The sequence below is a fragment of the Cryptomeria japonica genome, chromosome 10, assembly GCF_030272615.1.
Source record: "Cryptomeria japonica chromosome 10, Sugi_1.0, whole genome shotgun sequence".
In the NCBI taxonomy this organism is placed as follows: Eukaryota; Viridiplantae; Streptophyta; class Pinopsida; order Cupressales; family Cupressaceae; genus Cryptomeria; species Cryptomeria japonica.
In genome coordinates, this window is record NC_081414.1 from 391136519 (window position 1) to 391208607 (window position 72089).

The 72089-nt window shown below is 37.5% G+C and overlaps 1 protein-coding gene across 1 annotated transcript; it reads right to left on the bottom strand.

Moving 5' to 3' along the window:
• Positions 1 to 19700: 19700 nt before the first annotated feature.
• LOC131038500 (ras-related protein RABE1d) lies at positions 19701 to 39979 on the bottom strand. Its single transcript, XM_057970947.2, has 8 exons — positions 39665 to 39979; positions 21516 to 21588; positions 21329 to 21429; positions 21060 to 21125; positions 20819 to 20916; positions 20578 to 20640; positions 20323 to 20415; positions 19701 to 20205 (listed from the first exon to the last, which is right to left on the bottom strand). The coding sequence occupies exons 1-8, from the start codon at positions 39735 to 39737 to the stop codon at positions 20122 to 20124; spliced, it is 651 nt and encodes a 216-aa protein (XP_057826930.1). The 5' UTR covers positions 39738 to 39979; the 3' UTR covers positions 19701 to 20121.
• Between the last annotated feature and the right edge of the window lie 32110 nt (positions 39980 to 72089).

Consider the following 72089-nt stretch of genomic DNA (forward strand, 5'->3'; position numbering starts at 1 on the left):
CCTATTAATATCAGGTCCTAATCGATGTAACTTGTGATATTGGTCTGAACCTATAATGGTGAATGTATCTTGTGGTTATAAATGGGGTTGGCCCTATAATGTAACTTATGAATTTTTAATTTGGTGTCAAAGCCAACCTAGGCATAGGGGTTAAGGGCATGTATATAAAGGAAGTGACTTGACATCACAAGGGATATAACTTAAGAGAATATCATCTGGATTAATGTGATTTGTTCTACTCCAAAGATCAACGAACTATATTATGAAGTCAGCAAACTCAGTCACAAAGCCAATGATTTGATCATAGGTACCAATGAATCCCATCTAGAGATCACATTCATTGAGTTATCTCCCTAGCTGCAATCAATGAGTTTGTTTTGCACATTATCAGTGATCTAGGACAACAAATTAACTTGGATAATTATCCAAGTATAGTGAATTTTTGTTGAGAAGTGGAGGACATTATATCAGGTTGACGAATCATCTTCAAGGGCTAGCGAACCCTTGCTAAGACAATGAATTGATAAAACCTTCAGTATATTGTGGCATCTACAACAAGATAAGTTGTTCTTGTTGTCCAAGTTGTATATCTGTCATTGATATTGGTTCAATATAATCTAATATATTAGTTGTTGGGTTTTTCACCTCCAAGAGGGAGGTTTTCCCAGGGTATCATCATGTTATGTGTTTACTTTACTGTGCATTCTTATTTTCTGTTAATTACTGCTAATCTAATCACTAAAAAACTAACAAGAACATTTCCCTTCTCTGAGTTCCTCATTGACCAAGGATCCTATGGCCCCATTGGTTTAAATTCTACATGGTTTCATTTCTAACCTCTGAAATTCTCTGTATAATCTTGTCTAAGACCAATTCTTGGGAATTTTTCTTGTGCTCAAGATTGGAATTACACATAAATAATAGATTTTTAGATCCATTCACACTCTTTGGACTATCAGTGGCATAATCACTAATAGGGAGAGCATTATTTCCTTCAGTATTGTGGACTTTGTACTATCTCTCATATTGATTTCAACTACAAGATTTACGCTAGGGTTTTCATTAATCAATTCTTCACCCTCAAGTTGTTTAGGGTCAAAATCAAAAGCTTTCACATGAAATTTAGGATTACTCAACTTTTTTATTTTTAAAATTAGGAGAATTTTTTATTTTATGACCTTTGTAGCACAATAAATAGGCATTCAAACCCCCAAAAATCTCAACGTTGCAAGTTAACAAAATTTTCACCCAACTCCACCCCTATTTCATCTTGGATTTCTATCCCATGGTGCAAAGAAACCAACAATCTAGCATCCATATGATGAAGAGCTTCTTTCATCTCTTCTACGTTGAGAACTCTACCTCATAAAAATAGTAGTTGTGGTAGAAAAGACACCAATTGAGGTGGGATTTATTTGGGTAACCCACCTAGGAATTGAAAAAGCCAAGACTTCTTTGTTTAACACATCCGGGACCAAGAAAGAGCTCTAAAATCTGAATTTCCTATATTCCAAAATTGCTTCGAAATATCCCTATCTTGCATGGCATGGTTTTTAAAAAACAAAAGAAATAACCCTCTATGTACCATTCTACAAAAGGTCACATGTAATCCTAATTTTTTGCCCCATATGTTAAACATCCATTCATCCAAAAACGTCTTCATATGGAGTTTATCATAGTCAAGAGCCACAAATAATATGTCACATTCATCATTCTACCTTCTTCTCTATCTAAAGAAATGATTATATCACAATTTGGAACAACCACAATAGTCCTTAGGCTAGATGAGCAGGGCTTACCTTCTCCCCTAATATGTCAACTTCCATAGGGCCTTCCATCTTTCACTTTGAACCTCATCGAATTTGAAATTTTATTTATCTTTTTACCTGTCAAAATGTTTTTGTATGACTTCCCTTTACCACTATTGTCATCTAATGCATAATTATCCATTGGGCCCTCAAGAGACTCATTAAGGCCCCTCCACCACCAAACATTAAATGTTAGGTACGACTAAGCATTAAGAGGGCATAACCAATTCAAAAAGGGGATGATCCAAAAATTTAAAATTAAGCAGGAAATGAGGAAATAAAACCAACATAACAATGTTGGCAACACCAAAGAAGGAAAACTAAGAGGGGGGTGAATCAGTTTTCACTGGATTAAACAAATTAAGCACAATCTAAGATCTAATCAACTTCAGCAAAAAGAAAGATGACAACAATGATATCAACACACATAACACCAATATTTTTTACATGGAAATCTCGATTAATGGAAAACCCATGGTGGGAACCTACTAACAATGAGATGATACTTTGCAGTAGTATGTGTAAATATTACAATGGGGAATGCACATGCATTCAGGCACACTTCCTAGAGCTCACCACTCAAATTACAATGACCCAAAAGGCTACAACCCTCAAGGAAGGTTCACTGCCTTTTCAGACTACAATCTGGAAAGAATGAACTGCAAAAATAGCATCTGCTAATGCCTGATGACAATTTTGGTTAAGCTCAAATGTCTGCCCTTCACTAATTTCTGCTCAACACTCCACACCAAAAGATGAATTCACTTGATCGCACATACACTACTCTTTGATAATGAAGACTCAACAAAATAAAATTTTGCAAATATCAACTAATTTGATGTATTGTTTCTATCCTAAAATGGGTGGAGAGGAGCGGCAAGCAGAGCGGTGAGCGGGAAATTCAAATTTCAAACCTAGGGATGGCGGAATTCATGGGGATGGTAGTCTTTCTGCAGTTGGAGCTGGTAATCATGCTAGTCCCTAGGCTTCTCAGGGTACTGAGGGGGACAAGGTGATAGTCAACTCGGTGGAAGATAAAGATTCCAAAACTGGGGACCCACATGATAGAGGTAAAGAAAAGAAATGGTCTGCTCTTTTTGGAGTCAGGCCTCTGGTGAAATCTAGTCTTCCAGAAGTTAAAAATCTCTCTGATCCGACGACAAGGTTTTTTGCTATATCTGTTCCGAATAAGTTGGTTGATTTCACTGTGTCTAGCTTAGCTATGACCTTGGTTGGATGATTTGTTGGTTTTAGACCTAACATTGATGTTGTAAGGAACTTTATAAGGAGGAAATGGGTTCTCAAAGGTCAAGTGGATGTGGCGGCTTTGCCTAGGGGTTTTTTTCCTTTGCTTTTAATAATGAAAAAGATATGAATAAAGCGCTCTATGAAGGGTCATAGATGTTCGGAAAGTCAACCTTGGCTTTACAGAAATGGGCTCCTGACCTCCCTTTGGATGACTCCTTTTTTGTGTCGGTGCTTGTGTGGACGCGTCTCCATGGCCTTCCATTGGAGTTCTGGAATGAGGAGGTCTTTAAAGGGATTGCAGGATCATTTGGTGAACTTCCTTCGATCTACCTGATGACAGCAGCTAAATCAAGGTTGGTTTTTGCTCGTATTTGTGTTAATGTTAATCAAATGACGGATATGCCTCAATCTATTGAGATTCTATCTAAATTGGAGAAATGGACCCAAGTGATTGAATATGAATCTATCCCATTTGTTTGTTTTCATTGTAAAAACTCGGGTCATTGGGTGAAATCTTGCCCGCTTAAGAAGGGTAAGATTGGTAAAAATGATAGCAACTCAAAGCAGAAATGGCAAACGAAAGGGAAGAATGATGATCCACCTTTAGAGGTTGTCCCTGAGAAGGAAGTGACCGAGATGGAAAACGAGGAAAAGAAGGGTGTGAATAGTAACAATGAAAAATCGGTTTGTGCCCGTTCTAACAATCAAAAAGAAAGTAACAAGGAGGAAGAGCATGGGAAAGAAGAAAAGGCTCAAAAATCTGAATCAGAGGATCTGAAGGTTGGTCCTATCATCCACGGTAAAGCTGATGAGTGTTCCTATGATGATGCTTTTGCTTCATCTAATAATAAAGAAAATGAGGAAGACTTTAATGTAGCATAGGATTGTAATATTTCGGATACTAAGCCTTTGTTGTTATTAACCAATGGAAGTCCTAAGCAGACTCGAAATATGATCCTGAACTCCCAATGCAAAACTCCTCCTAAAAGTCTGGAAACGGTGGCTCTTGAGGGAAATCTTAGGATTTTCGGTATTAAAGAAGGAAAGTCAAATAATAGAGGACCCAATGGAGGTATTTCAACCAGAAGCAAGAATAAGAAAGTGGCAGATGTTGGAAGTCACAGCAAAAAGCAGGGGAGACCCTCTCTAAAGAATCAGAGGGAACAGGAAAGTTGGAAGAACCGTGTTGATGGAACACAGAGCTCCATTGAGTCAGCCTTATCACTGGTTAAAGTATGAAGATAATTTCATGGTATATTAGAGGGTTGAATTCCCCCCATAAGCAAGATGTTTTGCGTAATATTGTAAGAGATCATAAATCGGATGTAGTCCTTATTCAAGAAACTAAGATGTGTAAGGATAAAGTGGAAAGGATTAGAATATTCAAAAGTAATGGCATAATTGGAGCAAGTTCAGAGGGTGCCTTGGGAGGTACAGCTATCTTTTGGAATCAGAATACTATTATAGGTAAGGAAATTGCTTCAGGGGTCAATAGGACCTCAGTCTTGCTTGAGCACATTAAGGATAACTTTGTCTGGGTTATCACTAATGTCTATGCGCCTAATTCTAAAGCTGGAAGAACTAAATTTTGGAGGAGCTTAGCAGAAGATAGACTAAGTTTTGTTGATAAAAGTTGGATGATTATGGGAGATTTCAATACCCCTTTAAAAGAGGATGAAAAGATGGGAGGCCTCCCTTTGCAACTGGAGGGAAGACAAGATCTTATGGATTTTATTAATGATCAAGCTTTGATGGATGTGGATCTCCAAGGGATTAATTACACTTGGACCAATCGAAGAACTGGTTCTGATCTTATTCAAGTCAGGTTGGATAGATCCTTGATTTCTCCTGATTGGCTTTCTAAGTATAATTGTTCTTTGGCGTCAATCATTAAGATTGGTTCTGATCATTACCCTATTTCTTTCACTACCAATTCAACTTATGCAAAGCGAAATTTTCCTTTTAGATTTGAAAAAGCTTGGTTATCCCACCTGTCTTTGGAAGTCTGTGTTGCAGAATGGTGGAATTTGGAGATTGAGGGAAGGGCCTTATTCAAAATTGCCAAAAAGCTTAATATCATAAAAGCCAAAGTTAAAATCTAGAACAAAGAGACTTTTGGAGATATCTTTAAAAGTAAAGCTCAAATTAAGACTGATATTAAAGAAGTTCAAGATAAAATCCAAGAGGAAGGGCTTTCTGAGGATTTGAGAAATGTTGAAAATGGGTTGTTGTCTAAATACCATGAAATTATCTCTAATGAAGAAACTTGTTGGAGACAAAGATCACTTGTTGGAGACAAAGATCAAGAGCTTTGTATTTCAAGGAAGGTGATAAAAACACCCGGTTTTTCCACATGACTACTCTTAAGCATAGGGCGGCCAATAGGATTTCCAGGTTATCCTGCAATAGGGGGATTTTATCGGATGAAAATGAAATAAGAAAGGAAGCTATGGATTTTTTTAGCAATCTATTGGGAGGGGTGGACGTTCTGGATATTAGAAATCAAGACCTTCTGGCTCAAGCAATCCCTCCCATTTTAAATGAGGATGACAACAAAAATCTCTCTCAGATCCCTTCAAATCAGGAAATCAAAAAGGTTGTGTTTTCCTTTCTTGGAGATAAGTCTCCTGGTCCGGATGGATTCCCTATGTTCTTTTTCCAAAACTTGTGGCATATTGTGGAGATTGATATTTGTAATGGAGTTAAAGAATTCTTTGGTTCAAGGCAGCTTCTACAAGAACTCAATGCTACCTTTATCTTTATTGTTCCTAAGATCTCTGGAGATGACTCTCTCAATAAGTTTAGACCTATCAGTCTTTGTAATTCTGTTTACAAGATTATATCTAAGGTTCTTACTTCTAGAATGTTGGATATTCTCCCCCGCATTATTTCAGCTCAGCAGAATGATTTTGTCCCTGGTAGATAGATTCTGGATTCTATCATTTTTGTTCATGAGAATATTCATTCTTTAACTGTTGCTAAAAACAGGGCTTTTTTCTTAAGCTGGACATGTCTAAGGCCTATGACAGAGTGAATTGGCAATTCCTTTTCAGAATTATAAAAGATTTTGGGTTTGGGGAAAAGGTGATTCAGCTTTGTTCTCAGATGACTGGAACTTCTACCTCTGTAGTAATTATTAATGGATCCCCTTCCAGTTTCTTCAAAAGTTCTAAAGGCCTAAGACAGGGGGATCCCATCTCTCCTATCTTGTTTACTATTCTGGCTGAAAGTTTGGGTAGATTTATTATGAGAAATGTGGAAGAAGGGAAACTCAAAGGCCTTAAACCTTCATCTTCCAACATAACCTATACTCATGAACAATTTGTTGATGATTCGATCACTATGGGAGAAGCTACCATTAGGGAAGCGAGAAACATGAAGAGTGTTATGGATTCCTATGAAGCTGCTGCTAGTCAAAAAATAAATTGGGATAAGAGTTATTTGTTCTTCATCAATACCCCTACAGATAGACAAAGAAGGATCGAAAGAATTATTGGATGCAAAATTGTTGAGTTTCCTTCAACCTATCTAGGTCTCCCTCTATGCTTAAAGCCTTAGGAGAATTTCTAGATGAAGTTGGTTGATAGATTCAATTCCAAACTGGATGGATGGAAAGGAGCCCTCCTTAGCCAAGCGGGTAAAGTGACGTTGCTTAAAGCTACCCTTCAAAATTTGCCTATGTATGCCCTTAGTCTGTTCAAAATCCCCAGAAAGTTTGCGGAGGCAATTGAAAGAATTCAAAAAAAAATCTTATGGTCGGGAGTGGAAGATAAAAATAGAATCCCCCTTATTGCATGCAATAATATTTGTACTCCTAAGGCTTTTGGGGGTTTGGGGTTAAGGAACATTATAACTATGAATAATGCCTTGTTAGCTAAACAAATTTGGAGAATGAAAGGGGAGGAAAGAGAATGGAATTTAATTTGGAAAAAGAAATACCTTTACATGCAACCATCTGAGGAAGAGTTTATAGAAATTCATTTTTGTGGAAGGCTCTGCAATTTGGAATGTAGTTCAAACGGTTAAAGCTTGGGCAGCAGTTGGAAGAAAGTGGAAATTGGGGAATGGGAGAATTATTAGATTCTGGGAGGAGAGATGGCTTATGGATAAACCGCTGGAGGAAATCCCCATCCTTAAGGAATGGAAAGAATGGTTCAAAAGAAGGTATGGACTCTTTGTTAGAGACTACTGGAGAAATTGGAAGTGGATTGAGTTCGCCCAGCTTTGTCCGGGATAAAAAAATTTTGGAGATCTTGCTTTCTTCTAAAAATTTTATGGACAATTTTGAGGATTGTTTGATTTGGAGGGAAACTTCGAATGGGAAATATTTTGTGTCTCCAGCAGTGTCTATCCACAACAAAGTTCCGGAAGAGATCCCTTTGTGGGCTAAAGTGTGGATAAATAAGTTGACGCCCAAAATTAATATCTTCTTTTGGATTTTTATCCAAAATAGGTGCTAACTCTTGATAATCTCCATAAGCATGGATTTGTTTTTCCTAACAGGTGTTCTCTTTGTTGCGGGGAGGAGGAGTATGCTTGTCATATCCTCTACCAGTGTATTTTCAGTCAAGAAATTTGGAAGATTATTTTTAGTAGGTGGAAGTTGAGCTGGGTTTTCCCGAACTCTCTGAAGAGTTTTGGCAGCAATGGTATTGCCCTAGTTCCAATTCTAAGAATGTTGAGCTTTGGAAACTTACTCTCCCTAATGTCATATGGAACATTTGGAAAGAGCGCAACAACAGGATTTTTAGGGATAAAAGTGTGAACCCTGAAGTGGTGGTGGATTAAATCTATAAAGGGATCTTTGAATGTTTAAATGGAACTGATAATGGTTTAGTTGCTAAAGAAGACTTTAATGAAAGATGGAACCTCTCCAATAACAGAATCATTAAGGATAAGGGTAGGTATGGTCTTGTCTGGTGCTTTCCTTCTTAGGGATGGATTAAGGCCAACTTTGATGGGGCTTCTAAGGGGAACCCAGGGAAAGTTGGTTATGGGGGCATTGTCAGGAATTTTGCTGGAAGTTGCCTTGTGGTTGTTGTTGGCCCTTTGGGTAACCAAACTAGTCATTATGTTGAAGCCTCGGCGGCTTTGAGTACTTTGATTATAGTTAAAAATCTTAATCATGATAATCTATGGTTGGAGGGAGACTCACTTAACATTATTAAATGCCTCAAGGGAGAAATTGAGCCTTCATGGACTATAGAAAATATTATTTTTAAAGCTAGAGAAATTATTTCTAGCTTTAAATCTATTATCATTGAACATGCCTTCAGAGAAAAAAAAATGTTGTAGTGGATGGTCTAGCGAACCTTGGCATAATTTCCGAAGCTCAAAGTATATGGAATGGGGAAGTTAATATTGATTTTAATATTAAAGAACTCATCAGAAAGGACAGATTTATGGGGAAAGATGGATCGCACGATTAATCATGAAAGTTTTAATGAGTAATCTTCAAATTTTTAGAAAGGTGATGATGACACGTCAGAAGGGCGGATTCCTAATCAAGAATATTAATTTTCCGCACACTTTGTGGGTATGCATTTTCAAAAAATCGAGTGTCATTTGGAAGAAAGCTCTGAAGTTGCAGAAGAAAAAAAATTGTAAAACGAAATCTAAAATGGGGGGGATCTAAGAAGAGAGGAACCTGATAATATTTCTAGATGGTAGGAGATGCCTAAGGTTTGGACAAATCTGGAGAAAGGATTCATGACGAACTTCATGGAAAAGTTGGTCGACTATGATAAAGGCAAAGTTAACCTAGCGGTTACCAAAGTTACTGAAAACTGGATAAATGGCTCCTTCAAAATTCATGGTGTTAGGTTTAAGCTGGATGCGGACCTCATTGTGACAGTCACGGGTATGCCCCATTCTGGTCTTAACTTCTTTAGAGACCTGAAAGTGTCTAATAATGGAGTTAATCTTTTTCCGCATAAAGAGAAGGAGAGAGCGAAACTAGGAAAAGCCACAAGGGGTATTATGATGCTTCCAATATTAAGAAAATTTGGGGTTGTGTGCTTAATGCAATTATGGAATATATTACTGTGGAGGGTTGTTTTACCAAGGTCCACACATACCATTTTGTGCTTTTAAATCATTTTAGACATGAGAAGAGGATTTCTCCGCCCTATTACCTCTTTAGGTCTCTGTCGCGATCTCTGAATAAGCATAGCAAGAACCCTTCTTCGCCTGTGCTTCATTACGGCCTCATTTTGCTCATTTATGAGCATTGCAAGATTTTGGCTATCTAGGAAAACAAGAGATTGTCGATGTTACCGGGGAAAGGAAAGAGGAAGAAGGAAGAAGGTGGGCCTAGCAAGGATGAGTTGACACAGAGCAAAAAGGGCAAAAAAGCCATTGTGGAGAAAATTCAAGAGGACAAAGGTAATCAAAAGGATACAGAGATTGATTCAAAGGACATAGGAAAAGATGGAAGCGAGATGGAGACTGATGAGTCTACAGGAGAGGAGATCTGGAAAGAAGAGGAAGTGGGGGAAGTGTGAGTATAGGTAATGTTAACAGCCAACCAATGGAGGAGCAGGACAATAAGATTAATGAGGAAAGGGAAATGGAAACTGGGTAGGAGAATGACAAGGAGAAATCAAGCATGGATCAGGATAAAGCTGGAGAGGGGATTATTATGGATAAACTAAAAAAATAGTCTGAGGCTTGAATGGGTTTTGACAGGTGGGTTTATGAAGGAATCAAGAATCTGGAAAAAATTGATAAGCAGCAAGAAGAGAAGGGAAAGAAAGCTAAAATGAACCAGGAGCAGTGGAAAAAGTGGAGAAGAAGGAAGCTCAGATTAGTAAACTGGAGGAAGGAAAAACAGCTATGAAAAACTTTTTGGTAATGATTCTGGATATCCTTACCTCTGTGACTAAGAATTTAGAGGAAATTACCAAGTTCCTTGATGGCTCCAGCACCTCCAAACCTGTTGTGGACCTAGATATTGATGAGGATTCTATTGAGGCAGGGATAGTGGAAAGTGCTCCTAGTGGTGTGGCAAAAAGAACAAGGGCGAGCATGAAAAAAGTTACTTTGGCCTCTTCCAAGGATATCCCTATGCTTAGGGATAATATTAAAGATTTGCAAGGGACTAGCAGAAATTTGGCTAATGCCTTAAAAACATTAAGTAATTTGTCTTTTGTCTTTTTTCTGTTATGGTTGGATGTTGCTGGTTTTGTTGGACTTTTATGTTGATTTTTGCCCAGAACTGTGCTACTTTTTTGGCAGAATGTCTTTTCATGTTTCTTAATGCTATTATATTTTAAGGATCTTTTTTAAAGGGTTTCAAGATCCCTTCAAAACCTTTTTATCCCATAATCAAAAACAACAACCACCAAATTACATGAATATTACACCCATTTATACATATCATCAACCTTAACTACAAGGTAGGCCAAACCCTTAACACCTAATTACAAAATTACATCACATGATACATAAGTCAACCATCAAACCAATACAATGTCATACACAACATAGCATGGACCTAAATCGACTCCTCAAACACACAATATCTTGATCAACCGCAACACGTTACATCACCAAAAATACCACATAGCACGAAGAATGTCACCTAACCCAAAAGATCTTCAATAATACACACAAGGATCAATGCAGACCACCAAAACAAATAGGAAAGGATTAGGAAACACCAACAAGCACATTAGGACCATCTGCAATAGCTGCACCAACACCACTTATTCAAATCTTCATCAATCAACACGCTAACACTCAAGAACACTTAATAGTAGCAACTCGGATAAGAAAGATATCTTCCAGAGAACTAAATCACGAACCATCTGAAATGAAGATACACATGAATATCCCAAATATTCTCCCAAATCCAGAGAAAAAGATATGATCGTACTAGAGCACAACGGATCAAAAACCACAATATTGAAACATTGAAAAATCAGAAAAACAGTCTTCATACTAGAATCCACAACTCGACCAAATCATCATATAGCATCATGGAATAAATAAAGAATGAAGTAAAGACAGTGAACCACAAATCCAAATCAATTCTTAGCAATCACCAAATCACCAAAATAATTCTTTGCAACACCAATACCCAGGAATATGTTGACATCAATGACAACAACATATCCTAGCAGCAACAATATCCAACAATCTCCCCCTTTGGCATTGATGGCAACATATGAATGTGAAAAATAATCGATGCAAAGGAATAAATCTGCACCAGCACATTCCAACAAACTTACCCTTTGATCATGCACACAAGGCACTAAAGATAAGGTAGTTTTTCATATGCTTCTCTCCCCCTTTGACAGCAATGCCAAAGATATAAATAGATCGAGCTTCACTCCCACTAAGAAGGACAATATATCCCCCTTAGAATAAATTCACAGCTCTGAACAACACACTAACTACTCCGGCTGAGTAGCAGCACCAACTCATCAACACGGATAAGCAGATAAGACTCTAAAGTCCACTGGATTGATGCATCTCCATGCACATAATTCTCATCAGGAGGGGCAGAGACCCCTAACTTGTCTCTCAAATACACAAATGTATCTGCAAGCAAAGGCTTAGTAAAAATATTTGCAATCTGATCCTTTGTAGATACATACTCCAATTTAACTTCCTCATCACTAACTTTCTCCCTCAAGAAATTATACTTAATTGATATATGCTTTATTTTAGAGTGCAGTACTAGATTCTTGGAAATATTAATAGCACTTTAATTGTCACAGTAGATAACAGTAGGCTCATCATACACAACTCTAATATCTTTCAACATCTACTTCATCCAAACTACTTGAGTACAGTTGCTAGCAGCAACAATGTATTCAGCTTCAGCAGTAGATAGAGATATAGCCTCTTGTTTCTTGCTTGCCCATGAAACCAACTTCTTCCCCAAAAAGAAAGCTCCACTAATAGTGCTATTTTGGTCATCTATATCACCTTCCCAATCGACATCAATATAGGCACATAGCATGAAATCATCATTCTTCACATACCACAATCCATAGTCAACAGTTCTCTTCAAATATCTGAAAATCCTTTTCTCAATAGTAACATGAGTCTCTTTAGGCTCAGCTTGAAATCTGACACAAAGACATACAACATGCATAATATATGTTCTAGTCTTAGTCGGGTACAACAATCCACCAACCATAGATCTATACAAAGTCTAATTAACTTTTTGAGATTCATCTTGCTTAGACAACTTGCATCCAGTCACCATAGGAGTTCCAACAGGTTTAGAATTGGCTAACCCAAATTTCTTCAACAATTCTTTCACATACTTAGATTGAGAAATGAAAATTCCTTTATTAGTCTGAGTAATCTGCAATCCTAAGAAAAATTTCATCTCACCTATCATAGATATCTCAAATTCCTTTGCATATCATCAGCAAACTTCATACTCAAATCATCATCTCCTCCAAAAATAATGTCATCCAAAAATACTTCAACAATCAAAATGTTATCATTCTCAACCTTAAAGTATAAGTTACTGTCAGTATTACCTTTTCAAAATCTCATCTTCACCGAATACTTATCTAATCTAGCATACCAGGCACTAGGGGCTTGTTTTAGTCCATACAATGTTTTCCTCAATCTGCATACCATATCTCCTTCATCTGATAGAGAAAATCCTTTTGGTTGGTCAATGTAGACTTCCTACTCAAGATCGCCATTCAAAAAGGTTGACTTGACATCCATCTGATATACCTTGAAATTCTTGTAAGCAGCATACGCAAGAAGCAATCTAACAGCTTCAATTCTAGCTACAGGAGCAAAGGTTTCCTCATAATCAATATCTTCCATCTGAGAGCATCCCTTACATACCAATCTTGTTTTATTTCTCACCACTTCACCGGATTCATTGAGTTTATTCTGGAACACCCATTTAGTACCAATCACATTCTTATCTTTAGGTCTCGGAACAAGCTCCCATGTGTTATTCTTCTCAATTTGATTCAATTCTTCCTCCATAGATTTTATCCAGTTCTCATCCTTGCATGCTTCAGTAACATCTTTAGGCTCAATCTTAGAAATCAAGCATATCTCTTCAACAACAAGTCTTCTTCTAGTCATCACACCTTTATTCTTATCACCAATAATCTAATTCTCAAAATGATTCAATTTCACATACCTCGGAGTTTTCGGATTATTCTAATTCTCAAGCTCTTGAATTTCTTCATAGGTAGCAGCAATATCCGAATTAATTGTCTCTACCAGATTACTCTGCTTCAAGATCTCAGTTTGTGCAGGCTTTGAAACAATATTTTGATCATCAATCTCATATCCACATGCTCTTATCTGCTTCCCATGACATTCATCACCCTTCACATTTGTACTTTCCACTATCTTCTTCAACCTCTTATTGTAGCATCGATAGGCCTTGCTCTTAGTAGAATATCGCAAAAAGATTCCTTCGTCACATCATGCATCAAACTTTCCTATATTCTCATCTCTCTTGATATAATATTTACTTCCAAAAACTTTGAAATATATAATTGTAGGAACATGACCAAACCACAGCTCATAAGGAGTCTTACCAGAATCACCTATTATATGCACCCGATTGAATGTGTAAACAACAATACTAACAACTTCCTTCCAAAAGGTTTGTGCAACATTTCCTTCAATCAGCATCATTCTAGCAGCATCCAAGATTGTTTTGTTCTTCCTTTCAACAACTCCATTCTACTAAGGAGTTCTAGGAGCAGATAATTGTCTTCTAATTATATTCCTCTCACAAAATGTATCAAATTCACCGGATGTGAATTCTCCTCCTCTGTCAGATCTCAGACACTTTAGCTTCAACTCTATCTCGGTCTCCACCTTTGCTTTGAATATCTTGAATTTCTCCAATGCCTCTGATTTCGCCTTTATAAAAGTCACCCACATCATTCTAGAGTAGTCATTAATTAGCAACATGAAATATTTATCACCCTGCATGCTTCTCACTCTTGTAGGACCACACAAGTTAGTATGTATAAGATCCAATATACCATTAGATGTATACAACTTACTCTTAAATGATGTTCTTGTTTGCTTTTCCAACTGACATTCTTTACATACAAGATTAGAAGGCTTCACAATCTTAGGAAAATCTCTAACAACTTGAGTAGACTTATCCTTATCATGCAGTCAAAATTAACATGACACGTCCTCCTATGCCACAACCAACTTTTATCTATCTGAGCAATCAACCAACTTTTCTCACTGGCATTCAATTGAAAGATATTACCTTTAGTTTTAGTCCCTTTTGCAATCTCTATACTGGAGGCATTCAAAATCTTGCATTTACCATTCTTGAATTGCAAATAATATTTCTTGTCAACCATATGTCCAACACTCAAAAGATTGTGCTTTAAACCTTCAACATACAAGACATCATCAGTAGTATTCTTACCATCAAAAGATATAGAACCTCTACCACAAATCACACAAGCTTTATCATCTCCAAATCTTACTACCATTATACCTTTCCATATTCACAAATTTACTTATATCACCTGTCATATGATGTGAACAACTGTTGTCAATTACCCATTCATCTTTCTCTTCAATCTTAGTAGCCAAAGCTTTCTCCTCAACAATGTAGCTTGTAGGATTCATTGGTACCGCATCATCTTCCTTGATAGCAATAAATACAAATTCATCTCCTGAATTCCCATTGTCTGATTCCTCATTTGTCACACCTTCATCAGCAGCATAATAGCATCTATTCTAATTTATGTACTTCTGGTAGGGCTTGTAGGGCTTGACATGCTTCTCATATCTATCATGCTTATCAAATCCATCATGTCTTTCATGCTTATCATATGTAGACAATCTTTCAGGACACCTAGAAGCAAAATGTCCTATCTTATTACAAGAGAAACATTTTAAAGGTAACTTTCCATCATACTTATCAGCTCCCTTAGGCAATCTTTAAGCAATAAGTGCTTCAAGCTCATCCAACTCTCTCCTACTCTTCCATCTCTCTCATCTCTCTTTCATATCTTAAAACCCTAGATGAACTCTCTCTCAGATCATATAGTTGCTTCTCAGATACATAGACTTTAAATACAGTCTCAGATTTACCATGTGATTCTCCAAATTCACTCAACTCAAATGCAGCCAACTTACCAACCAACATATCTCATCTCTTGTCACAGTAGTCACACTATGAATCTCATCAATAGAAGCAACTTTAGCTTTATAAGAAGAAGGCAAAGATCTCAACACCTTAGCAACAATCTCATCTCCCTCAAGAGTTCCACCAGCACATCTAATGTTCATAACAAGTTCATTCACCTTATCCATAAAGGATGTTATGTTCTCATCTTCTCCCATCTTCAATGTCTCACACTTTCCCTTCAAACTCTGCAACTTAGCAACTTTAACTTGTGCATCTCCTTCATACAAGACCTCTAGCTTTTTCCATATCTCATGTGCAGTCTTCAAACCCATCACATTAGTCATCTATGAATCAATCAAAGCACTCAGCAACGGTTCCTTAGCCCTTATGTTATGTTCAACTTCCTTGATTTCATCAGTAGTAACTAGTCCATTCGAAGGAACATTGTAGACATTCTATATAATCTTCCAATAATCTTCTCCAAGACATTTCAAATGAACTTCCATCTGATCCTTCCAAACAGTATAATTATTTCCATCAAATCTAAGACTCTTCTTCTTGAACACGGGTTGTCATCCCGGATCTCCTCAAGCGATTAAGCTTCTTCCGGAAGATCTAGCTCTAATACCACTTGTTGGCAACACCAATGAAGGAAAATTGAGAGGGGAGGTGAATCATTTTTCACCGGATTAAACAAATTAAGCACAATCTCATATCTGATCAACTGCAACAAACAGAAAGATGACAACAATGATATCAACACACAACACCAATGTTTTTTACGTGAAAAACCTGGTTAAGGGAAAAACCACGATGGAACCTACCCACAACGAGATGATACTCTACAGTAGTATGTGTAAATATTACAATGGTGAATGCACATGCATTCAAGCACACTTCCTAGAGCTCACTGCTCAAATTACAATGATCCAGAAGCTACGACCCTCAGGGAAGGTTCACTACCTTACAAAAAGATTCAGGCTACAATCCGGAAAGAATGAACTGCAAAAATAGCATTTGCTAATGCCTAATGATAGTTTCGATTAAGTTCGAATGTCTACCCTTCACCAATTTTTGCTCAGCACTCCACACCGAAAGATGAATTCACTTGATCGCACATACACTACTCTTTGATAATGCAGACTCAACAACAACAACAACAACCAGATTACATGAATATTACACCCATTTATACAAATCATCAAACTTGACTACAAGGTCAGTCAAACCATTAACACCGAATTATAAAATTACATCACACGATACATAAGTCAACCATCGGACCAATACAATGTCATACACAACATAGCATGGACCTAAATCAACTCCTCAAACACACACTACCATCAAAAATCTCGCCAAGATCAACCGCAACACGTTACATCACCAAAAATACCGTATAACACGAAGAATATCACCAGATCCAGAAATCTTCAATAATACACATAAGGATCAATGCAGACCACCAAAACAAATAGGACGTGATTAGGAAACACCAACAAGCACGTTAGGACCATCCGCAATAGATGCACCAACACCACTTATTCAAATCTTCATCGATCAACACGCTAACACTCAAGAACACTTAACAACAGCAACTCGAATAAGAAAGATAGCTTCCAGAGCACCAAATCACAAACCATCTGAAATGAAGATACACACAAACATCCCAAACATTTTCCCAAATCCGCAACACAAGATATGATCATACTGGAGCACAGTAGATCAAACACCAGAACACTGCAACACTAAAAATCAGAAAAGCAGTCTTCATATTGAAATCAACAACTCGACCAAATCATCACATAGCATCATAGAATCAATAAAGAATAAGTAAAGACACTGAACCACAAATCCAAATCAATTCTCAGCAATCACCAGATCACCAAAACAATTCTCTGCAATCACCAGATCACATAAATGTGTTGACATCAATGACAACAATGTATCCCAACAGCAGCAATATCCAACAAACAGAAGATCAGCCTCCAAGATCGAATAGAAGAAACCGAAAAAAAACAAGAATCAACAGCAAGGGACACCAAGAGAACAAGGAGGGGATCTCTATAGATCAACGATGAAAGATTGCTCACCTTCCACCTCACAAAGCTTACCTCAAACGTAAATTTCAATTTATTCTAAAAAAACTTATTACTTTGTATATATTTTCTTAATTTCTCCTTTCAACATTTTTATAAATAATACATAATTAACTATTATTAATAAAATTATTTTTAAATATATTCTTGTACTTGCATAAACAAAGCTTAGCCAAACAATAATTATATCCCCTTTGACATGACACAACCCTACTCCCTCTGTGATAAAGGAAAAAAAATATTAAGACCCTAAAAAAAATATTAAGACCCTAAATAAATTTTAGAGCCAAAAAGAGCTGAATATCAAATTTTCTCTCTAAATCAATCATTTTTTTGTTGTTTTTATTATATATCATTTAATTAGATATAAAATGTTTCTTTATTAAAGAAGTAGAACTTTGTCTTCAGTGATTTTGTTTTTGCAAATCAAATATTTAAGGCGTTCAATATCGAGAGAAGAAATCTACTTTAGTATATTATCTAATAACCACATATCTAACAATCACAATCGTGTGGCCTAAAAGCATCTAATATCCACACGTACATGTAACCTATTTTAGAACATCTTTATGGGTGCTACTAAGCCACGATGAATCTATAATCTAATAACTTACATTCTTTAAAAATCATATTAGCAAACATTGTGTTTGCACTTGAAAAAAAATTCTTGTATTCTAAAAGAAAATGTATTTGAATGTTTTTTATGATCAAAATTTGTTTATTTGTTACAGATTGAAGGACATAAATTTAAACCATTTTGTACCATACCTTTAACTTGTATTTGTATCAAAAATTAGGAGATTTTCTTCCCATTATTATAATTGTAGATCATACATCATTTATTCTGTCTTAATATTTATAATAAAGTTTTTAATATATATTCTATTAAATTAATTTATGACTTTTTAAATATTTTGAACAAACTAGACCTCCAACATTTTCTTAAACATAAAAAAAATGGTGACACTTAAGATTATGGATACTTATTTTTATTTTCTCAAAGTTCTAGTGTTCAAGTATTCAAGATTTTTAGCCAATCTCAAGATTCAATAGAGAATTCAACCTTAAGTTTCACATAAAAAATCACAAAATAAATATTTAAAAGCATTTGTATTATATATATAATAAATAGATACGTATAGATAGACAAATAGATAGAATCTAATCTATGAAATCATACACAAACAAAAGAGTTCAACCTTACATTTCATATATACAACTACGAAAGAAGGTGAAAGTATTTCATATAATGTTGCAAGGATGAATAGCTGAAGTGGTTAGCACGCTTTAAATCCAAAATACAAGATTTATTAGAATACCAATTACCTAAACATTCAATTTATTCAAAAATGATACCTATAACTTACAACACAATCTCAATGTATCAAATGATTGTCTCTACCTTTACCCCTTACAAAAATCTTTAGAAGATTGCACTACTATAATAAGTAATCTACACAATTTCAATGAATCAAATGATTGTCTCTACCAAAACCTTAAAAAAAATCTTCAAAAGAGTGCACTCCTATAATAAGTGTCTACAGAATCTCACAGTATCAAATGATTGTCTCTACCTATACCTTACAAAAATCTTAAAAAGTTTACACTTCTATAATAAATATCTACAGTCTCAATGTATCAAATGATTATCTTTACCTATATAAAAATATTCAAAAGATTGCACTCATATAATAAGTGTCTACACGATCTCAATGTATCAAATAATTGTCTTTCAATCTGTCAAATGAGTGCCGCTACAATCATACACACATATTAGAAGCCTCTAACCAAATAATGCTGGTGGAATTAAACATTAATAAAGAGCACGAATCTGTAAACTCGGTCAAACTAAAAATTAAATTTGGAACAATAATAAAGTTTTAAAGTGAAAACACCTACAGGAAAATACTATAAGAACACAATTACAAGTTGCACGTTTCTCAAATCTACTTGAAGCCACCCGTATAATAGGCAATTAAATACTAGCTTCACATACATGACTTCTAACAGTAAGAAAGCCAAAGTCAAAAAAAGAGGTCCAGTAGACACACTCAGAGAATGGGTGTCTATGCCATCTCTTAATTTCAGTATACCAATTTACCTTGCCATGACAGCACTAAAGTGCTGAAATTTAATAAATTTGAAAAAGAAAAATTTGCATGTTGAATGATTGCACTTGTTATATTTGAAACAGAAAAATGTTCAAAAGATATATTAAGTGCCCTATTCCATAGCTACAGGTAAATAGAGTGCTCTTTAGGAAAATGGAGAGAGAACAGAAGAGAATTGACTAGAGATCAAACGTATAAACAAAATATTAGAAATTTAGAACAATAATTTTATGGGTTGTTAATATCATTGTGTTTTAACATCTGATATCCAATTGTCATAACAATAGACTAGAAATGCCCAAACAAGTGGAAATTTCAGGGTGGGAAGTAATAAAAAAGTTCTATGCAATATCATTTAAAGCGTAAAACATCAATAATAGAAGAAAAGGCATACCTACCATGTGCAGGGAGAATATTGCCATGTCAGCAGACTTCATATATCAAGTAGCATACTATGTGTTAAAAGCATCTACTTCTTTCAAGAAGTTATATGCAAGAATAATGCCATAAACCAAATATATGGATGAATAATTCTAGCTTTTGCTGTTAGCATCCCGTTACATTACACTTCCATGTGTATAGGGCAACTCAAGTCACTGTTAAATACTCTCCACAATCCTCAGCTACAAGCTAAGTAATCAATGGCTAGAAAGTTGGTTGCCACGGTGCTTATTGTGTCAGGCTTGTATATAAAATGTCAACAATTGCAACCAAAAGCTATTGGCTGAACGAACTAATGCTGTACAACATTAAGCACTGCAGCAGCTTGATTTTACTGATGTGTTGGATGCATCTTTAGCTGGATCGGGTTTGCTGATTTTGATGGTCTGTGGCTGCAAATTAAAATATATATAATTAGTTTTGTCTGCAACAGAGTTTTTGAGACACCCATGACGAAGTCAGAAGAACAAACTAATACTAGCTAGCATAGTCAGGGTCAAGGCACGTACCTCAGCCTTGAAATCAGTCTCAGAAAGCCTCTGCTTAATATCTCTTGCTATTGAAAAGAAAGCCTGCTCAACATTAAGGTTTGTTTTCGCACTCTGCAAACACCAGCCAACTTCTGTCAGCTAGCTATCTCTTAATGAAGCATAAGCAAAAAGTGCCACTGGCAGGACAATCTGCAAGGGCAAATACCAACTAGAAAAGAAATATGCAAAGATCTGCCAAAAAAAGATCTACCATGTTTCTTATACATGACTTACAGTTTCAAAAAACTTGATGCCATACTCGTCAGCAAGTGCTTGACCACGAGCAGTGGAGACAGCCTGAAAAATAACCAGGAAAATAATAACCAGACTAAACTACAATAAGAGCATGGGTAAATGCTATATAACTAACAAAAAATTATTCAGAGATCCTCTTTTGAGAAAAATTATTCAGAGATCCTCTTTTGAGAAACGATAGAAGCACAAACATTAGCTGAGGCAATAGGCGCCAACTCACCCTCTTGCTCTCATCCATATCTGCCTTGTTGCCTACCAATATTTTGTTTACATTGTCAGATGCGTGCTGCTCAATATTCTTTATCCAGTTCCGAATGTCTTGAAAGCTTAGGAGTTAAGAAAAACACCCCAATATCAATCAAGAAACTGCAGGGACTATAACAATTTGATTGAATGGTTAATTATCATGGGAATGAGAGCCAATAACTTAATTAAAACACTATTAGCAAAAAGGTGGATACTGTTAAAGGATGACTCGTCTGTAACATCATACACCAGAAGAATGCCCATTGCATTTCGATAGTATGCTGCACCAAAATAATTATATAAATTGATGAACACAATAAATAAAGTTAATAATTAAAACCAACATAAACTGAAAAGCCACAAAATTACAAAGCTGTAGAACTTGAATCCAGATTCATATGTTGTTCTCAAGTGACTATTAGAAATAATAATTAATTTCTCAGAACATTCTTTTTAAAAACATCTACATGAACAGCACATTGACCTGTTGTAATTGTGCGGAAACGTTCTTGTCCAGCAGTGTCCCAAATTTGCAATTTAATCCGCTTCCCATCGAGTTCAAATATCCTGATCTTAAAATCAATTCTGATAGACAAATAGCATTACCAAGAGAGACATAAATCACAAAATGTATGATCAAATGTCAATTTAAGCAGAAACTAGAGGCATACCCTATGGTGGTTATGAAACTTGTTGTGAAGGAATCATCTGAAAAACGTAGAAGAAGACAACTCTTTCCAACACCTGTAAAAGATTTAGATATCTGGATTACATCGAGTCATGGATTCAAAGAAAACTAAATAATATAACAATCTCATGGTTTAGGATAGCATGCACAACAAAATTATATCCTTATATCTAGTAAAACTAGATATAAAATTACTCCCCAAAATACAAAAAAATAAATAAAATTGCAATACAATATTGAATAATTCTAAATGTAGAAACGAGTTTTGGTTGCTGAGTTCCTGTGCTCAGTCTGCCAACTGCAATTGTTTGTCTGCAGACACCTCTCCAACAGGAAGAATGCCAATTCCAAGACTATATTATAAATAGGGTAAAGAAAGTTGACTGGAAGCTTTTGAATGTTGATTGTAGAATATAAGACCTCATTAAACCTTCTTGTTATAGATGTTATCCTTCTGACTATTGATTGTGGAAATAGAAGACTTCCTGAAACTTTCTTGTTATAGATGATGTAAATTATTCAATAAGTAATTCTTGAAAAGGCCATAATATGTCCAATTGTACTAATGATCCCCATGTACAGACAAACCTCACTAGTCATGAATCTGATTTCAAAAGCATCAGGAGTATGCCATTTGTGATGGATTGAGTGACATGGTGTGTCATCAAACAACTAATAACCCAGCCCAAAGTATTTGATTTTATAGTAAGGTTGCTAGCTCAAGTCAGACAAAGGTTTCCCCTTCTAAGATACAATGGCAAAGTCTTAGCAATAACATCTTGCATAAAACAGATCCTTTTCCAGGACTGGTTGAATATAAATTTGAGCAGGGCATCAAATTTTGCTCAATTCAACACCTAGACCCCTGTATCTTAGTTTGATTAGCTTTTACTCTCAGAATATGAAGTGAGACAGATGGCACTTCATTTTTGAATAACCTTTTGTAGATGACTTCTTTGGCTGGCTTTAACAAATTGTACAATCTCCAACAAAGGAAATGGATACAACTTAACATTTACGTCAACATGGATATCAGCCAATGTTCCAAGGAATGTGTCCCCACCTACCCCCTACCCCCGCCCCCCGCTCCCTGCCACAAAAAAAAAAACCTCGTGTTTCCATGAGGGGGACATCCCCAGGACATGAAGAACTGGAGGCCCATCCACTTGCCATCCCACCACTAGCACCAAGCTTTCGGGGACACTTCAGCGACATCCACGAGAGCCCAAGAAACTCCTAGGGGTCCCTCAAATGTCTTGAAGTCAAGGCATCCCCCATGACACACAACATTAAAAGTCATTTAAAAAAAATCAATAAGTTTTTAAAAGTATGTGCCCTAAGCCCTAACCTTAACGACCTAAGGGCCCCACTCATACCTAAATACTCTCAAAAAAAAATTAGAAGTAGGCATCTAAGTCTCATTCCAACTCACTCCAAACTTTCAATAGTAGAGTTGAAAGTTGCATATAAGAGTGAGAGTCAAGGCATTAGGATTGAGGAAGAGCAAGAGGAAGAGTGATGCCAATCTACCATTGAATTAAAAGATTCAAAACGTTATTCAAGCCTCCAAGTAGGCTTCCTTCATGACTTCTTTTTTTAGTTATTTTTCAATGTTCAATTTTAATTTTAGTAACCTATTTGTAATTACTAATTTTAGTTGACAAATTTAGTATTAACTTAGAGGTTTACAATTTACATTGTTTCAAATTTTAATTTTAAAGTTTAAATTCATTATTTTAGTTTTGCAAATGAATAATAATCAAATTTTAAATTCTTAAATTTTACAACAAGAAGCTGCAATATTTTATTTTTCAATTTTTGGAATGGTCAAAGATTTCATTTGTCAAATTAGCATTATAACTTGTGTGTATCCTCTACTTTGTGTTTCATGCAACCTAAAGTTTAAAAAAATAAAAGTAAAATTCTTGTTTGGCAAAGGTTAGGAACAAGGATTCTTATTTGTGTATCCTTTGTTTCTACACTTCGTACAATTTTATGCAAGAAAAACAAAAAGAAAATCCTTATGTTCTAATCCCTTGCAATATGCATGGTTTATGTTTTAATTTTAAAATTAAAAACTTATATATCATTTCTTGCAATGTCACTATGCATATGAGTTCTCACAACATGAATGAGGATGAGGTTGACCCTCAAGAAGTTGAAGAAGTTGCAACTAAACCTGATTATGCACCTGCAAAACTCATCAAGTACTCGCAAAACTCGTGAGCCAGATTGCTGGACGAGTTACTCGTCCAATAACTTGCCGACGAGTTTTTGTAAATCTCGTGGCAATTTTTCCTTGTAAAACTCGTTAGTCAATGCAAAAAGTCGTATTTTTTTGTCAATAACTTGTCCAAATCCATATAAAAAGAAATTTCTTGCTTACACTTAAAAGAAGGCGATTTTCATTTTATTTTCACTTGTATTTGGTGACCTAGGGCACGTAGCGACGCGAGGTGACTGGCAATGAAGGTTTGTGTAGTTTCAAAGGCCTTAATTTGGACTTGGCAACCAGGGCTTCACCCCTCAAACCCACCGTGTATTGTGACAAGGAGCATGCAAGGGTGTTGCCCTTGGACGACCCTATTGGGGGCCTTGCCCCCAACCCCCATGAGGGTCACTACATCTCACTCCCATTAAGGCCTCACTCCCAAACCCTATTAGTTATTGGGATCTCCTATCAGATATGAAACTTGATGACAATGAGGAAGTGATGAGGAATTAGGACATAACTCTTGAGTATGCTAACTTAGATGTTATTATCACACAACTTGCCAAAACATTCTTTAGATGAGACAACTTCTACATATGACATGTCTAGAGGAAGTAGCATTGCAACCCATTTCGGGATTGAACTCCTTTTTTGGTCTATGAAATGTAAACTTTAATTTTGATTTATATATGATGGAAATCAGTAATATGCAGTACAAATTTAGTAATATGTGTGATTTTTAAGAATATTTAAAAAAATATGTATTTAAAAATGTCCGATTAAATTGCCAAGTTATTGTCGCGTTTTTCCTCGAATTTTTGCCAAGCGCCGAGTTTTTAAATTTTTTGGGTCTAACGAGTTATTTTCAAGTCCCAGTTTCTCAACTATGGATGAAAGTATAGAAGCAAAGAGGGGTGAAGCCATTAGTTACATTGGGAGTGCCAATGTTACTTGTTCTTCCAAAATATTGTAAAAATATGCAAAGGGTCCCTTTGATTTGTAAGTCCCCTCTCAAACAATTTGCAACAAAGTTACAAACAAAGCCTAGAGCATTTGGGGGCACCAAGTTATAAAAGTGCCACTTTTTGCAAGCTTCAATTTCAAGGCAACATTACTAGAGTTAATGTCCAACTCCTTCATATTTGAGGCAAAGGGATAGAAGTATGTGAGAAGTTGGCACAAAAACTCAAATATAAGGCTGAGATAGGCAGGTTATGGGTCGATAATGAAGAAAATGCACCTGTATCTACTTTTTTGCCACTAAGGGCGAGGGGTCATTAGAGACAAGTTTCTACTTCTAATACTTTGTAAAGGCCAGTTACACATTCCAATTTCTTCTCATTCAAGGGCAGCAAAGGCCAAGGGGAAATGCAAGGTGACAAGTGATGCTCCAAAGCCACTAACAGATTTATTCAATGTGCAATATAAGGATGAGACAAACCACTGGCAAATTCTTCTTTGCTAATGGCATTCCACTCTAATTGACTTGCTCTCCTTATTATAAAGAGGTCATGGTAAAAATAGCAAGGGAAAGACCATCATATGTGGCACTAGGGAAGTCTAAATTGAGGACTACAATCTTGAATAAAAACTATTCCAATATTAATATTTTAATGGAGAAAATAAAGGAATTTTGGGTCACGAGTGGATGCAGCATAGTCATGGATGGGTGGATGAAAATTAGGCATCATCCACTCATCAATATCATGGTTACATGTACAAAGGGCTCTTATTTTCTAAGGTATGATGCTTGTTCAAGGCATCACAAGGATGCTGATTTATTATTTCAGATCCTTAAAGATGGTATAGAGGAGGTTGGACCACAAAATGTGATCCAAGTAGTGTCAAATGTAGCCCATGTGTGCAAAATTGTAGAGAAGTTAATTTTGGCAGCTTATAAACATATTAGGTGGACTCTTTGTTGTGTGCATGCCATGAACAATGCACTCAAAGACATGGGAAAAATTGATTGGATCAAAACAGTTGTTAATGATGCTAGTGCAAATGTTAATTTGCAACCAGCACACTTCACATGCGCTCTTCAAGACCTTCTCTAAGAAAGAATACTTGAAACCTGTAGAGACTAGATATGCATTATATTTCATTCTCTTGGAGACGATGCTCGAGTTGCAAGAGGCATTGCAATTAATGGTTATGATAGCAAAATGGAATCAGTGACCTGAGTCCAAGACAAAGTAGGGAAAGAGGGTGAAGAATGTGGTGATGAGTGATTTTTTAAATTTTTTGGGGTGATGCAAAACACATTATCTCCATCATTTCTCCAATCGTCAAAGTGATTAGATATGGAGATGCCTATGCACCTAGCCTTTGTGAGGTGCATGAGTGCACTGATACTATTCTTGACCAATTGAAGGTGGTTGTGCAACACAAAGACCCCACATTAAATTTTATACTCTATTTGTTTTAGTAAAGACCTACTAAACCCAGTTTTAAAAATTAGCAAACTGCTTTACCCAAACTGGCAACTTGGATTTAAGCCTGTATGGATCTTTAAATGCAACAGTGAAATAGTCTTGCTTGTACACAATTTATCTGTGATAAGTATATATAGCTTTTCTTCAACGAATGTATAAAAAAATATTGGAAAATTTAAAAAAGGATCCATGCAAGTAATACAATGAGAAAAGCAATGCAGATTAGCACTTCTTTTAACATGCAGCAAAGAAGAGGCATTCTATCATTCAATTGCTCCCTATAGACGGTAGGTACATACAATGATTTCTCCTATACAGATCATTGATGTCTCACCCAGACTCAAACTCTCATGATCAGTCATTATCTCTTTTATCAATTCCTAAGGAAGTGCATACAGTTACAGACCCTACAGAAACCATATACATCACTAAGCGGCTGCATTAAATAGATTTATCATTTGAGTGTGATATCCACCAGATTTAGCTTGCTATTGAACTTCTGACACTTTCCCTATAAAAACACACTATTTACACAGACATGGCACTAAATGCATTAATTGTGCCAAAGCAAAGTGATACTACAAAGTATGAACATTCCCCACTTAATGTCAAGATCTCTGAGCTTTCATGCTGTAGAATTGTAGCTTCCATACAATTTTACACCCCTGCAACGTCCTATTTAATGGTACCGCATGTAAAATAACTATCATTTATTGCAGATGCTTCAATTACCCCTGAAAATATTCTTCATGAACCCAAAGCCCAACATTCCAACTCTTGTGTATATCCCATCCGACACCCCTGCAACAGCCTCAACATCTCCAACCACCCATATTGGGCCAGTCGATCTCCTTTGATGGAATTGATCTATCTAAAACACTTGTCAACCTGAGGTATCATTGTATTGGTTGTAAGCCCTGGATTAAAAGATGCAATAACCAACACAAACATGACACATCAGCTTGCCTTATCAGATTATCATTCATTAACTTGGATGGATCATTTTGATAACAAAAGAGATGTTAATATCTAAGAACTTTGCAACCTTCAAACCCATCTACATAAGCCCTGCATGCCTATAATGATCCTAAGCACATTATATGCCAATTAACACAAACAATTTGACTAGCTCCCTTTAATGAATTAGGGAAGTTCCACAAAGTCCATTAAAGAATGGTGTTTAAAGTTGTATGCATGGTTTACCATGAATATGGCTCCACATGAAAGTATGATTATCTTGTCATATATCTTGAAAATGTGATGTGGGCAATAATATTTAATCATCAAATAACTGCATTCCTTGTCTGGTTGCCGACATGATTTCTTGAATGACAATGTCTTTATTGTTAACATTCAATGATAATTGAACCAAAAAAAATGTAATTTTAAGCCTATTAAAGGATCACATGGAAATGACAATCCAAGTTAATGTTCATTGTAAGCACTTTTGATAAATCTAATCAAATTTATTGTACAGGAAAACTGAATGATGGCCCTTCTGTTTCCGATAAAAATTGCAAATTATCAATAGTGCTTCTCAAAGACACCATACACACACAAAACTGCACATTCTCTGGAGATGCTTTATTGATGCAGATAGTTGGACTGGGGTTGTTGTTATGCTACTGATCTTGCTGTTCTCTTCTTTGCTGATAAACCTCAGCTTAAAGTTGATATCTAGACTATCAAATTGGCATACTAAGAGATGACACAAAAGGGTAGAGACAGGAGCCAACCACTGACGCTGCACATCATTTCATTTTGGAAAGTTTCAAGGTCAGGTTGCTCCGCACAAGAGGGATCCTCCTGATACCATAAAGTTGATCATGCCCCAACAATGTCATCCAAGATGACATATAGGATATACCACAATGGCTAAGCCTATGGTCCAGCTAAAAGCAGGTGAGTAAGACAAATGCTAAACAACCAAAACAACTAACAAGGAAAACAAACTAAGGCCAAAGAGCCTTATGCCTCAATATACTAATCTACTTACAAGAGAGTGAATGCTAGATGTTAATGCAGAATATAAAGAAAGTAACAGATTGATCTACACAAGCAAAAAAAAAAGCAGCAATCCGTTACTCAAAGTGTGTTCATCCTAATTACATGCAAGACATATTATGCTTTTTTGTAACTTTAAACAAGGCAATATGATTTGATGTAAACAACAACTAAAAGTGAACCTAAATGATGCCAAGACTATATAAACAAACACACAAGCAAGCAATGGAGTATGACGAAATAATCTTTCGAACAATAAAACAGCAATACAGAAAGTTGTCAACAAGATCTTGAAAATATGCAAAACAAGAGATGATCGTAGTCATAACTAAATCACACCAACTAGCACTGAAAGACGATTGATATGATCTTAGAAATGAATCAAAAGTGCAAAAAAGAATGCATGAGCAGATATAAATGTTGCTAAGACTATGTGGAGGCTTGAGACAACCTGCAAAACAGCAAAGAGGAGAGGAAAACAGCAACAGGCAAAAGCCAAAATGGCCCACAAACAAATATCAAACAGTTGAAAACGATGAAGAAAGGTATTTCAGCAAGCATCGATGCCTATGCTAGTCCGAAACACACTGAAATGATGATGGAATAGCATGCTAGAGAAAAAGAGTAGTTAGATGTTGAGTAATCACCTACAGCAAGTAAAACATAAAAGCAATGACATAAACAACAAACAAAGACATCTTTCTGTTCGTCTTTGAGAAGTGTATGGAATTCACCATGACGGAACAAATAAAGAACCTCTAACAACTGATTTGAACTATGGGATTAGAAATGACAAAAAACAATGAAAAGAACAGAATTGGAAGCAACCGAGCAAACTATGAAAGATAAAAAAATGGGAGATGTGATGCAGTATAAAATGGGAAACATACCAAATTCTACCTGTACCTCCTGTGCTATCTCTTTAAACACACAAAAAAGAAGCAAAGCTAGCTTGGAAGCTACAAATTGAATGAAATACAAACAATACAAGCAACTTCTCACTAATCTAACCTTAAAACTAAACTAACTCCAATCAAATTAAATTAAACAATCTAAAACCTTAACGGGCCAAGTGTGACAAGGAGACATGCAGCTCTAGTGCATTTCCTTAGAAAGACACTGCCTTGAAAACTTTTCAAGAGGATGAGGTGATTAAGGAACAGAGTAAGTCGATGATACATGCAGAATATCCCAACGAACTCAGAAATAAACCAATTCCTGGTCTGCCAACAGCAAAAAGCATTCAAATCAAGCTATGAAATGTGTCCTATGCTTCAAAGAAACTCCTCAAAAGGATGTTTAAGAGCTGCAACCTGTCTTGAGGAGCTTCCATAGAGAAAAGGGATCCTAGCTAATAACCACCTAAGCCACTAAGCAAAACACGACAGCAGGACTAAGGCTGAGTTAGTGAGATAGCAGATTACTAAGCTGCATTATGCAATTATTCAAACCAGGGGCAAAAGGAATTCACTTTTATTCATAGAAGAAACATGCTTTACTGATTGCAGGGCAAATATGAAGGTGAGAGGAAGTGAAACCCCTCCTCTTTGGCTCTTGACACTTCACTTACTCGTGCAGTCATTGGTAATAAAACCAACACTTTGCATAGGCAGCAGTTTTGAAACCACAGGTGACAAAAACAAAAGTTCCATGATGGTTGAATTACTTAACCAGAGTTCATGTAACTACCATTTTAAAAAGGTACAGTTCCACAACCAACACCTACCTAAAGCAGTGGATTCACCACCAAAGCAAGCAGATGAGAGGCTGGAGCTAGGGAAAAGTTGGTCAGTACCACAAAACTGGGAAAGACATAAAATTAAGCTCTAAAGAGAAAAATTGAAACCAGGAAGAATGTCTCAGGAACTGAGAAGTTGCAGATTTGAGATTTATGACCTTCTTGGACCTAGATAATTGTCATCATTGGATGAAAAATGCCCCATCATAGCATTTTTGGCTGTTTACAGATGCTTAAATCATACCTTCACTACAATGGCCTCCAAATATTAAAACTGTAAACATTGTATCGCATGACTTTATGCACCCAAAAATAACCAAACTACCAATTGATGAATCACTTAAACATTTACAAATGTCAACCTCTTTTTCTCTCTATTTCTGAGATTTTTAACAGGCCATACTAATGGGAACCAGCTGAAACTAAAATGAGGCAACAAACAAACAAAAAAACACAGGCAGATTAAAGTACGAGTGCAATATATAAAACAGAAAGTAAATCCTATATCTTAGCACCTTTGGCCCATTCTTGTGAAATCTCAATCTTTATGCTGTCTTGCATTTTTACAGGTTTATTGGTCCACTCTTAAACTATAAGTCTATAACCTTTCTATAAACAATAGCAATCAAAATTCAGCCTACCTGCCTTAATTATAAAATTTAAACTATTCATCTCACAGTTTTGACCAAGTTTTGATACTGAGTTGAGAAGAGAGCTGATAGAAAGAATAATAAAGCAGATGAACAAGTATAATATTGCCAAGGAATAAATAGACATTTCAATACTTAATTCCATGGAGATACAACTGCTGAATTCAGCTTATGAAGGAGATTTAAGTTTCATTCAACCTAACCTCTCACAATCAACTATCCTCTTTTATCATGCACTTTTTTCAGTTAGAGACATTGCAAATTCCACATGTGAGATTATCTAACTATATTGCAACTCTAAATCATATGCATTTTGTAACCAACAGATTTAATGTGCTATACATCCAAGTTCCTCCATTAAATTGAAGTTTGAACTTGTCATATACCTTGACAACTGCTAATGTGTTATTAAAGTGGAACATACCATTGACCATGACTATATTTTCAAAATGCAAATGTCAGGTTGTAGCTTCATGAAAGAGATCAGCCAAAAGCTTTCGTTTTGTATTTATCAATCAGCCTTTTCTATGAATCTGTAACTTGAATTAAGAGTTGGCTCATGCGAGAGCTCATTGCACATGGCATAACAAGATTGTACAATGTTCTATAGTACATTCATTTGAAGCTTGCTTTACTTAGCACACATTTGTCTATCTAACACAACCATTCTCTCAATGGCTCTCATTTTTACCTTTTCTCTATTCTTATATCTATTTCTATATATATGTGTACTTGCAGTAGTCATGTCAAAAATTATATGTATTAAATGCACTCCCTTCAAGTAGAGTTACATTGTGGTCTTTTCTATTTTAAAGAAGCAACCATCTTGACGAAGAGAGACCTAATGTAATTTGCAAATCCGTAGCTTTGAAAGTCATGAATCAAATTACAAGATTGCACATTGCTTTCCAAACAAACATCACAGCAAAAACTCTAGTAAATCTTATTTAAGAGAATTACTTCACTTTGATGGTTGTATTTAAGAGAATTACTTCACTTTAATGGTTGTATTTTACTTTATCAATATAGTTAGCTGGCTACCTCTTCACTAATACATAATCTGATGGGCCATTTTGAGGAAGAAAGACAATGTGTTATTTACAAATCTATAGCTTTGAAAGTCATGTAGCAAGTTACAAGATTTAAAATAAATCCTATAATAAGCATTCAAAGCGAAGCCAAAACATCCATTATTGGATTCTTCTGCTAATCCTGATAATTTCACCAGGCATTTATCTTTCGCAAATGACATATAACTTGTATAGAGACAAATCAACATCATGGCAAAGCTCAATTGAAATGCATATAACAAAACTATTTTGCTAGTAATGGTTATATTCTACTTTATCAGGCTAGCCAGCTGACTATCATTGAACATTCAAGAGGTATTACACCTCATATTGCAAATGTATTCCGAAATGTTGAGCTCAACAGGTGAAACACTGAGTTAAACCATCAAACTAATAGCAACACAAATAAACAGGAAAGCATGCGATGGCCATAAAAGCATAAACTCCAAGCAAGTCAATTTAAGATAGGGATGGGGACGCCATTCCAGTAATAGTGAACACATCTCCAAGTGACCATATGTAAATGTAATATAGTCATACCATTTAATTATATACTACCATACACTCCTTGGAAATGGCATTCCTGTCCCTGCACATGTATCTCTCATCTCTTAGAGACAATGCAATAAATCCTAATTTATTAAATTTCTGTTTGCTGCTCTTAGTTGTTCAGAATTCTCTAAATTTCTGATTTTAGTTCCTAAAACCTAATTTGCCTCCTAAATGAAATCAAAAAAAGTTTCTAAAGAGAAACAGCTTAAAAAAAGGAACCTACCTATGTTTTCAAAAGTGCAGAAATAAGATGCACGCACACAACACTGAGATGATACCAATTTATAAAGCATTAACAAGAAATACGGAGAAGAGAGACTTTATTTGATAAGAACCATCACATAGTAGAAATATCTAATATCTGATTGCATCATTAAATAATTACATAATGAGTTCAAGAATGGTAAGAAATAAATGGTGTTAGCCTTGCATTCTCAAAAAACAAATAAGCTATATGATTGAGAGTGCTTTTGGATGTAACTATGTAGTAATCTATATCATCAATGTTTTGGATCACACTCCATGATTTGTCATCATGATGAGGAAAACTAGGATGCTAAAAACTACCACACATTTACATCCAGAAGCACTCTCAATCATTATCATGGGCTTTGGGAATATTATATTCATTAAATGAGCTCTATCACACATTATCAAGATAGATCTCATGTTCAATCGCAAAAAAAATTCTTCCAACTGCCCACCTAAGCAGCCTTGCTGCCTATAGACAATAAGATGGTTGTCTCTAATAATAGCTAAACGCAAAAGGGCTCTCTTAGTGGACACAGAGTAACAACGAACTATATAGGATATTAGAATGGACAACGTATTGCACAGAAAGTAAAGGATGGTTAAGCTAGGGGCTAAATGTAAGTTAATGAGGTAAAAAACAATTTTGTCATGGGCTAAATGTAGGACAATGTAGCAATAAAATAAATAACATGAAATAGCTAAGTAACAAGCATATCATGAGAAATTAGTCCTACATAAGTGAAAGTAGTACAACAGAAAGATACTTACCTGGGGTCAACTTGTAGGCATATTGATATTATGCCTCCCTCTTGACTTAAGTACTCGTGTAGAGGTGGTGATTGGTGAACTCAAGGCATATAGAAGAAACTCTAGTAGACCATAGTTAGTAACCTATACACTTGGTATACATCAGAGGTGTGTTCCTTCAGTGAAGTATCCCTTCACCTAATCCTCTAGTTATTCTCTAAAGGTGGAGAGGAGCACAAGCAAAGAAAATTGTTGATATCTACCTTTAGATATGATAGTAGAAAGCCTATTTAGCAGTCTAAATTCCTAAACCTACAAGACCTGAACCCTGCATTCCCACACAAAGAAGACAGGGTCATGACTGACTGCAAACCAGCCATCTCTTGATTGGAAAAAGCTTTGGGGGAGAATCGGCAAACAAAACCTACATCAATAATGCTTGAGGTTAGCCATGAAAAACTAGAATCATCCAAGCTTTCCAGATTAAGGAACTTGAACTAAGGAGCTCCTTTTTGAGGAGTCTATTTGTTCAAAAGAACTTAATGAATGGGAGCTCCAAGAGGAGATATTTTAGAAGCAGAAATCAAGAATACACTGGCTTCAAGAAGGTGATAAGAACGCCTTCTTTCCATTATCCTATTAATAAAAAGAGTGGTAATGTTCTATCATCTCTTATCTCGGCTCAAGGAGACCAAGTTTCCTCTTTCCAAGATATTTCTATGGAAGTTGTCTTGCAATTTTCCTCCTTGTTCACAGAAAGTGATCCTAGGGCTTTGGAGGAGGAGCAACTCATCTTGGACTACATTCCTACCTTGGTTTCTATAGATATGAGTAATCTACTCATGAGACCAATCCCTGTTGAAGAGCTTGAGATGGTTGTGTTTCAAATGAACAAAAGTAAATCCCCAAGTCCTGATGGTTGTCCCATATAATCTTTTTAGGATTTCTAGGACATTCTGAAACTAGATCTTTTAGAGGTGGTTCAATAATCCCCAACCAATAAGCAAATGCTTAAAGCTATCAATTCTATCTTTTTGGCCTTGATTCCAAAAACGAGTAGAGTAACTTTTTTTAATTTGTTTTGCCCCATAGCCCTTTGCAATATTACTTACAAGATAATTACCAAACTTATTGCCAAACACTTGAAGCAATTTTCAGTCTCTCTCATTTCATCTAAGCAGGGTTGATTTGTAAAAGGGCATCAAATTCTTGATGATTTTATTGTTGTTTGCCATGACCCTAATCTTATAGTATGTGTCACGGGGCTAGACCGACCTGCTGCCCAAACAAGCTTTTTCCTTCCAAAGGAGGTCCAACCTCATGCGGCATTGGCAAACCTTACTCATGACTTCCATTGCGAACAAGTCCTTTCTTGCTCCCAGACTACGCCATCCCTTTTCAAGTGTCCACCACCTAACCACATTAACACGCACCCCTGTGGAATAGAAGCGCATGCCAACCCTCTCGCAGGTCTCCTTCATCCTAATGCTCCTAGCACTCCCTTCAAGTCTCTGACTCTACTCTAGCACTGTCTTGTCGCACCGCCCTTGCACCCTCAGTACAAGCTTACAGGTCTCCTCTATGCCTTCGTCTTCTGAGTCCCCCATAAGACCTGACTACTAACACTGACCCCATCTGGAACTCCTTAAGTCCTCTGGCTCCAACTCTGCACACTCCCTGAGCATGCCCAGTACTCCCACCGCATTGGCGCCCCATGTTGGCCTCCCTCAGCTCCTTAGAACCCTCAAGCACCAAACATATCTCATGGGACGACTAGACTCCCTGAGCTAGCTTCATGTCCGTCCATCTCCACACAATGAACACAACACTGGGGCAATAAGATAGCTTTACCGTTATGAAGAAACGGCCGCTAGCCCGGTCTATAAACAATTCCAACTCTGTCGTTGGTCACTACCTCAAGTACTTCCCAAGCACCCGATTACAAGTTCCTGCCCCTAGATCTAAGACTACTCTTGAAGCATTGGTACAGATCACGCTGCACCTCGCCCCTGGCTGTAGCTTCACACGTAGGCTCCAAATCCACAAAGACCCTGACTCCTTCGAAACTCAAGCTAGCGCACCACTGACTCTCTCATGAGCTTGCGACGGCTTGCCCAGTACATGACTCAGACCCCCTTCCTGAACGGGGACTCCAAGTCACACTGCTTTGGGCCCCTGGCCTATGCCTACATGACTTCGCTGGTGAACCCGGTTCCCTGTACATCCTGTGCACAATAACCAGCTCCATGCAAACACCCAGTCTAAGTCCCTCAGACTGACAAAACACCTTGCACTCCTACTTGGGCACCAAGCTCTTCACTCCATGATCCAATCCAATATCCTTGGTCGCTGAACTCTCCTTCAACTCGATTGTGCTCCCAGAACAACTCGCCTATGGACCATGTCCTCTTTTCGGTCATGCAACTCATCCATCTTTGTCACCCTCTTGGACTCGCTTCATGGCTCGACTCAACATGAGCACACTTTCGGAACCCGGTCCCTATCGCCACACTCAACCCCCACTCTAGGGCCTTGAGATCCCGGACCTCAATGCAAGTCCCACTTCAGATAACCTAGGTGCGTGCCCAGCACATCACCCCACTTGTTCCACAAGACACACGGACGTCTGGCTTTGCAACTCAACCCACATAGCTCGCCCAACTCTTGAGCACCAACATTCCGACACAGATAGCCCATTATGCGGCCATCCCCCTTACAAGATCTTGGGTACTCTGTTCCCCAACCGGGACAATCCATTGCGTGATCGTCCTCCTCGCAAGGGCCTAGGTACTCCGCTTCCCTAGTCCTCGGGTCATAGACAACTCCCCGGGAGTCATCCCCAACATTAGCTCAACTACTCCACTTCATTGAGATAGGGACCTTGAGTATACTTTCACCAGTAAACCTCACCATCTAATGATAAGGCGGGGTTACTCTACTTCACCCCTAATATCCATGTAGAACCTCTATCTCCCTGAGACTAGAGGGCAGGGTTACTCTTCTTCACCCCTAGGAGGAGGTGTTTGCCTCAGACCACCTGGGTGCACTCCTGGCACTCGACTATTCTTTCAACCGACCCCCATATATAAGTTTTTTGTCCAATTCTCCCACAACTGTAGCTTGGCATTAACCATTTGTCAATCACCACAACTTCCACCTGCTGAGAATAACAAGGGACTTACAACCCCAGAAGCCTACTGATCTCCCCGAGACAGCAGCCCCTTACAGTATGTATCAGGTTATGAGTAGTCGGCTTGTGACAACGTTAACTCTTAAAAAGGTTATATAATTACATATAAGTAGCTAAGTGATCCTAAGGGTTATAGTTAAGTACCTAAGTCAGAATGGGTGATAAATTATTAGGCATATATAGGAGCTAGTAAGTAGTTCTTATCATCATGTTGAGTATTGTGTTATTATTAAAGCAATTGGAGGTATCCCCCTCAAAGTGGATTAGGAGGTTCTCCCCAAGTTGTTTCATTATTATCAATTATTTACAGCTTATTTCAGATCTAGTTCTTCTATTGTTCAAGTCGTTTCATTACAAGTATTTTTAGAGCATGATTTTGGCACCATGAAGGCAAGGCAATTTTTTTTTTTTTCTGGAGGCCATTTTGGGAAGCAACTATCCCTCTAATTTTGGCCAATTTTTCCCCCATTTTTAGATTTTTTTTCAGGTAACATTGAAGTTGCTTAAGTTTAAATTTAGAGGAAATGGGAGCAACATTCAAGGAATCATTGCAGAAGCTATCCATTCTATGTCCAATTCCAAGGATAAATCTATCTTCATTATGCTGGACATGTCCAAGGCTTAAGTAGGGTCAAATGGTCATTCCTCGAGGAGTTATCAACTTTTGGGTTTTGCTCAAAGTGGATTGATTGGGTCATTAATTGTGTAGCTTCTTCCTTCTCAATACGTATCAATGGTATCCCTTCTCTTTTTTCTACTTCCAGGGGACTTCAACAAAAAGATACCCTATGTCCTTACTTTTTTATCCTAATGGCAAAAGGTCTTGGAGGTCTTGGCAAATTGACTAAGCACCAACAAGCTAATGGCTTCATCTAGGGTTGGTCTTGGACTCAAGATCTAGATTCTCAATCCCACCTTTAGTTTGTGATATATTTGTATTCCTCTTTGGTGATATCTTTGTCTGCCTGTGGTCAGAAAATTAATGGGGATAAATCCAACATTTTTTTTCTTCGATACTCTTGTGCTTATCTAGCAAAGAAATGCACACATTCTTCACTTTACAATAGGGGATCTTCCTTTGGATTATTTGGATATTCCCTTAGCTAATGGTAACCTCAAAAGAGATTAGTGGAAGAAAATTTTGGACATATTTCGTATAAGGGATAGTAATTGGACTTTCCAATGGTTATCTTTTGTTGGACAGTTGACAATATTAAAATCTGTTTTCCAAGGTCTTCCTATTTATAGAAATTTTATTTTTTCAACCCCTAAGAGATTTCTCAAGGAATTTGACACCCTTTCTAAAAAATCCTTATGAGCAGGGAATTTGGAGTCCCAAAAAAGTTATTTAGTTAGTTGGGACCAAGTCTGCAAACCTAGAATTTATCTCCGGAGGCCTTGGTCTTAGGGAGTTTGAGTTCAATTGTTAGGCTCTAGCTACAAAATTATAGTGTAGATGTTGTGAGCATCCGGAGCAATCTTAGGCTAGAATCCTTAATTTCAAGTATTTGGGAGGAGTTGCTGATGAGGATCATCATTGGATGGATCTGTTTGCGAAAGGTTCAATGGTTTGGAACACAATAAAGAAGGGGAGTTTGATTGTTAAAGGTCCTTTCTAGATTATCAATAACGGTGTTAGAGCTCTTTTATTAAATAATTATTGGGATCTCCATCCCCCAATCTTCTCTTCCTTCCCCATTCTCCAACCACTAAGTGAAATTTTTCAAGTTGTGCGGCGGTCAAAATTTGTTAAATTTTAAGAGTTCTATCCATCTAGGGAGTTCCCAGATATATCATTGGAAGAACCCCAATAGCTGGTCTAGAGGGGTAACATCTAATGCTTGGACTACTCCTGCTTCCAATTTTGTTAATTAGCCTTGTTGTTCCCTAGAGAAAAAGGATGTTACATAAGATATTCCTAGAGAATGAAAAGATGTTGCAGATTATATACAATGTTCCCATGATGTTACATGGTATAATTAGAATAAGGTGAATGCAGCATGAAGGTTCTTATGGCCTTGAAAGCTTTAATTCAGGCTTGGTGGCAAGAACTCCAACACTCAACCCTTCCTTGTATCATTACAAGGAACATGCCAAAGTCCCTTTCCCTGGACCCTGTGAGGGATGTTGCCTCTTGACCCCAGTGGGCAGATTTAACAAATAAAAAATAATAATTGTTTTCTGCTGGACCAATTACAGGTCAAGTGATTGAATTCCATTTATACTTTTACTTTGCTGAGTCAATCTCAATTCCGAGTAATGCTACTATTGTTAGAGTCAAAAGATTTGGAAAGTAAATATAATGATGCACATTGGCACTACAACTTGTTGTGGACCTCTTTGTCGACAAACCATTGGCTAGGGTTTTAAACCCCACACATTCTATACTAAAAGCATGCCATTTGAAAAAATGCATTAGGTATTTTATAAATAGGCCCCGTGAGACAGGATTTACAACAAACTACTGGAAGAATCGCACAGCCGGATAAATGGTATAAAGTATAAACTCAACAAAACCACACTTGTAAATCAAACCCTAATTCCAACTGGCACACTTTCTGTCATTCATACAAGATAATTAGATAATGTACAGGCTATTATAATACTGTATCAGTCCCCTATAACGAGGATAAAACAAGCAACATAAGATCTGTCATCAACCAGCGATACAGAGTTGCACCTAAAGTCTATACATATATAGGTATACCAATTACATGGGATTAAATGTTTCCTAAAAGTCGCACGTTCTAGAATCTCCTCTAGTCAAATCAATCAACTTGCTTGCAAGTACTCGTTCGTATGCATGCATTCTAAGAAACTGCCCAGTTTTCCCCTTATATAGGAAAAATGTTTCCACATGAAGAAAAAAGTACCCAACAATATCGACCTCAGACCTAAACCATTTTCAAAACATTTATAGTTTGTCAATAAAAAATTATAAAGTGGGCAGACAATGTTAAGCGCTAAAAATCTCAAGGTGCAAGGGTCAAATATACTAAGGCCATTCCCAGTACCCCGAGCTTCCACAAGGACTCAATACTCTGATGCCCAGATTTCTACCACTAAACCTGTGTCAAAAGTTAATCTTGTGACTCAGTAGCACAAACTAACGCCCCCTTAGTAAAGAGAATTGCAGCAGTTTCTGCCAATTGATGCCTACGGGTTCAATTCCGTAAAAGATCCTCACAAGTTGTAAAGATCCAGGATCTACTCAGTCATTTAACATATTTCGTTCAATAAAATCAAAAAAGTAAAACCATGCGGATCAAGGAAGGTACATACCGCTGTCGCCTATCAAGAGCAGCTTGATAAGGTAATCGTAATCAGCCCGAGCTTTTCCTGTGGCTACAGCCATCCCCTAAACTAAACTTTACTGTTTGCTACTAGTTATTATATTATCTCGTAATGATTGTCTCGCTTATGGCTTGTGAAATACACAAAATCCTCCCTGCACCATATTCGAACTTTAGACCTCGTTGATCCAACTGCATCTGTGTTCCAAACAGTAAATTAGCATCAACCTCTCACATTCGAATCTCTCGTTCCAACCATAGGAGGGTTAAGCCTACCCAAGTTAAAAAGTCTTCTCCTTTATTTAATACGTAGTTATCAGTTGTATAGATTTTTTTATGGTTAAGAGAGAGCGAGTCTCGTGGAGGGAGGAGGACAAAAATAATAATTAATCAATTTTTTTTGGTATTGGATAAAATAGTAATGTTTTTTCATGGTGAAAAGCATGTCTCATAAGGTGGTTTCATACAGCTGTTCACCTAACTTTGATGTTTATGTATTTGATTGATCAAATTTGTTAAAAGTAGTTTTATATTGTTATAAATATCTAAATCGAGATCGTGCTTGCTATTTTATTTATTTCATTAAAATTATTTGATTTATTATATATAGATATATAAATTTAAATATTTTGTATGTAAATTTTAATTTTATTTTTGGAAAAGATTTTTTTGTTTTTATTTGAAAAAGTACATTAATATTATATATTTACATATTGTTTACTAGTTGTTTCATTTATATATATATATTAATATATATTATAGAATTTTGATGTTTTTAGATTTATGATGATATTGAGGAGGTGACTCATCAATCGAAGGTATTCTTTTTTTGTATCTTCCACCACTTGCATGTGGTAAAGCAAAGGCAGGCTTGTCTGCAAAGGGTGTTGGATGATGTTACAAAAATTCTAGCTCTTGGTAATGTATGTTGTCAGTATACTCTAAAAGTTGTTTGTTGTAAATGTGGTTATAAGGGTATGGGTGAGATGTATGAGCTTATGTAATTTACTCAATCCCTAGGCAATTTGGTATTTTGGTTTTTTGGGCAATCATGCACAAATTATGTTAGCAATAAATAGTTCTGCATAAAGGATGTTGGGTTCTAAATCCACTGCTCCAAAATATTCGAACATGATTTAACTTTCAAGGTAATGGGTTGTCATCATGAAAGCAAAACCAAGGTTCATCCATAAATTATAGACGATCAAAGGTCAATTGATAAGAGTGGGAAATACCTCCTTCACTCCAAACTTATCTTAGACTCGAGAGGGTATTTTTAGAGGTATACTTTAATAGTTATTTAATCTAAACAAAATTAACAAACAATAACTATACCCAAATGAATACTTGACCCCAAATTGTGTTAGTAAGTCATGTATAAACTAGTTGGATAAGACCTTTATATAGTTGATGATAACATCATTACAAGATATGTAAGATAATGATACAAAGACATTAATCACAAAGTATTTCATATTGGTAATGCTTATTGTGTGTGTGAAAAGTGGACCTGTATCTGTATCTAGAATACACAACACTTCAATTAAGTCATTAGATGCATGGTTAGACAGATATAAGCATGAATATGAAAACCATAACAAATCGACCCATTGCCTTCTAAAAGATGCGAGTATAAGATTGCTCTCAGATTTGTATAAGCAATACCACTGACTAGACTACACCAAGACAAAGGATTTAATCTATATGAGTATGATATTAAGCTAAATGGATGCAAGATTAATCTAACATGATTTAAGCAATAAATGAGCTAAATGATTTAAATATGTATGCAATAAGTAATATGTGAATATCTAAATGCACAAATATCAATGAACCAAGAGCAAAAACAGCATGATAACAATGTATTCTCCAGGATCTTTTTTGAATGAGAGATGAGAGCCTGAATTTATAGAAAATTCAAAAGAACCCAACGGCTGAGATCAAATGATGATGAGCGGTCAAGATTTTCCGAGAGGAAGCACAATCCAGGGGAATTGATGTGATTGGATGCTTTTCTCAGTTTTAAAGGAAAGTGAACTAAAATTAAGATAAAATCAGAAAAAATTGATTTATTCTCTATTTCATTCAATTTTGATATTTAATTGTTTTAATTGCTTTCTCTGAGATTATTTATCAATTTTTAATTTGTTTTTCAAGATTATCTCCAATTGATTTATTTTCTCAAATTTTAATTCTTTTTTTTGGTCAATTAATTCCTTTTTTGATTTATTTCCTTTTTTGAAGATTTGATGGCAAATTGATTTATTTAATTAAATATGCTAAGATATTCAATAAAATAATTAAGATAATTGTTTTAAAATGATTTACTTGGAATGATCAATTAATTAAATAAATATTTAATTAATATTGAGTGATTAATTTTGCCATGTGACATTTGATGATTAAAGAATTAATTGTGTGCTTAAGATTGATTTAATTGCCTTTGGTTAGGACCTTGGTGATGTTGTCGAGATTAGGGGCTCATGGTTTAGATGACCATTTTTAGGGTATTACACTTACAAATAGTATTTTCTCTATTTTTGATAACTGAACCATGAATCAAAGATATAAAAGAATTCAAACTATTTGTTAATGAATTTTGTTGTGATGTTTCCACACATCGCCCCATTACAAATGGAGAACCCCACTTTTTTGCTTGGTAGTGTAGTTGTTTTGTCTTAGTCATCTAGCTTGGCAATAATTTTGGTATCTTTAACCTCTTGCATGCGAAGGGATGCAGTGTCTTTGTCATCAAGATGTGATCGAGTCAGGAAATCTAGCAGCAGTCAAGTCCCCCTCTAGACTAGTTTGGAGTCTTCTTAGCTCTAAGTTCTCAAGTGATAGGTGAGAGTCAACTGATACATGAGATTCAAGGTCGTCATTGGGTGATGCTTCATAATGCAACCTCTACGTCAGGTCAAGGTGAAGTGCTTGGTGAAAGTGATTTTGTACTTAAAATAATTTTGGAGAAGCAATGCAACACCAAGTCAATATTGTAACAATACTATCTTTCACTTGGTGAAATTGATGGACTTGAGAGATGAAAATGAGTTTTGTTCACCACCTCATAAAATTTGCGGCCAAGCAAAATCCACAACTTGTGAACTTGAGGTGATAGTGAACAAAGGTTGCATTTCATTGAATTTAGCCTTAGAATCCTCCAAGTTTGCAAACAAAGGTCTTTAATGATCAACTTGAGCAAGGAATGATGAAATCAACTTGAAGTGGAAGTCATTGGGTTTGTCCATGAGTCACCCAAATCCATGACTCATGAAAATATATGACCTTGCTAAATCCATGGCCTAATGATGATGACTTCAACTGGTCTTTGAGTGCAAGAAGTTCACAACTAGGAGTGATTGAAGGTGTTGATCGAGTGAGTGCATCGTCCTCGAGTGTTATGAACAATCTTAAATAAGGTGAAGTGAAATAAGGATCAAGTCAAGGTCAAGGTCACGCTTGCAATGTTTGTCCTTGAGTTGCTCAAATCTACAACCTAAGAGGTGTGGTAATGACTTTTGTGACTTGTAGAGGTCCAAGACTTGAAGATCATTGAAGGTAATAATGAATGAGAGTGATGAGTTGTCCTTAAACCTTAATGAATGATAATGAAGACTCCTTGGAGTGAATTGGATGAAGAAATATTGATGATGAAGGTGAGTGATGGAGATCAATCCATGACTTGCTAAAATCCATGACTCAAGGGTGGATGCCAAGGGTGATCCATGAAGTGAAGAAGAAACGAAGAACTCATTCAATCCTTAACTTAGAGAATGAAGATCAACAACATGATGAAGATGAAATAATTGGCTAAGTGTTGAAGTTTGCAAGTTTGATGATGATGACTATCCTCCACTCACAAAAATTCAAACCCCTCCAAAATTCATGACTTGGAGGTGGATGGTGAAAAGTTTATGGACTTTAGTTGATAAAATCCATGACCTAGTGAGGATAAGCGCAACATCTATATGTTTTAATAAACGAACGCCAAGTGAAGTGAGTTCATGATGTAATGAAGTGATTAATGCAATCAATAACTTGAAGGGAAGGAAGTAAGTTTGTCCATGGGTGGTGAAAATCCATGATCAGAAAGAACCCATACCCTTCTTAAATCCACGACCAATGTGAGGTGTAAGTGCGATTTGAAAGGAGACCTAAAAGCATATTAAAAATGTGAATTAATTAAATGTTGATAAACAAGTTGGCTTCCTAATGAGTGCAAACCACCATTAGGAAAGGTGCTTATAAAGAGGACAGGTGATCATTTCATTTGATCACCTCAAACAAATTCAATTTGTGAGCAGATCGATCACAGCAATCTCCATCAAGGAAAAAACAATTCAATCAAGTTATAGGGTGAATTCAGTCAAGGAGAGGACAATTCAATCTAACATCACAATGATTTCCATCAATCAAGAAGAAGCAATTCAAATTAGACTTGCAAAACTGAGAAATCAAACCTATAAAGTGGATAATTCACACCTAAAAATTAGAAATCAAAACATCTAGAGTCTATATTAGATAACATGATTTTTGAAATCAAGATATATCTTATGTATTTGATCCAAGAATTCTTTTATTTTTCAATTCAAGAGCTAGTAGTTGGATGCATGGTGCGAGGAGGTGACTTATCAATAATAGGGGTTGATATCACAACATGAAGAAGGACATCTCAACAACTTGTGGAGGTCAAGGTTAATGGAAAGATATCAGCATAGTCAATGAATATGTGCATCTCATGATCGGATGCAAGACTCAGCAAGATGGTGAAGGGATTGAGATTCACAAGCATGAAGGATGAGATTTGCAAGATACAATATCATCTATCTTCATGGACAATAGGGAGAGAACTTCACAATGATGCAAGGGAAGACTCACAACATTTAGTTAGAACGACGAAGAGGATGAGGTTTTGCAATTATCTTGAATATCCTACAAAAATTTGAGATTCAAGGCTAGTACACCATGGAGATATCCCTACATCAATATAAGAATCAAGGTCAAGAGCAGTCATGATGAAGGATTCTAAGGTTGAAAGGTTAGACACATCGTGAAGAAGGATAAGTTAAGGTGATCAAATTAGATAAAATAATATCTCTCACCATCATCACATTCATCAAGGAGCAATTTGAAATATTGAGTATCAAGAGATATTTCTCAATCAAAAACACTTGTGATGAGTTACAAGGCATGTAAGCAGGCTGAGGTGGTGACAACTCACTGTCATTCATCAATCAAAGTCAGTACGTTCAGATACATTGAACCTAATTCATTCAAAAGGTGGAGCAAGTGACACATGTCACTTCATCAAATATTGTTTACCTTACCTAGCTTCGATTCCTATCGGTTAGAATTCAATGTTGGACATGTGTTCAAAATATGTAATTTTATGATTGATCAAGCATAAATTGTAATGTAATGGGTGTAACAAACTCTAATTAGGGTTTTTATCTTTTAATCTTGGCCATTTATTTGGATTTGATCCAAGCCATTCATTTGTAAAGGGGAGTCTATTTAAGGCTTTCTTTCCTCATTTATAAAAAGAAGGTTAGAAGAATTAGAAATTAGATTAGAAGTAGAATAGGAGGAGAAGGTAGAAATGGTTGTCAAGGCATCTAAATAAACATGCTTTTCATTGAATTTATGGTGAATGGTGGCGTTTCTTCTACATATTGTATGGTTTCTTATTAGATCCCCGTGTTAGATTAAGTTCATTGATTGTGATGGAGTAATGTGTGGATGTTGATAATTCCTTGGTTAATAGTATTTGTGGTTGGATGATTTTCAATTACAATGCATAGTTAGCCTAAACCTTAAAATGTGCTAAGTTCAATTGTGGATATGTTTATTCGAGTTGTGTCAGTGTATTGGGTATTTGGATGAATGTTCATGATATGAAAACCTTTTCATTTCCCTTGTAAGATTGCATTAGTTTTGTGCAATTGTTGACAACATAGCGAAGCAAAGTTCAGTTTAAGGAATGTGTCCATCCAAGCATGATCTAATGTTATTGTTGATCTTAGGAGTAGATTAGATTTCTCCAAACCTTCAAATCCCTTTTGTCTTTTTTTTTCAAATCAAGTAAATTTCCATGTTCCGGAAAGAATTCAAGTATAAACCTAAGTCCCCTTGTGATTCCAACAAAATCAGATCAAACACTACATAACCAGGTTTTAAATAAATGGGAGACGCGGGAGGAGAGGGAGGAGCGGGAGCTCAAATTTCAAATTTCCATCAAGGCGGGAACCTTGGTTCCAATGGTGAGAGCGGCCAAATCAATTTTGCTGGTCCTATGGACGATAAGGACAAGCCCCCGGACCTCCTAGTTCCGGTTGCTGACTCATAGTCCGGTGGTACTCTGTTTGTCGTGACAGCGAACTCTTCAGGACATCTGGGGGTAGGGTCCAATGGGGGGCCTATGCCACTTGTAGACTCTGTGGATAACAGGAGGGAGGGAAAAAAATGGTCTTCCCTTTTTGGATCTAGACCAACTGGTAAATCCTCCCTTCCTCCTGTTAAGAACATTTCTGACCCTTCTGGTGGTAAGTTTGCTATCTCCATCCCTGACCAGGTTCTGGACCATAATATCAATAGTATGTCGAACTCCTTGGTAGGGAAGTTTATGGGTCCGCGCCCAAATATTGAAGTTGTTAGGGCCTTTGTTAATCGAAAATGGGCACTAAAAGGAAATGTAGAGGTCTCGGCTCTTCCCAAAGGTCTTCTGTCTTTCTCTTTTTCGTGTGAAGAAGATAAGGTTAAGATCTTGTGCGGGAGTCCTTGGATGGTGGGAAAGACAGCCCTGGTTCTAATAAAATGGCATCCAAAATTAAATATGAATGATTCTATTCTGGCGTAGGTTCCAGTATGGATAAAACTCCCAGGATTGCCTCTCGAGTATTGGGCAGAAAGCATCTTCTCTGGAATAGCAAGTTCTTTTGGTGAGCTGCTCTCTATTGACCCAGTCACTACTTCAAAAAGAAGATTAACCCATGCAAGGTTCTGTGTTGGAGTAGCCCCTGAGGCAGATATGCCAGAACAGATTGATCTAGTTTCAAAACTGGGAACCTGGAAGCAACATATAGAATATGAAACTATTCCTTTTGCTTGTTTCCATTGTAAGAAGGTAGGTCATTGGGCAAAATCTTGTCCAAAAAAGCAAAAGGCGGAGCCTAATCAGTTAAAACCTCAGATTGAAAGCCAGAATATGCCAGAGAAAAGGGTGTGGCAAGTTAAAAACATAGAAAATAAGGAAAAAAATCCAAATCACTTTTCTCCTTTGGGGGAACAAAAGGAAGCCTCAAACTCTATCCTCAATCCCACTGTTCAGGAGGCAGATAGGAATGAAACAACCAAAGCTAGTCCCATAAAAATTACGCAGAAAATGGATTTGAACGATCAGAATGATCCTCCAAAAGCAAAAGATGAAGTGGTGGATGGCACATATGAAAATCAGGTAGTAGAAGCTAGAGACTATCAACTGGAGGAAGGTGAGATCCCAGATCCACAAGTTGAAAGGACGGACTCTTCTGTAGCCATACCTAGTTTTGAAATACAAGAAGCCCAAAAGTGTGCAATTTTGGGATTGAGTCTTTTGGATTCGGATCAGCATTCAAGAACAGCAAACATTATTTCAACTGAGTCCAGAAATCCTAAATGGGGTAATGAAGATGAAATTTCCAAAATCCTAACCAATCCGGAAGTGGCTCCTGTGTCAGAAACGGAATGGAAGCAGCCTAAACATAGGAGTAAGAAAGCAGCAACACCCTCGATATCCTTGATTAGGAAATCCAACAGAATAGCTCAAGTTGATGTGGGATACGTCTCCTCTTCCCCAGGGTGACCATCTAATCACAAAGTTAGAGACATGGAGGCCAGCAAGAACATAGCAGATGGAACTCAGAAAACTCTCAAGGAGCTGGGAATTGGTAAGTAACTATGAAGATAATCTCTTGGAATTTAAGGGGTCTAAACAATCCCCATAAACATGACATTATTAGGAATATGATAAGAGATAGCAATCCTGGCATTTTTCTCATTCAAGAAGCCAAAATGAGTAGAGAAAAAGTTGAATCTTTGAAGTTTTTCAAAAATGGTAAAATTAGTGGGGGAAGTTCTGAGGGTGCTTCTGGAGGCATTGCTACCATCTGGAATCTTAACACTGTTAAAGGGCAGGTCATTATTCAGGAAGGTAATTTTTCTTGTATTAAATTTGAGCATCTTAAAGATGGTTTTTCATGGGTTCTCACAAACATTTATGCTCCTAATACCTTAAAGGCTAGAAACTCTTTTTGGAAAAGGATAAAACAAGCTAGGGAAAGTTTCAAAAATCTAAGTTGGATGGTTATCGGGGATTTCAATACACCTTTAAAAGAGGAGGAAAAATTTGGAGGTAGCCCGCCTCAATTGGAAAGTAGAATGGCTCTCATGGATTTTATTAATTCTCTAGCTCTTAATGATTTGGAGATACAGGGTTGTAATTTCACATGGACAAATAGAAGAAATGGTAATGACCTTATTCAAGTGCGCCTTGATCGAACTCTTATTTTTGATGATTGGTACAGTCAGTATTTTTGTTCTTTATCTGCACATATTCGGGTTGGTTCCGATCACTTTCCAATTACTTTTAATGTTGATTTGATCAATAGAAGAAAAAACTATCCCTTTAGATTTGAAAAAATGTGGACTCTTCACCCTGATACTAAAAAGTATATTAAAAAATGGTGGAGTATCCAAGTTGAGGGAACGACAATGTTCAAAGTGGTTAAGAAGCTCAAAAGTGTGAAGGACAACATCTAAATCTGGAATAAGAATAGCTTTGGGAATATATTTGAGGCTAAGAGTAAAATTCAGGAAAACCTAAAAGAGATACAGGACCGGATCCAGAAGGATGGTTTTAGTATTGTTTCTATTGCTGAGGAGAATGAGATTCTTAAGAATTACCATGATATTATTACTAAAGAGGAAATGTTCTGGAAGCAGAGATCGAGATGCAAATGGCTCAAGGAAGGAGACAGGAATACAAGATTCTTCCATATGTCAACTATCAAACATAAAGCTGCCAACAGGATGAACAAGTTAGTTGTGGACAGTGGGGAGTTGGTCAAGGAAGATGAAATAAGGAATGAAGCTAAGAGGTATTTCTTGGACCTCCTTTCGAGGGATCAAAGTCTAGATGCTGAAGCTCAGTCCTCTTTTCTTCAGAACATTCCTCGTCTCATTGATGCCCAAAATAATGTTTTTCTCTCTTCCATTCCTTCCACCTTAGAAATTAAAAATGTTGTTTTCTCCTTTGATGGAAACAAAGCTCCTGGTCCTGACGACTTCCCAATGCTCTTTTTTCAAGAGTTCTGGGACATTATCGGGACTGATGTTGCTAATGGGGTTAAGGAATTCTTTGGGGCTAGAAAACTCTTGAAGGAAATAAATGGTACTTTTATTGCTCTTATCCCCAACGTTCAAGGTGCTGATTCTCTGGACAAGTTCAGACCTATTAACCTCTGCAATTCCTTTTACAAGATCATATCTAAGGTCCTGACCTCTAGACTCTTGTCTATTCTCCCGGCTTTTATTAAACACCAGCAGAATGGGTTTGTTCCTGGAAGACAAATTCTCGATTCCATTATTACTGTTCATGAGAATATTCACTCTCTTGTTAAAGCGAAGAAGCAGGGTCTCATCCTTAAGCTAGATCTCTCCATAGCCTATGATAGGGTGCACTGGTCTCTTCTACAGAAAGTCCTTACTGCTTTTGGGTTTGCCCCAAGAATTGTGGATCTTTTATCCCAACTTACCACTACTGCATCCTTTGTTGTTCTTGTCAATGGTTCTCCTTCAACCTTTTTCCAAGCTTCGAGAGGTCTTAGGCAAGGAGATCCTATCTCCCCCATCCTATTCATTATTATGGCAGAATGCTTTGGACGGACCATGGAAAATATGGTGCAGATAGGATCCTTTAAGGGTCTCCAACCTTCTTCTGCTGACCTTATTTGTTCACACCAGTAGTTTGTTGATGATACAATAATTATGGGGGATTCAAGCATCTCAGAAGCTAAAGTTTAGAAGAATACCTTGTGTAAATATGCTTCTGCAACGGGGCAGCTTATTAACTGGGCCAAAAGTGATGTCTTTTTCATTAACACTCCGGAGAGAAGACAACAAAGGATCAGCAGAATTCTGGAGTGTAAGGTTGCTGACCTTCCTGCTATCTACCTTGGTCTCCCCATGGGGATTGCCCCTCCTGACTCCTATTGGAGTTCGCTGGTTGATAAATTTCACAAAAAACTTGCAGGTTGGAAAGGGGCTCTCTTAAGTCAAGCTGGTAAGCTCCTTCTTCTTAAGGCTACTCTTCAAAGTATCCCCATTTATGCTCTTAGCTTATTCAAAATTCCAGTCAAGTATGTTGAAGCTATTGAGAAAATTCAAAGAAGATTCCTATGGTCTGGGGTGGAGGAAAAGCAAAGAATGTCCTTGGTGGCATGGGATCAGGTCTGCAAGCCAAAAAGCAAAGGTGGTTTGGGGCTTAGGAGGATTCACACTTTAAATGAAGCTCTCTTGTCAAAACAAGTTTGGAGATGGTTTAACTTTGATTCTGAATGGTGCAAACTTTGGAGAAGTAAGTATTCTCTTCTATCCTCTTCTCTATCTTCTTTTCTTAATTCGGATCTTAGTATAAATGGATCTCATATCTGGAACCATGTTTCTAAATGTAAAGAGGTGTTTGCTAAAGGTGTGACATGGAAACTTGGAAATGGTAGAAAAGTGAGATTCTGGGAGGATCCCTAGCTTTTTGACAAACCCCTAATGGATTTCTATGAGTGGGATTCCCATGCCCCCTCTTGTATTGACTCTTTTGGTACCTTAGTGGCAGATTACTGGGATGGGAACAACTGGCAGAACATTGATAGTATTCATCCTAGTCTCTCCAAGCTCAAAACCCAACTGTATGCTATCTGGCTGAATGTAACGTCGTAAATTGTACGCACTTGCTAAAGCAGTACAATTTCACACCTAGTTTAGCACCCGCCTTGGCGCATTTTGCATTTTGCATTGCATTTCCCCTTTAGCACTTAATTAATCAAATTAATTAGGTCTAAGGTCCTATTTCATCATAAAGTTGGGCCCTTTCATTAAAGCGTGCCCCTTTCATTTTATTCCTCCAATACATCATTCAATCAAAAACCCTAATTAGGTCCTATTCTAAGCTTGGGGGCTTGATTTCGGGGGTCAAAACATCTCGAAATCACTTGTAACTTCGGGATTCGTTCTAAAATCATCATATCCGACGACCCTGAAAATTTGGTGAAAAGTTGTCGGGACCGTGGCGCCCGGAGTGCACACGGTCCCGGACATTTTTCTCGAAATTTTAGGAGCACAATCCAATCATAAAATAAAGCTTAACCCCAAGAAATTGGCGGGAGATTCAATCTCTAGGTCGGCCAAAAGTTGGAATTAAGACCTAGGGTTTCATACATAATTGCTCTCTTTCTTCATTTGAAGGGATCGGAATTTTGTTTTCAGGAACCTCATATGCAGCAAAAGAGCAGATCTTTGAAGACTTCAGCAACATTCAACATTCATCCATCAAGCATTCATCAATTTCATTCATCCACTTAGGGCTTGGAAGACATTGAAGAGCAATAGGGGATCACCGACTGAAGATTGGCTTGTACCCCTCCCTTGGGGTTGGGTATGATTTCATATTGTTTTCATGTCTTTGCATAAGCTTCATTATATCACTTGCATTCATGCTTTAGATCACTTTGCATCTTGATTTGGAGCATTTACATTATCATTTACAAGCAATTAGGGTTTACTTTCTAGGTTGCTCTAGTTTGCTTACTTGCATTTTAGGATCTTGCACACACACAAGGTCTGCACACACATTACTTTTACAATACAACTTGGCTATTCGTGGAGGTGGAAATCACCAAAGCGGGGGTTTGACTAAGGCAAAACCCTATATAGCCGCCCAAAACACCTTTTCAGATATAAGTGCAGATTTCGGGATTCAGACGACGCCACAAGTTGCAGATCCGGAAGAAGCAGATGGAGACTGAACAACACACCAAGTTTTAGAGCAAAAGACCAGGACAGAGGCGTGGGGCGCCCTGGTCCTGCCAGGACAGGGGCGCTGGGTGCCTTGGTCCCTGGGACAGAGGCGCTGGGCGCCCTGGTCCCTCTATCAGACAGCAAGTTTTCGGCAGTTCGGACAGCTTTCCAAGTTGCAAAACAGCAGTTTCAGGAGCAGTTTCAGGGGCAGAATCAGGACAGTGGCGCCCGCGCCCCCGTCCCGAACATTTTCACTCAGACTTTGACTCCGGGTACGCATTTACATTATTGTCTTGTCCTTGTGTTTACAGCTTTGCATAGTTTAAGTTCAATTCTGCAATCTTGTTATTAGTTCATACTTGCACTTTGGGGTTAGGGATTGAACTTGCATCATTTTATCTTTCAATTACAACAAAGGAATAGAAATCCTAATAGGTAGCCCGTGGCTCTCTCTTCCACAAAAAGAAGTAGCCAATTGTGTGATACCTCTAGGCTCTTTCGTATTCCACAATGTGTGTCAAAAAGTAGGATTAGGACATGTTAGCCTAGTCTCCCTTTTTCCCCTACACACTGAAAAAGGAAGAGGATTCCCTGATCTGGAGATATAACCCCAAAGGTACCTTTATTATATCTTCGATGTATTGTATCCTCTCCCCCTCCCCTCCTATGAATCCTTTCTAGTCTAAAGCTTGGTTAAAAGGGCTAACTCCTAAAATCAATATGTTCTTCTGGACTATTCTCCAGAATAAGATTTTTACTATTGACAACCTTAAATGCAGAGGTTTTGCCCTTCCAAATAGGTGTGTGTTGTGCTTTCAAGAGGAAGAGTCAGTGGACCATCTTTCCCTCCACTGTTCTTTCTCAACCTCTGTTTGGGAAAGCTTCCTCAAAAGCTTTAGTCTTGCTTGGGTGTTTCCTAGTAACATCAGAGATTTGTTCTCTTCCTGGCAAATTCATTGGACCAACTCTTTTCTGAAGTGTATTTGGCAGCTCTCTCTGCCTCACATTCTATGGGGTCTCTGGAAGGAAAGAAACAACCGAATTTTCAGGGATGTGTCCTTAAATCAAGACATTGTTTTTCAGAAAATTCAAAGGGCTATTCAGGAAAATATGGGAACTATGGAGGTCTCTTGTTACTCAAACAACTCTTTGGAGTCAAATATCTTAAGAGCCTGGAATATGAAGATCACTGATGGTCATAATATCAGCCACAATAAAAGGCTTGAAGTTAAATGGCAAACCCCTCCCCATGGTTGGCTTAAAATCAATTTTGATGGAGCAGCCAAAGGAAATCCAGGTCCTTCAGGTTGTGGAGCTATTCTCAAAGACGACAAAGGCATTTGCAAAGGTATGGTTGCTGTCCCTATTGGCATTCAAACCAATCATAAGGCGGAAGCTATGGCAGCCCTTCAAGGCATTATTCTAGCCAAAAAATGGAACTGTACCCATCTTTGGATCGAAGGGGATTCCAACAATATTATTAAGTGTCTCAATGGGACCTCTCAGCCCTCTTGGTCGATCCACAATATAATTTTTTCTGCCATTGACATCATCAGAACCTTCAAAAAATGCCACACATCCCATATATATCGGGAGGCCAACTGTTATGTTGATTGGGCTACAAACGTGGCGGTGAAGAATGATACAATAACCACGTGGACAGGTGAGAGCGGTCTTCCTGGAGATGTAAGACAAATCATAATAAATGAAAGATATCGAAGTACCCCAAAGAATCTTGATTGACAAGGCAATTACGATATGTACTGAAGTAAGCACTTCGAGTTACTTCGATAATGAGGGAATTACTCATTATAACATCAAAGTTAGCAGAACGTGCATTATAACTTGTCAAATCAATAATGCTACACATGCTTTCTGGGCTTTTGTTTTAGCTTCAAAAAGCTTTTTGTTTCACCAGCTTTGTAACCTGAACTTGACTGTGAGAAACGACACCATGGGCGGAAATAGGAGAAGATATGAGCCAGGAAGTTGCAAGGAGTGGAAATAGAAAGAAGAGGTGTGGGAAATTTTGCAGAAGGGTGGTCTTTCGAGCTTCCTTGAGAGACTCCATGGTGGTGATGGAAAGATAATCAACTTCTTCTGCAAAAATTGGAAGAAGGGCAAGCTTAAAATGGGCGACCAACTGGTGGAAATTGACAAAGAGTTAATAGCTAAAGCTACAAGACTCAAAAGGGAGGGCTACAATTTCTACAGAGACAGGAAGGTCAGCAGGGAAGCCATTGAAAGGTACCCGGTCATAGAGAAAGAGAAGAAAAGACTGGTAAAGTTGAGCAAAACCTATTACCCACTTAGGGCTTTTGCAAAGCCCTGGTGGGAAATTCTCTTTGTTTTAATGAGGTATATAACTCTAGATGGTAGGTTTACGAAAGTATATGGATATCACTTTGTCCTCTTAAATCATTTTAGGCATAATGATAAGGTGAATTTCCCTTATTTCTTGCTCTGTTCTATGAATGCATCCCTAAAAGCATATAAAGAAAATCCTTGAGGTGACACTGCAATGCACCAGAGACTTATGGTCCTCATTTATGATCATCTAAAGGCCAGTAAAATCAATCGAATGCAGCTCTCTGTGGATTTGGAAGAAGAAATGTCTGATTCTGATTTCTCGAAGGAGGAGGATTCATATAATGATTCCTCGACTGAAAATGACGAAAGCTCTGACGACTCAGAGTATGAGAGGAGCAAGAAGAGGAAATCAAGACCCTCTTCTTCAAAGAGTAAAAAACCCCAAAGCAAACCCTTGATTAGTATTTCTTCGGAAGAAGAGGACTCTGATTTCCCTGAGGAGAAGAAGAACCCTAAGGGAGTGCTGAAGGAAAAAAGTAAAATCCAAGCCCAACCCAGGAAGAAGCAAAAGAAAACAGAGGAGACTGGCAAAGATCCAGAGGACACAGGCAAGGAACCGGAAGAGGACAAGCAAACAAGAACCCTGGAAGCTGAACAAAGCCTGGAGATGGAGACTATGGAGGAGACCCTCAGGGCCGCTGACACTATTTATGCCCTCCATATTGCTAAAGATGAACAGATAACCCCTGGTAAAGTTACTCCTTCTCCTGGTCCTCACCCCGAGGCCTTGAAGGGTTTTATGAAAACCATTGAATGGCTTATTGATGGGAATAAGAATACTGTGGATGAATACAAAAAACTCTGCAACAGAGTCATGATCCTGGAGACCATTAACATTGGAGAGGGGAACACTATGGCCAATTATATTGAAGATTTGAAGAACACAATTGCCAAAGTGGAAGACATCAGATATGCCTTTAATCCCCGGTTTGAGAAAATTGAAAAGGAGATACAGGATAGAAAAACCCTGGAGGAAACTACGAAAAAACGCTCTCGGATACAGTTGCCAAAGTGGACAAGATAGAGGAGTGCCTCAAGAACATTGCGGAGCAGAGTCTCAGCATTCTGAAAATCTTAGCCAACAACACCCATACCCTCATCAGCAAGCTCGATGATGAAAAGGAAACCCAGGAAATTGACCTGGATGCAGAAGGAACCGGGGAAGCCCAAGGTCCCAGAACTCGCACCCGTGGAAAGAGGAAGGAAAAGAAAGTGAATAAGGACCTGGAGGAGCTAAAAGTAGTTGGGGCAACCTATGACGAGCTGGTGACTAAGGCAGAGGATTTGCTGAAGAAAATTACTATGTAGTGTCTCCTTGGGTTCTTTGTTGTTTTTTGTTGTTTAGCTGTTTTTTCTGTTCGCTGGTTTTTTGGACCAGTCGCTTTGTATGAGGACTCTATTTTCTCAGCTTTTTATTTTAACTATGTTGTAATGGTTTCGGGTCCTTAAAACCTGTTTTTCATTCAATCAAAACAAAACCAGATCACAATCATTCAGTTTATCCACATATAAATTCAAGACCTGACTATTGAAACCTTGGAGTCATCTCGCTTGATCACATAGTTTAGCATCTAAGAGGTCTTTGTTTAAGAGAGGATATAATACAATATTTTATTCTATGTTGCATGAGGTCATAAAAAAACATGTCAACAAATATATTTATTTAGAAGCGTGATTGAACCATGTGTTTCCTAGAAGCATGCCTATTCAAATGGGCAACAAAGTCATAGTTTACAAGAGGGGAGAAACAGTGAATAGAAACATAGAAGGATGATCTAAACATGTAAATGCATCAAAGATTAGATATTAGAAATAAAACATAACCATCGGGAGTTATGATATATACAAATCCATGTTCAAGAAATAAAAGATCATTGCAAGGTTTACACTATTTTATAAATATTTTGACATTTATTGATTTTTCTTTAATTCATTTCAACAAATGTGACAAGAGAGAAAACATATAAATTGTTACATATTCCCTTTAAGACATACATAAAACCTTGGAGACACTCTATCTCATACATCCACAATAATCGTTGACTTTCATATGCTTCAAAACTCATTATACTCTTGAAAACCTAATATTTAATAGTTGAAACTCTAAAAATGTTTGACACTCACAAAGTCAATTAGAAACAATGATAATCATCCCCTTGAGTGAAATAGGAACTTCTACATATAGAAAATAAAAAATGAACACTTAGAAAGTCTGCAAAAGTTTACAACTCTTATAATTAAAATCAACCAACTACATTTAAATGGTAGCCCATATCATAGGTCAACAAAATAATAAAAATATTACAAGAAATCCTACAATGTTGCATATCCTTTATTTAGTAACAAGAAGTTCATATTTAAAAAAACATTTAATTCAAATCAAACCATAATGGCAAACCTAGCAATTCTTACCAATAAGAGTGTTGTGTAACGCCCCACCAGGGAACTCCAGAGTAATAATAACTAATAAACCAAAACACAACAAATAATTTATTTTTTAAAGGAAACATCATACATCATTAAGCTCATTACAACACTAAGTAAATACATTACATGACATAGATGAATCACAACAATATTAAGTGGAAAACTTAATCACATCTGATAACAAATCTCTAAGGGTTCTCTAACATCACTACTAAGCAACACCTCCTAACATACATACTAAAGATCAAAAGTTAATCACATGGAAATAACTAAATTCCATTACATCATATCAAATCACATAAACATCTTTAATAGGATACATTTTCTAAACTTACTCAAATAAACTCCTAATCATACATCATATAAAGATCTATGCCAAGTTCATTTTAAAGCATCAAATGAAAGATTCATATGATAACCTTCATAAAGAATAAGAACATACATATAATCAACATGAGAATAACCACTTACAAGATATCCATTATTACAAATAATTACAGAAGACTGACAATGCTCACTATTGAGCAAGGTTAGGGATGATATTTCGGGCCTTAAAACTATCTCCTCCACTTCCATCGGGTTAATTAGGCACACTCAGACCTATGGAGCCAGGTGGAGTCAGTACCTTGTACCTACAATTCTTGCATCACTGAAGGACACACACACACACATATGTGTGTGTGTGTGTGTGTGTGCATATGTATACATATGTATACATATACATATATACATATGCATATATATATATATACATATATACATATGCATATATATATATATACATATATATACATATGTGTATGTACACACACACACACACACAGATATATATATATATATATGTGTGTGTGTGTGTGTGTGTGCGTGCATATATATATATACATATGTATACATATACATATATGCATATATACATATGCATATATATACATATATATACATATGTGTATGTACACACACACACACACACACACACACACACACACACACACACACACACACACACACACACACACACACACACATATATATATATATATATATATATATTCAAACATGGTAAACACACCGGTGAAAGAGAATCGTGACATTTCGTGTCTCACAGAAGTGAGTGATATAAAATCATCTCCTCGCACCCCATACAAACTCCACACATACATGAAGACGAATACATAATACAAATCATACACAAGGAAAATGTGTTAGTCCATGGTCAATAACACATAAATAAAGTTGACATCTAATCAAAAGAAATAATACATAATCAACATTCAATGAATCACACATCAAAGCATAATATTTGAATAAAATATCACCACATAGTGTATCTACAAAACCACTGAAAACTCAACCATGGTCAAAAAGAGTATCGAACAAGTTTGATCAAGGGAGGGGTACTACATCCTCCCCCCAAAAACTAAGCTTACTTTTGGAAGCCTAAAACAGAAATGGATAAAGATTTCTCATCTTCACTACATCCTCCTATGTAGTCGAGGTCTCATCATTTGGGTACCATAGGACCCTTACCTAGTCGATGGTACGACCCTTGAGGGTCAAACCCTGATGCTAAAGAATGCACACAGGATCCATGGAAATTTGTTTGTCCTCGACCTGCAATGCATTCCAATCAAGAACATGGGTCACATCAGGATGATATGGTCTAAGAATAGAAACATGAAAGACATCATGGATGCAGGACAGGCTCGGTGGCAAGGCAAGACGGTAGGCAATAGGTCCTATCATCTCAAGGATCTCAAAAGGGTCAATAAAGCAAGGTGCCACCTTAGAACCCTTTCCATAATAGATCAGACTCTTTTGTGGATGCACTCTCAAGAATACTCAATCTCTAATAGAAAACTGATGATTCACTCTGTGAGCATTAGCATACTTCTTTTGCTTATCCTGCGATGCTACCAGATGCTCACGAATCCACTCAACCTGCTACTCCATCTCTCGAAGCTTATCCGAACCTATATGCACCCTGTCCTCTAACCGATCCTAGCTCAAAGGAGTACAACAAGGATGACCATACAACGTCTGGAAGGGAGACATATCTATGGAGCTATAATATCCATTGTTATAAGGAAACTCCACAAGATAAAGATAGTCCTCCCAATGCGACTACTGGTCCATAACATACATGCAAAGCATGTCCTCCAAAGCTTGATTTACATGCTTTGTCTAACCATCGGTCTTTGGGTGATAAGTTGAACTAAAGTTCAACTAGGTCCCTAATGCATGCTAAAGTGAGGTCCACAATGTTGAAGTAAAGATAGGATCCCTATCTGAAATGATCCGCCTAGGAATCACATGTAGTCTCACCACATCCTCCATGAAAACTCGTACCACCACTACTATTGTATAAGAAGATTGTATAGGGACAAAATGAGCCACTTTGGTCGATTTGTCAATAATGACCATGATGTCATCATGATGATGCGAAGAAACTGACAACCCTACTATGAAAATCCATAGAAATGATGTCCCATTTCCAATCCGATACCAAATTAGGTTGTAAAAGCCCTGCAGGATGTTGATGCTCAACCTTAACCCATTAACACTCCAAACACTTCGACACAAAATCAACAATGTCACGTTTCAATCTAGCCCAATGATATATCTATCTCAGATTTGCGTGCATCTTCTTGACACCAGGATGAGCCGAGTAAGGTGCATGATGGGGCTCAGTCATGATCAAAGTACAAAGCCCATCCAATAGAGGTACATAGATCTGCCCAACATGTCAAAGAAGACCATCTGCCTCAAGGTTATATCCAGAATATATGCCCTCTAATGGTCTTCCAGTCTCAGTCATGGCTCTAACCTCCTGATACTAGGTGTCTAGTGGAAGAATCCCAAGGATTCTCTCCCTCAAATCCACCCCAAGGGACAATGTTGAAACCTCATGTCATCTCCGACTCAAAGCATCTGCCACTACATTCTCTTTCCCCTGAATATATCGAACCTCAAAATCACATTCATGGAGGAATTCCATCCATCTCTACTATCGAGCATTCAAGTTTGGCTGAGTAAAAATATACTGCAAGCTACGGTGATCACTGTGCAACTCAAATCGACGCCCTAACAAAAAATGTTGCCACCTGACTAAAGCACGAACTGTAACTGCCAACTCTAAGTCATGAATAGGATAGTTTAGCTCATGATCCTTGAGTTTGCGAGACTCATAAGTTACGTTGGCATAATCACTGCTCCTATGCCTTCTAGAGAGGCATCTGTGCAAACCATGAAGTCTCTGGATGGATCAGGAACTGCCAAAATCAACGCACTGACAAGGAGTTCCTTGAGATTACAAAAGGATACCTCACACTGCTCTGACCAAATAAATTTCTTCCCTTTCCTCTAAAGAGAAGTGATTGGGTGAGATATCCGGGAAAAACTCTGAACAAAACGACAGTAGTATCCAACCAAGCCCATAAAACTCCACACCTTAGAAACATTAGTTGGCGTTGGCCAATCTATAATGGCTTGGATCTTAGAAGGATCCATAGATACACCTTCTCCCAAAACCACATGACCAAGGTATTTCACCTCAGATTGGAAGAAATCACACTTGGACAAGTTGGCATAAAGCTAATTCTGCCTCAAACGCTACAATACGTGTCCCAAATAGTCCTGATGCTCCTCCATAGTTCTAGAGTAAATAAAAATATCATCCAAGATCACAAGGACGAATCGATCAAGATAGGTGTAGAAAACCCCATTCATGAGGCTCATGAACAATGAAGGTGCATTCGTCAACCCAAATGGCACCATTGTGAACTCATAGTGACCATAATGGGTATAAAAGGTCGTCCTATAAATGTCTACATCATGGATATGCAGCTGATGATACCCGAATTTCAGATCGATCTTAGAGAACACCTTGGCTCCCTTTACCTAATCGAAGAGATCATCAATATGAGGCAATGGATACAAATTCTTAATGGCCACCTTATTCAACTGTTGGTATTCAATGCATAACCGAAGGGAACCATCCTTCTTCTTCACAAAGATAACTGGCGCACCCCAAGGAGAAACACTAGGACGGATGAACCCCTTGAACAACAATTCCTCAATCTGCAACTTCAGCTCACTCAAGTCCTGAGTGGTCATCTGATACAGTGCTCTCTAAATGGGTTCCACTCCAGGAACTAAGTTGTCTATATCTCGCTTCGGAGGCATACTGGGAATTTCACTAGGGAACACACCGGCATACTCTTGAAGAAGAGGGTGACCATCAAAAGTGAATTCATGACTTTTCTCCTAATCTAAGTCCTCAAGAGTTACTATAAAAAGATGGCACCCCTGACGCATAAACCACTTAAGTTGCATAGCAGAGATCATACAGAAAGATATCAATCTATGAATCCCAACTATCTCCACTTTCCTACCATGGTCATCTAAACACACTACTGTTTTCTGACGACACTCCACACTAGCACTGTGTGATGTTTTTTAATCCATCTCCAACACAACTCCATAAGACCCCAAAGGAATGACTTGAAGGTCAACTATAGTAGCAAAGGGTCCTAGGTCCAACTCACACCTCGGAAAGAAGGAATTTACAGTCGCAAAAGAACCGGTAGCCAACTCTACTTGCCACCTATCTGCCTATCTAGCAGAAGTGAGACCACATGACTCCATAATGGAAGAAGCTATAAAGGAATGAGAAGCACCTGAATCAAATAGTATTGGAATAGATATACCACCCAACACACCTGTGGTCTCAACAATTATGCCCTGATGCTTTTGTTGGTGGTTATCAATTGTTGCAAATACTCTGTGAGATCAACCTTTATCCCCATTAGTGGGCTCAAAAGCAGAAGGACTTTGAGTCCTTGTCTAATGAGATCTCAGTGGAAAATGAGAAGTTACGTGACCATACTAGCTACAAAAAAAACACTCTCCTTTGCCAAAACCTCTGCTCCTAGAAGGAACACCAGACTGCTGAAAGCTACCCCTACTAGGGGCCTGAGAAACACTCTGCGAATACTGACTCGAAAAACTCTGCCTAGCTCGCTGCTAGTTCATGTCCTTCCTAAACTGAGGATTACCCCCACGATGACCCTGAAAATGTTTCTACCTAGGTTGGAACTTCTAATGTTGTTGTTGTTGACCACCCTTGGTGGGTGCCTGAAAAACTCCTAAAAGGTACAATAGCCTGAGACAGACCACCTCTAGCCCTAGATCCACCTGATGGTGCACTACCAATGTGAAGCCCAGTCTGTCCACCAAGTGCACAGGATAAATTTTGCTCCACTAGCCGAGCTTTCGCTATGACTAACTCTACAAATGTCATCTCAAACACCTGAACTCCTCCAGTGATATGGTCATTCAGACCCCTCATAAAGTGTTGCACCAACATAGCCTCATCGTTCCCTATATCAGCATATTGCTTGAGCTCATAAAATCTATGCTCATATTACTCTACAATCATCCCTATCTGGCACAACTCATGGAACTCATCTGCACGACGCTGCCTCCACTAAATTGAAAGGAAACGAGTCCTGAACATCTCCAGAAATAACTCCCACGAAGTTGAACCTATGTCCACATTAATCTTCTGCTCCTCAAGTCTCCACCAGGTGGAAGAAAAAGCTCTAATATGCATGGTAAAACACCAGTCCAAATCAATAAGCCAAGTCTTGGCCTCTAGTCCACTATCTGAACCATCAAATATAGGAGGGCGAGATCTCAACAGATCCCTCATGTGACCAACTATAGCCTCTTGATCAACTGCATTCTCTCTCCTCCTAGGGGACCTCTCTCTATCTTTATCCACATGCTCAAACTGGTGAGAGTCCCCAAGCTGCATATTATCCTACTGCTCTACCTCAGGTCTAGGGCCTAATTGAGCCAGGACCTCTTGAAACATCTGACACAACTCATCCCTCTCAAGAACTTGCTGGACACTAGGCTTCTCACTATGTTGACTCACATCCCTTTGCTCACTCGGGTGATCTGACTAATGTTGCTCTACCTGAGCACTTTCACGAGTATGATAAGGTGAAGGATTTTGACGAGTATCCCTATGACCATGTCCTCTACCTCTACCTTGACCACGACCATGACCTTTACTCTTACAAGGCATAATCCTTGTTTCATGCTTGAATATCATGTAATTAAATCTGATTAGGGGGTAAAGACGATCACAAATCTTTAACTAATCAAATACAATCAAACATAAACCAATAGAATTAACACAAGATAAGAATAAATTCAAATAAATGAAACTCCCTCATCCTGCATTGTGACTTCCATTGTTCTTATCCGAAACTGTGTGGGTGGCTCTTAGGCATTTTACTGAAATTCTTGCATAGATTGGCAATTGCTTTGAAGAGTGCGATCTAGTCTGAATTGAGAAAATGATGTTGTTTATATAGATTTTCAACATAGATGGGGAGGGATTTTGAACTCAAGTCCTAATTGGAAGTGAACTGATTTAGATTGATCAGTCAACATAGTTGATTGATTTGTTAACTTAGATTGATTGACTTGTTAACTCAATAGATTGAGTAGTCAACTAGATTGATTGGCTAGATGACTCAATTGGTTAGTCAGTTGACTGAGTTGATTGAGTAGAAGACTGAATAGATTGGAGAAATGACTGATTAGATTGATTAGTAGACTGAATAGATGGAGTAGTCAAAAAAGTTGATTTGGAGTGAAAAGGGGAGATTGAAGAGTTAACTAGTTTGATCAATCAGTCATGATTTTCAACATGTGTTGTAGGATTTTGAGATTGAAATTCAATTTCATTTTAATTTGGATTTTCAAATGCTGAAATGCACATGAGATTTACTGAAATTCATTGAAATTCAGATTTGGTGAAATGTTAATTCGATGGTTTGGAATTAGATGAAATTAATTGAAATTCACATTTGGGGAATTGTGAATTTGAGAGATGAAATTAGATGGAATCATTTGAAATTCAAATTTGGGGAAATTGGATGAATAAGTTAATTAATTTAAATAATTTAAATGATTTTTTTATTTTTTTTAAACAAGTACTATCTTTGATGGGGATAGCTCCCTATATTAGTTATGAAAAGATATTACAATCATGTTCCAACTAACTAAAAACAACTCCCTACATACACAAGGCTATAACATAAACTATAAAAATAAGACCCTTCGCAGACCATATTATATGAGCCTCAGTATGGTGGCAACCCGAGACGCGATCAAAGCCACCCGCTCGACGCTTCCCTCCAAGAGCCAACCCTCCTCTGTCTGCATCATCTGCTTGAAGGGGTCCATGTCATCATTCTTCACATCCACATGAAACACCTCCCAGGCGTTATGCATGAATTCCTCCTTCTTGGCTTTGAGGGCCACTGCAGCAACCTGTTCTTCGTCCTCTGAGCCTGAGCATTCAACATCCGACAGATAGACTATAGTGTTAAAAAAGGGTCCTAGAATCCTGGCCCATTATTCTTCCACCTCCATGACCACACTTCCCACGACATCTGCATCAACCTCCCTGAGAAAACCAACAATTTTTTCGATACAAGCCTCCTTGGATGGTAAAATATCAACCAGAAGACACATTATTATTTCATAGATCTGCCCATTGCACCAATGCCTATCATTGCTAAGGGCGCCCTCCACTATTCCACATATCACCTCAAGACCATTTGTGTCGATGTCGAACAATCTATCGCACTGTACCTCCAATGTCTCCTCTCTGCAGAGGCAACTAAGCCCGAATAGATGCACCATCTTCCTTCACTATGTGCAAAACAATGACTCCCCCTATGTTATATAAATCCTCCATCCATTGGATTCATTTGCACTCGGATTTCGATGTGCCATGATAGTCTCTCACCGTCACTGCAACCACCATAATCCCAAGAACCAGAGAAATACAGCAACCTGAGATCGAATATACACCTTCCCTGTCCTCCAACATTGAAGCTGATAAGAGAGCTCTTCTCTTATCCCAATGGTACCTTTTTGTGGTTGGGATTACCCAATCCCCTTCCTTGTGATTTTATCTCTGTCCATTTCCAACAAAACACTCAGGTCCTTGAACACCGAATCTGCCACCGAAATGACCTTTGTCTGAGATTCGATTACACCCTGATTAGCAAGTAAGTCCGCCACACAGTTTCCTTCATGGTATATGTGTTTTACCTGATAGTCTTCCAGCTTTTGAATAAGATGGTCTATTCTTGGGATCTGTTCGTTAAGCCTCCAATTGGTATAACTTTTTTTGGTTACACCATTTAGTATAATTTGAGAATCCCCTTCGATAACTACTTTTAGATGATTATTTGCAATGACCCAATTAAGCCCCTCCTCTAATGTAGTGATTTCCGCCACGTTGTTGGAAACAATTCCTGACTTCCCACATATAGCCCCAACAAAACTACTGTCCTCATCTCTAACCACAGCCCCAAAGCCCGACAAACCTAGATTGCCACAACTAGCACCATCAAAGTTTAGCTTTTTCCAACCCAAGGGTGGCGGGCACCATTTGACATTCTTCCTCCCAATCGATTTATCCTTCAACCTGTGGAGACTTGATTGTTTCAAATTCCATACCTGTTCCATTTCCATATCCCACTTGGAATATAATCTGTAGCTCTGACCATAAATCTTGGCATTTACATTTTCTTCTATTGCTGCCTAGATTCTGTTAATGAGTATTGAAACCTCCAATTCTTCCTCCTTGAAAACTCTCCTATTTCGTTCTTTCCAGATCAGCCAAGTGACCAATGATGGTCCTGATATCCACAAGCTGCCCCACTTTGAGTTTTTACCCACCGTAGGCCAAGCAAATATGAATTCTTTAAAAATACCACTACGAACCATGTGATTCTGCAACTTTCTTAAAAACCAATCCCAACATTGAGTTGAATATTTGCATCCATATAATAGGCAATCAACTATTTCTTCCTCTTCCTTGCATAGATAACATCTGCTAGGTCCCGATATACCAATTGTTTTTAATTAGTCACTTGTCAGTATCCTTCCATGAAGTGCAATCCATAAAAAGGCACCCACTTTTGGGAGTACCCTTTTATCCCAACATAGGATCACAGGCCAATTACTGTCTTTTTGTCTCCTTCTTTGTATTTCATAGCCCAAATTTACCTTATAGTTACCTGATTTAGCTGCATTCCATATAAGTGTGTCCGCCTCATTCGAGATATGAACCTTCCTACCTTTAAGAATCTCTGCTAGTTTTAAGTTGTTACCCTTGTTCTCTATGCCAACTATTTTCCAAATGATTGGCTCCTTCTGGGATCAACTTGCTCGATATAGTCCACCATGAATAAACCAACCTCTGCCTCCACCTGATTGACCCAATCTTGATCTTCCATCAAATCTGCCAATGTTTCCTCCCCACACCAAGAATCTCTCCAGAACTTAGCCTTTTTCCCATCGCTAATCTTCCATGTAAGATGATCTGTGATTAATTTCCTACTTTCCCAAATGAATCTCCAAATTGGAGAACCTCCTCTAGTGTTTGCCATAGTGAATATTCTTTCGGGCTCATTTGCATCCAGATACTTGTTTGCCATCAGTTTGCACCATCCCTTGTGGGGATATTTATACATTTTCCAAGCTAACTATAGCACCAAGTGCCAAATTCTGAAGGCTCATTTTTCTCAAACCTGCCCCCCCATCTTCCTTTAACAAACATTCCGTGTCCCAATTTTTAAGGGATTTTTTTTCTCCTCTTTATGTCCTTCCCAAATGATTTTTTTTAGCATCCCATCTAGAGTAGATGCCGCCTTGCTGGACAATCGGTAACAAGACATAAAATAAGTAGGGACATTCGAGAGTACTGACCTAATCATTTGTATTCTCCTGGCTTGAGACTAACATTTATTTTTCCAAGAGGTAGTTTTTGTTTTGCACTTGTTTATCACCTCTTCCTAGATTTTAGTGTCCACTCACCGAGCAAATAATGGCACTCCTAAATATTTTATAGGGAAATAGCCTTGACCATAATCCAATATGCTCTTGATCTTCAATTGTGTCCTTTTGTTTGTATTTAAAAAATATATCATCGATTTTTGTTTATTCATACTCTGACCAGAGCATTCCTCATATTCGTCTAGCACCTTTTTTATTATCAAAGCTTCTCTTTCCGAGGCTTCTCCAAATAATATTGTGTCATCCACAAACTACAAATGTGACACAAGTTCCATGAACCCCTTGATATAAATACCTTTCCATGCCCCCTGACCAACACTATATTTGATATTCCTACCAAGCACTTCTACCATCAATACAAACAGGAATGGTGACAAGGGATCTCCTTGTCTTAACCCATTAGTAGCCTGGAAAAAACCACTCACAGTCCCATCGACAATCACAAAGTAGTTCACAGAGGATACACAATGTTTTATACAATCCAACCATTTTTGCTTAAAACAATTTTTTTTAAGAACCTCAAAAAGAAAATTCCAAGAAACGCGGTCATATGCTTTGCTCACATCTAGCTTAATAATCATACCTTTAGCTTTGGAACTATGCATTGAGTGGATAGTCTCTGTTGCCACGATAATATTGTCTGTAATCTCTCACCCCAAGGTGAAGCCATGTTGCTCCGGTGATATGATCTTCACCAGAATTGGTTTGAGTCTATTAACCATCGTCTTGGAAATGATTTTATATATAGAATTGCATAAGGATATAGGTCTGTAATCTGACATTGAAGTGTAATCATGTTTCTTTGGAATAAGGGCAATGTTTGTACGACAGATTTCTTTTACAAATCTTCCTTGTTTTCTAAAATCCTCCACCACTTTGAAGATATCGTCGCCCATAAAACTCCAACATTTTTGGTAACATTCCATTGTAATTCCATCCGGACCAGGGGCTTTGTTTGGATGCATATCAAACACTGCTTTTCTCACATCCACCATCTAAGCTGAATGTTTATTTATCTCACCAATGTCATTGCCCAGTAATATTTTGAAGTTATTAGCAGATCTCTCTTCTATAGCCTCAAAGGAGGAGATAAGATTGCCATTATGGTCCATGACAAAATCTATTCTATTTCTATCACGCTTTGTCTTGACCGACGCATGAAAGAATTTTGTATTAGTATCTCCTTCTTTGATTCAGAGCTCTCTGGATTTGTCTTTCCAAAATATTTCTTCTCTTAGTAAAACCTCTGCCAGCTCCTCCTTTAGCAATTTTTCTCTCAGAAAAGTGTCATTGGTCATTCCCCTCAAAATTGTGTTCGAATTTATTTGCAAAAGTGCTTCTTCAATTCTACTTTTCTCTTCGAAAATGTTTTTGAAGCAATCTCTATTCCACCTTTTGATTTTTTCCTTCATAAACTTCATTCATTTTGCAAAGAAAAAGCTAGGGGTACCCCTGAAAGTATTACTTTCTTTCCACCACTGTTCAAGATTGGTCAGAAATTCCCCATCTCTCCACCACATACTTAGGAATTTGAAGCTACACTTCCCCTTAGGTAGGCCTTCACTCAACTTTAGTTCCACAAGGAAATGATTGGATAGAGAGATAGGGAGAATGCATGCTTCCTCTTGGAATGAAGACCCCATCCAATATTCACCTATAAAGTGCCTATCCAGTCTTTCATAAATATTAGCAAAGTTTATTCTTCTATTGGTCCATGTGAATCGAACATTTTTGGGCTTGACATCCACTAACTGATTTCGTTGTACAAAATCTCTGAAGTCGTCCATCACCTTATTTGTCATTTGCATACCCCCCTTTTTCTCATCCAAGTCCAATAAGGCATTAAAATCCCCAGCCACAACCACCATGTCACTGAATAAATCCTTAATCTTGAAAGTCAGAGTATTCCATGCCTTTGTCTTATTTGCAGTTTTGGATGGCCCATATACATTGATTAATGGAAACTCTAAATTCTCCCTAATGCTATAAACTTTACAAATCATCCAATTCTCTTCTTTCTAAGAGAGATTAGCTTTTACACTATTTGGTTTCCATAAAATACCAAGCCCACCTGCAGAACCATTGGCCTCTTGAAAGACACCCTCCCAATCTCTACAATATTTCAAAAACCCTTCAACGTTGTCTATGCTAAGTTTTGTTTCCTGGATCACTATGATTTCGCTTGTGCTCCTACTCAACGCTCGTTTGACCAAGCATCTTTTGTCAGGGGCCGAAAGGCCCCTAACATTCCAAGTAGTTATTTTCATGTCTCACCAAGGGAGACAGATCCTCCCTTGGCATTTTTCATAAATTCGATGATACTCACTATCCCTTTCTCATTGGCTCTGGCCTCTCTTACTTGCCTATTGGACCTTCTTCCACGCACTCCTTTGGCTTTCCCTAGCAGAGCATTTGCAGATTGGCTGATACATCTTTGATCCACATTATCTAATTCATCTACAGACTTGAAATCTTCTTCTGAACCCAGGTCATACTCAATCTTGGTATCCAACGAACCTTTAAAGAAAGGCTTATGCATGAGAAAATTCTCTCCTCCAGTAGAAATGGCACACCCATTAGAGTCGTGCCATGCCTCCAAATGACCTTCTTTTGACAAATTATCTCCTTCATCACTTGGTTCTTCAGAGAGAGTTCCAATGAAAAAGTTATGATTGCTTCATTAATCAATGGCTTACCAGCTTCCTTATTCGGGGTTTCTTTGTGTATAACCGCTTGTGACAGTTGGTTTACCATCTTTTTCCAAACTTTCTTCTCCTTTCTGGGTGGGCCGCCTCTTGCTCTTCTGACAAACATTCTGCAATTCACCATCGAATGAAGGTGACTGCCACATCTAGAGCAAGGAGAAATAGCTTTTTTAATCTCTACTTGTTACCTCCATTCACCCAACGCGATAGAAAGAGTAATCTGTGATGGTATTCTTTGGACCGCAACAATTCGCAATCTGACGAATTTGTAGAGGTTGTTTTCAATAATATGCTCGTCTACTTCCAAAAGAGTGCCTAAAGATCTACCAATTTTCTCCAACACCACATCATCCCAATATTCAAGTGGAAGGTTATACAGCTGAATCCATACCAGACTGTCATACACTGCTAATGGAGTGGGGTCAAAGTTCAGGGACCATGGTTGTAAATAAATTGGGTTGCCATTAACAAACCAATTTTCTTGATTTAAGATCTGACATCTTTTTGATTCCTGGGCAAAGACAACAACAAAAAATCCTTTTGGAATATATTTAACCACAATATCCTCCCCCCAATTTTTGGAAACCCAATTATTGATTTCCGTTCGAGACAATTTAGGGCCAATAATCCTTGCAACAACTGCAAAGTCCTCCCACAGAGCTTTCTCTGTCAAGATTTCCATAGACAGATCAATCACAAATTCATCTTTGCTGCATGTACATCCTCCTAGGACCGGACCTTCCTGGTTTCTCTCCTGCGAATCTTCATCTCCATCCTCTGCCTTCCCTAAATTTTGCAGAGCGCATTTTCGAGCCATCCTAAAATAAATAATCTTGACAGTATAATTTAAATGAAATTATTTAAACATTAGAAATAGAATTAATTTAGGGAAATTAATTGTAATTAATCAAATAATTAATATTTAGGAGAGGGTTAATTGATTAATTAGAGAATAGAAATTGAATAATTAAAAAAGTTGAATGTGATGATTGAGTCAATTTGGAAGAATAATTAACCTAATTAAATAATTAAATAATTACTTGATTAATTAGGACGAATAATTAGTGTGTGATTGATGAAAAAGGAATTTTTCAGTGTCTACATTTTCCCATCTTTGATATAATGTTGAGACAACATTGTTTCAAAGAAAACAAAAATTTCTGCCCCAGTATGCCCCAATGATGCTTATAGTGTAAATATGCCCCCTCGAAAAAAGTGGTCGAAAAATTATGAAACTGAGACCATGTTTTTGATATTGTGGTAGTGAGCAACCACGTGAAGTTTCATGCAAATTCGAGTTCATTTGACTGTGCTACAAGTGCGTTGAAGTTCAGGGGGACCGTGACCGTCGGAGAGGTAAAAACCCTAATTTTGAGCTATAAATAGTGAATTTTCTCTTTCATTTGATCATTTGCATTCATTTGATTTTGTGGAGCTCTTCTTTATTTTGGTGCTTTCTTGTGACTTTAGAGTGTGATGGTGGGCCACGTAACAAGGTTGCACTTGTCTAATCGAGTGCGTTCATACCAGAGACCGCTTGACACTGGAGGCATGGTATGTATTCCAATATTTTGCTCATTTTTGCCCGTTTTTCCAATTTTTTCCTTTTCGATGTTAGAGTTAAATTTTTTAACATAAGCGCAATTGTATGCCAAATTGTGTGAAATTGTTAATATTTATGCACAATTGTTTTTAAATGATGCGCAATTGTCTTTTGTGTACGCAATTGTCTTTAAACAATCACAATTGTAATTTCTGATGCACAATTGCTTTAACTGGTTTGCATTTGTTAATATTAATGAAAAATAGACTTAATTGATTCACAATTGACTGCTATTGATGTGCATTTGTAATTATAAATTCGCATTTGTTGATTGTGATTTTTTTCTAAAATACTTGATTTGATTTTTTTGTCGTGCGAATAAATTATCTGATATTATCTCATGTTTTTGCTTGCAAGAGAACTTTCATGTGTTGATAGGCAGACAGATGAGACCTGATGGTCTTGATCGATGAGATGAGTTATCGTAGGAGGAGGTTGCTTTGATTAGACATTTGGGATTATACCACATTCTCCATCTTCCAAAGGTTACGACCTATAAGAGAACTTTCATGTGTTGATAGGCAGACAGATGAGACCTGATGGTCTTGATCGATGAGATGAGTTATCGTAGGAGGAGGTTGCTTTGATTAGACATTTGGGATTATACCACATTCTCCATCTTCCATGATCATTGCTTTGATTGAGCGGTGGCATTCAGAGACTTGTTCCTTTCATTTGCCCATAAGAGAGACATCAGTTACCTTGGAGGATGTGTGGTGTGTTCTTCATGTTCCTATTCATGGTGCTAGAGTTACATTCAATCACAAAGATGGTATCCAGGGTTTATGCGAACTATTTGAGTGCACTAAGCATGATTTGCAGATATGGGGTGGATATGATATCTCGTGGGATGTTTTGGATTACGATGATCCGACTGTTGTTTTATGTAGTATTGTAGTCAGTCTTCTTCTTCTTGATAGGAGGACACATGGATTTCCAATTGGTTGGGGTAGAGTTATCTATGATATGGTCATATACAAACGTGTTTATGCTTAGGGTCCTTTCTTATTGGCCACTTTATATCATCATATGCATGGGGTTGTTTATCTTGGATAGAAGTCCATTGGTTGCGGGATCACATTGCTCTAGGTATGGGCTTGGGAGCACATAGCTATCTTTTGTCCAATGCTTCATGTCGATCTTGGTGTTGATCAGACATATGCATATATATACATGACTGGCATTAGGCATAGGGTGTTAGGGAACACCCTTTACTGGAGACATCAGATTGATATTTTACATTATTTTTCCTGGAGGCCATATTTCAATTGCCACGGTTAGGCCGATGATGCGCAACATTTTCCATATTATCGTCAACAAAGATATTTGATTGGTCAGGATGTGGGTACCCATAGATTTATTGATATTCATCT

Coding starts and splice junctions, on each gene's coding strand:
- LOC131038500 (XM_057970947.2), bottom strand. CDS start 39,737: ATGGCTGTAGCCACAGGAAAAGCTCGGGCTGATTACGATTACCTTATC. Junction 21,430..21,515: donor AGTTTCATAACCACCATAGG/GTATGCCTCTAG, acceptor TTTGTCTATCAG/AATTGATTTTAAGATCAGGA. Junction 20,416..20,577: donor GCATCAAGTTTTTTGAAACT/GTAAGTCATGTA, acceptor TGGTGTTTGCAG/AGTGCGAAAACAAACCTTAA.